The sequence below is a fragment of the Gobio gobio genome (assembly GCF_949357685.1).
Source record: "Gobio gobio genome assembly, chromosome: 1".
Lineage (NCBI taxonomy): Eukaryota > Metazoa > Chordata > Actinopteri > Cypriniformes > Gobionidae > Gobio > Gobio gobio.
Genome location: NC_137097.1, coordinates 23094997 through 23167085, shown reverse-complemented (window position 1 = coordinate 23167085; position 72089 = coordinate 23094997). Strand labels below are relative to the sequence as shown.

At 42.5% G+C, this 72089-nt stretch overlaps 1 protein-coding gene across 1 annotated transcript; it reads right to left on the bottom strand.

Annotated features, from left to right (window-relative positions):
- Positions 1-31222: 31222 nt before the first annotated feature.
- Positions 31223-48276, bottom strand: LOC307119900 (uncharacterized protein; the record flags this gene model as incomplete). The annotated part of the gene is made up of 10 exons (XM_079806625.1): positions 31223-32284; positions 44166-44220; positions 44417-44500; positions 44616-44683; positions 44763-44846; positions 45589-45692; positions 45904-45994; positions 46105-46229; positions 47896-47971; positions 48271-48276. The coding sequence occupies 10 exons, from the start codon at positions 48274-48276 to the stop codon at positions 31223-31225; spliced, it is 1755 nt and encodes a 584-aa protein (XP_079662751.1).
- Positions 48277-72089: the final 23813 nt, after the last annotated feature.

Genomic DNA, 72089 nt, shown 5'->3' with positions numbered 1-72089 from the left:
TTCTCCTCGTAGGCGATTTATTCAATCTCCACCAAACTCGGTCAACATGAAACAAAGATACTGAAGATGCTAAAATGTGAACGGATATTGGATATCTCAAACGGTGTTTCCATGGCAAGGAATTAAATAAGGACAAAAAAGGGGAACAGAAATTCTCTGTGTCTGCTGCTCTCCCCTCAATGAACACAAGATGGCAGCATTGTATTAGTTTTGAAGCAGGATAAAAAAAAACTTGTTTCTCTCTCTCTCTCTCTCTCTCTCTCTCTCTTGTTTGTGATTTATGAGGACACAAATTTGTATAATGACATGGGTATTGCACTGGTATTACAACGTGTATGTGTGTGTGTTTAAAAACATACCAAAACAATGTTTTATTAAAATATAACCAAATAGCTTTAAAATAATCATACTATTTTTCAGATCAATATATTTATTTTATTTAATATATTTCTTCTGAATATTTATTCTCTGTCTGCCCTCCCCTCACTAAAAGGTAGCAGTGTTGTTCTGAGGCTCTTAGCATGCTTGAAATTGCTTGAAACTGCTTGAAACTCAACACACACATCAGAGATGTCAGTCAGTACACATGGACAAAGCCTCAGAAACGGGTGGGGATGAGGGGCTCTATAGCGCCACCTTTTGACAAAAGTGAAGGGCTTCGTTTCATCTACAATCACCAAACTCAGTATATATATTGACCTCATCGAGCCGGACAACTTTCTAATTTACAGTCATTAGCTCCGACCAACAGGAAGTCAGATATTTTGGTTTGAACGTGAATATTGGTATAATTCAGGCTCTGAGTTTTTACGTTCTCCTCGTAGGCGATTTATTCAATCTCCACCAAACTCGGTCAACATGAAACAAAGATACGGAAGATGCTAAAATGCGAACGGATTTTGGATATCTCAAACGGTGTTGCCATGCCGAGGGATTAAATAAGGACAAAAAAGGGGAATGTGTGCTGCCCTTCCCTCAATGAACACACGATGGCAGCAGTGTCTTAGTTTTGAAGCAGGATAAAAAAAAACCTTGTTTCTCTCTCTCTCTCTCTCTCTCTCTCTCTCTCTCTCTCTCTCTCTCTCTCTCTCTCTCTCTCTCTCTCTCTGTGTGTGTGTGTGTGTGTGTGTGTGTGTGTGTGTGTGTGTGTGTGTGTGTGTGTGTGTGCTTCTGTGATTTCTGAGGACATACATTTGTAGACATTTCATGTGTCCCCGTACATATATTGTTCTCTTCGAGCCGGACAACTTTCTAATTTAACTAATTTAAAACTTTCTAATTTTAAATAAAAACGTCATGTGCTGTGTTTGCCAAGATCACGTATGATGCATATGTTTTGTGTTTGCAGTTTGACCACACACGCACACACATAAATGTGCACAAATACTCAACTAAAGTACCACCAAACTCGGTCAACATGAAACGGAATGACTATACTATACTTTTTTAAGACCTTCTCAAAATATTTAAAGACCTCATCGGCGATGAGAACTACTGTTGAGCAATAAAATAAAAATATATAATCATAAGCTATAACAAAAATATATATTAAATTAGGTGAGTGGATAGTTAAAAAAATTTGCAATTACAAAAAGTAATTCTTGAAAAAACATCTCTGGACTAATTTTATAAAATCTAAAAATGTTAATGAAAAGGTACAAATTACTTTGTGTTCTTATTAAATACATTTATAAAAAAAACAATTTATATTTAATTTATATATGAATGTAAATAATTATATGGGCCTACACAAATAATATAACATTTCAAGATTTATAGTTTATTGTAAACGTAATGTGCAGCTCTGTAAAGGGGCAACAAATATATGATAGATACGTGAGAACAAGATTTTTTTTAATCATCTTTAAGTGCACAAAACTATGAAAATATATGAAAGCGCGGCACAATGTGCTTATGCGCATCCCGGGTGCAGAATGATGCGCTTAAAGCAACATGGAGTCAGAGGGCGCAGTGCACCGCGAGTGCACATTAAAAAGTTCACGGCATAAAGAGACGATGAGCGTTGAGCGCACAAATCCTAGTCTACTATGTATATCGGTCGGTTTCTTCACAGTTTTAAATTCCGGTTATTGTGCGTGTGATGCCTTGTGTTGTCACCCGGGTAGGGAGCAAAACATCGTTCAGAAACCGCTAGATAAACTCCAGGAAGATAAATTATTTTATCTACATATCAAGTATTATAACGGGAATATATCATCTTGGAGTGAGCTTTACCGAGCAGCTGACTGACTGTAACCAAACACGACGCGCAGTTTGAATGCTGAACGGAGAATGATGGACAGCTACAGCGGAGGAAAGACATTCAGCTATGGAATGGCTTTAGATGACTTTGTACTAGCAAATCATAAAATACTAATAAAGATTGCTGAAAGATCATGTGACAATATATATTTCTGATGATTATTTAATTACCACGACATGCCTAATCTGAGCAAGTGACTGCCTGTCTTGAGTTTTGTCGACAGACGGAGGTGGCACGAAATGTGACGGAGGCGGCCGCTATGCAGGAAAAACCATAGAAAAACCCTGCGGTCATTGTTTAAACTCATCCTACTCCAACCAGGAGTCCGCAAATTTACATTTCCCCATTTCGGAGTCTGTTTCGCAACGTGTGGAGGGCGACACATCACCTAACTGCGCATTTCGCAAAATACGTGACATCACCCATAGACGGTGCGCGCGCCCGAGCTGATCTCACTGACATATCACTATTCAGACAGGACTAGTTTTCTAAATTATATTTGAGTTACAATTCTCATCACCCAACATCTGTGATTTCAAATATATTCAAAATAATGTTTTCAGAGATTGAAGTAAAAAAAACTCTCCCACCATTTAGATTTTATTTCTTTTTGTTGTTAAAATCTTGTGAATCTTGTTTAATGTGCAGATTGCCTCTCTCTCAGTCCTTCCCCTCCCCCCTCACTCTCAGGCTCACCCTGGGTGTGTGTGTGTGTGGGGTCTCTCTCTCACCCTGTGAGTTTGTGTGTGTGCCTTTCTCTCTTGATGATGATAATTTACCCCTTTCATATCATAGACTATCACAAATAACTATCACTTGTGAATAAGTAAAAAAAGAACTATACAAATACCTTGAATTAAATACTGGCCTTCTGGACTTATAACATTTGGAGCAGGAAAAGATAACTTTTCACATATTTGAAAGAGATCTATTTCATCCCATGACATTAAAATCATCTACATTTAAATTACATCATGGGTGTGGCTTGTGGTGATAGTGGCACCAGCTGCTGCGGTAAATGTGACATATTCGAGCGATTTAAAAAAATTATCCTGTTTAAATGCATATTGCCTGCCGTGCACAGTTATGCTGATGCCACCGGCGTGGCGGTGCCACCGGCTTGGGCCCGTCATCGCTGCTCGCAGCTTTAATTATTATTATTATTATTATTATTATTATTAATTCACAACTGAGATATTTGATTACACATTGTGTTGATGAAGAATGAGGTGAGATGAGGAATATCTACTACAATGAATGGAGGTTAAAGTTTAATTAATTAAAAATAGTCTATAATAATACAGATAAGAAATAATACAGCTTTAAAAAAATAAAGATTAGTTATTGTATAATAATTTGTGTATAGACTTAATATTGACTATATATAAAAATGACAATTATGTGTTATAGTGTATTTTAAGTTAAATGATTCTGTGTGATGAAACGCCTGACAGTTACACCCTCTTGCATTTCTGGGTCTTGAAATTGTCTGCAGTGGTCTTCCTGTGGCCAAATTATGCAATACAATGCATGCTCCTATCACCTTTGCTGCTCTCTCTGGCTCCATTGCAATTCCTAACGAGCACAGAGTATTCAAAACTTGTACTTTATCTGAAATATTAGCCATTCTAAACTGATAAAAATAATCAAACAAATTCAAATCTGCTGTCACATTCCCCTTTGAAGACATGACCACCTCCTTTTAAAATACACCAATACTTCTTTCTACTGTTACCCGTGTTTTGGTATGTGCAGGATTGTATTTTTCTTCTGCCTGTGTGGAAGGGTTTAAGTATGGTGTCATCAGCCACTTTTTAAGTGGGTAGGCAGAATCGCCCAGCAGAATGCCACGATACTCACCAGAATCAAATGTTTCAAAGATGTTTGATCTTCTTAGAATGAAGCTGTCGTGCTTTGAACCTGGCCATCTCGCAACACAGTTTAAAAAACATAAACTTGGGTCACAGATGACTTGGGTGTTTAGTGAATGGAAGCCCTTCCTATTCACGAACGCATTCTCATCTACTGTGGGTGCTTTTATCCTGATTTGTGTCCCATCAATGCAGCCAAGTACATCAGGGAAACTGGAAATGGCATGGAATTATTGCCTGTTGGTATTTTGTGCGTTTATGCTTGGCATGCACACGTAGTTATTCATGTGGCGACACAAGGCAAGTGACACCCTGCGGATCACTCTACATACTGTAGATTTATGAATCTGTATGCAATTGCCTACTACATTTTGCATCACAACGCAAGGCGACACACTTGAAGGCTTGGAGAGAGAGCGCCGTTTCGTGCTGAATATCAGACGCTATCAAGCCCGTTATCCGCATTATTCCCTCTCTTTTAAAGCGAAAAACAAGCATATATGTCGACATCATCATAAATATCCAATGGATGATGTCTGTCTCGTAAAACTCGTCGACGAACTTGCGGCTCTTCATGATAAATTACAAGCTCATCGATGTGATCTAATCTGGCTGACATCTTATTTCGACCGTTATTCTTGGACAGGGGCTCCCGTAAATATTTTGTTAGAATGTATAGTTATGTTTAAACTAAGTGTAATGGTTTAAAAATATTTAGTAGTGCGTAAGTTGTAACTTAGTGCCCATTTACGTCGAAACTAGGCTACGTTGTAACTTACGCACAGCTGGTGCAACCGGCCCCTGAAGAGCATTGTTAGAAACAAGCGGTGGCTTAATGAGGTCCACAAATATCTCAACTTTAGGTAATTTAATGAGTATATGTACACATACTGTAGCTAGAAAGTGCTTTTCAAAATCCAACAAAATATCTCACCACCCCCCACAGAGTTTTTCCAGAACCATATTTTAATGTACGCTAGCAAGCGCACAGCATTTAGCCCTCCTGTCTTTGAGGCCAGGATGCTCCTTGTAGCGATGGATTATAATTATCACAAGGACTGCCCAGAGTTGTGCAAATCTGATGGCAGCAAACAGTAAGTCACTTGCTTACTTATACATGCTATTGTTTTGAACAATTATATCAGATTACAACACCATTGAAACACTATAAAATATGGCCCTTGGACTGTAAATGTCTTCTTCTCTCCCCTTTCTGCTTCTATTTCAGCTACAGGAGGCTGTACAAGAAGAATGCTCGCAGGTATATGCTTTACACTTTGAAGGCGTCCAAGACATATGGCTACATCCCAGAACTGCAAGCTATGATCCTTCAAAAGAGATTAGCTTGTAAGGGGATGCCCAGACGGAGGACACTACGACCTGATGACCCCAGAAGGTGCGGCCCACTTCCCCCTGTGCCAGCTCCAACCATTGAGGACCTCCTGCACACCCAAGTCAGGAGAGGTCTTGGTAGGTTGAATGCCAATTTATTTATTTTGCACCTTGGGCTACATGCCACACACCAAGTCAGATGTCAGACATAACACATCCAAGTTTGAAATAAACAAACAGTTTTTATTTTGCTCTCCTCAGTATCAGTATCCTTGTCCAAGCTCTTGTTCTCTCCAGACTGGACTACTGTAATGCTCTCCTAGCGGGCCTTCCAGCATGCACTATCAAACCCTTGCAACTGATCCAGAATGCAGTGGCGAGGGTGGTCTTTAATAAGCCGAAGAGAGCGCACGTCACGCCTCTCTTCATCAGTCTGCACTGGCTACCAATAACCGCTCGCATCAAATTCAAGGCACTGGTGCTCGCCTTCAAAACATCCACTGGCTCTGCACCAATATACCTAAACTCGCTTGTTCAGACTTACACACCCTCCAGGAACTTGCGTTCTGCCAGTGAACGACGCCTTGTGGTGTCATACCAGAGAGGCATGAAATCGCTCTCACAGACATTTTCCTGGACCGTTCCCACCTGGTGGAATGACCTGCCTATCTCAATTCGTGTGGCCGAGTCTGTAGCCATTTTCAAAAAACGTCTAAAGACACATCTTTTCCAGCAACACCTGACCAATCAAGAATAGCACTTATCATTCTATTCATTGTCTGTCTGTCTAAAAAAAAAAAAAAATTCTGTTTCGTGCTAGATTAACTGAGACTTGTTATAGCACTTGCATATTGTTGATATTGTTGCCCTTGGACTGCTCTAGCTGCTTCTGTTGCCCTCATTTGTAAGTCGCTTTGGACAAAAGCGTCTGCTAAATGACTAAATGTAAATGTCCCTTAAGCCGTGTTTCCACCAAAATTACCCGGAACAATTTGTACCAGGAACTTTTTTTACAGGAACTTTCCCCCCCCAGATCTGCTACTGTCTGCGTTTCCACTGCGGTCTAAAGTACCAGGAAGATTAGGCAAATTAGTCCGGTGATGTAGGACTGCGTGTGGCTGCTCCTCCCAGTCAGAAACGGACAGTAATAATTTTTGCGTGACACTGTCTGCAACTATAACGAGGAGATGCAAGCAGTGCTGCTTTTGGTAGTTATGTATTGTTTTAATAAAGAGGTCATTAACAAAACGGCGGAAAAGAGACGAGCACTGATACTAAAGCGTATTCTGAAAGCTCATAAAGCTAGATTTAAAATAAGACAACGTATGTTATTATCAGTTATTGCGACATTGACCGTGAGATGGCTGAGACGAACGCGCGCCATCAGACAGAAAGAGCAAGACTGATGTTTACTGAACACAGAACGAACGAACCAAAAAGCAAAAGACTTTTAAAAATGCCGGTTGAAATAAAATGCTGTGTGAGTTCAACCAATCAGCATGTTCAGCGCCCAAGTCCCACCCCCGAAAGTTCCTGAACTTTGAAAAAGTACTACCCCAGGAGCAGGGCCGTTCGGAGGGGGAAATATTTACCCGGAGCTTCATTTGGACCCTGGTTCCTGCGGTCGAAACACACCGAGTACCACCCCAAAGTTCCTAGTTCCTGGGGAAAGTTCCTGTGGTGGAAACGCGGCTTTATTCTCCATATACAGCAGCTGGGAATAACGACGGTTCCCCTGACCCAGTGACCCATCCATCCATCCATCCATCTTCTTCCGCTTATCCGGGGCCGGGTCGCGGGGGCAGCAGTCTAAGCAGAGATGCCCAGACTTCCCTCTCCCTAGACACTTCCTCTAGCTCTTCCGGGGGGACACCGAGGCGTTCCAAGGCCAGCCGGGAGACATAGTCCCTCCAGCGTGTCCTCGGTCTTCCCCGGGGCCTCCTCCCGGTTGGACATGCCCGAAACACCTTCCCGGGAAGGCGTTCAGGAGGCATCCGGAACAGATGCCCGAGCCACCTCAGCTGTCCCCTCTCGATGTGGAGGAGCAGCGGCTCTACTCCGAGTTCCTCCCGAGTGACTGAGCTTCTCACCCTATCTCTAAGGGAGCGCCCAGCCACCCTGCGGAGAAAGCTCATTTCGGCCGCCTGTATCCGGGATCTTGTCCTTTCGGTCATGACCCAAAGCTCATGACCATAGGTGAGAGTAGGAACGTAGATTGACCGGTAAATCGAGAGCTTCGCCTTACGGCTTAGCTCTTTCTTCACCACGACAGACCGGTACATCGACCGCATTACTGCAGAAGCTGCACCGATCCGTCTGTCAATCCCCCGTTCCATCCTCCCCTCACTCGTGAACAAGACCCCTAGATACTTAAACTCCTCCACTTGGGGCAGGAACTCTCCACCAACCTGGAGTGGGCAAGCCACCCTTTTCCGACTGAGGACCATGGCCTCGGATTTGGAGGTGCTGATCCCCATCCCAGCCGCTTCACACTCGGCTGCAAACCGTCCCAATGCATGCTGAAGGTCCTGGTTAGAAGGGGCCAACACGACAACGTCATCCGCAAAGAGCAGAGACGAAACCGTGTGGTCCCCAAACCTGACACCCTCCGGCCCTTGGCTGCGCCTAGAAATTCTGTCCATAAAAATTATGAACAGAACCGGCGACAAAGGGCAGCCCTGCCGGAGTCCAACATGCACCGGGAACAAGTCTGACTTACTGCCGGCAATGCGGACCAAACTCCTGCTTCGGTCATACAGGGACCGGACAGCCCTCAGTAAAGGACCCCGGACCCCATATTCCCCCAGCACCCTCCACAGGACGCCGCGAGGGACACAGTCGAATGCCTTCTCCAAATCCACAAAACAAATGTGGACTGGTTGGGCAAACTCCCATGAACCCTCCAGCACCCTGTAGAGGGTATAGAGCTGGTCCAGTGTTCCGCGACCAGGACGAAAACCACACTGTTCCTCCTGAATCCGAGGTTCCACTATCGGCCGGATTCTCCTCTCCAGTACCCTGGCATAGACTTTCCCGGGGAGGCTGAGAAGTGTGATCCCCCTATAGTTGGAACACACCCTCCGGTCCCCCTTCTTAAAAAGAGGGACCACCACCCCGGTCTGCCATCCCAGAGGCACTGTCCCCGACCGCCACGCGATGCTGCAGAGGCGTGTCAGCCAAGACAGCCCCACAACATCCAGAGACTTGAGGTACTCAGGGCGGATCTCATCCACCCCCGGTGCCTTGCCACCGAGGAGTTTCTTGACCACCTCGGTGACTTCAGCCCGGGTGATGGACGAGTCCTCCTCTGAGCCCCCAGCCTCTGCTTCTTCAATGGAAGACGTGACGGCGGGATTGAGGAGATCCTCGAAGTATTCCTTCCACCGTCCGACAACATCCCCAGTCGAGGTCAACAGCCGCCCATCGCCACTGTAAACAGCGTTGGTAGGGCACTGCTTCCCCCTCCTGAGGCGCCGGACGGTTTGCCAGAATCTCTTCGAGGCCAGCCGATAGTCTTTTTCCATGGCCTCACCGAACTCCTCCCAGGCCCGAGTTTTTGCCTCCACGACCACCCGGGCTGCAGTCCGTTTAGCCTGTCGGTACCTGTCAGCTGCCTCAGGAGTCCCACAAGCCAGCCAGGCCCGATAGGACTCCTTCTTCAGCTTGACGGCATCCCTTACTTCCGGTGTCCACCACCGGGTTCGGGGATTGCCGCCTCGACAGGCACCGGAGACCTTGCGTCCACAGCTCCGAGCAGCCGCTTTGACAATGGAGGTGGAGAACATGGTCCACTCGGACTCAATATCTCCAGCCTCCCTCGGGATCCGGTCGAAGCTCTGCCGGAGGCAGGAGTTGAAGATCTCTCTGACAGGAGACTCGGCCAAACGTTCCCAGCAGACCCTCACAGTACGTTTGGGTCTACCGAGTCTATCTAGCTTCCTCCCCCGCCATCGGATCCAACTCACCACCAGGTGGTGATCAGTTGACAGCTCCGCCCCTCTCTTCACCCGAGTGTCCAAGACATACGGCCGCAGATCAGATGAAACGACCACAAAGTCGATCATTGACCTACGACCTAGGGTGTCCTGGTGCCATGTGCACTGATGGACACCCTTATGCTTGAACATGGTGTTCGTTATGGACAAACTGTAACTAGCACAGAAGTCCAATAACTGAACACCACTCGGGTTCAGATCAGGGGGGCCGTTCCTCCCAATCACGCCCCTCCAGGTTTCACTGTCATTGCCCACGTGGGCGTTGAAGTCCCCCAGTAGAACGACGGAGTCCCCAGTCGGAGCACTCTCCAGCACCCCTCCCAGAGACCCCAAGAAGGTCGGGTACTCTGCACTGCCGTTCGGCCCGTAGGCACACACAACAGTGAGAGACCTATCCCCGAGCCGAAGCCGCAGGGAAACGACCCTCTCGTTCACCGGGGTAAACTCCAACACATGGCAGCAGAGCTGGGGGGCTATAAGCAAACCCACACCAGCCCGCCGCCTCTCACCATGGGCAACTCCAGAGTGGTAAAGAGTCCATCCCCTCTCGAGGAGTGTGGTTCCAGAGCCCAAGCCATGCGTGGAGGTGATTCCGACTATCTCTAGTCGGAACCTCTCAACCTCACGCACAAGCTCAGGCTCTTTCCCCGCCAGCGAGGTGACATTCCATGTCCCAAGAGCCAGTTTCCGTGTCCAGGGATCGGGTCGTCTAGGCCTCCGCCTTCGACTGCTGCCCGATTCGCTTTGCACCGGCCCCTTACGGTCCCTCCCGTGAGTGGTGGGCCCACGGGAAGGTGTCCCCACGTCGCTCCTTCGGGCTGAGCCCGGCCGGACCCCGTGGGGGAAGGCCCGGCCACCAGGCGCTCGCATACGAGCCCCAACCCCAGGCCTGGCTCCAGGGTGGGGCCCCGGCTGCGCCATACCGGGCGACGTCACGGTCCTCCGTCTTTTTGTCATCATGAGGGGTTTTTGAACTGCTCTTAGTCTGACCCGTCACCTAGGACCTGTTTGCCTTGGGAGACCCTACCAGGGGCATATAGCCCCGGACAACATAGCTCCTAGGGTCATTCGGGTACTCAAACCCCTCCACCACGTTAAGGTGGCAGTCCATGGAGGAGTGACCCATGCTGCCAAAAGATGTATTGACGAAAAGCAGCATACCTAAATTGTCTGTTATCATCTCCTGGCTCTCTAACCTCAGCTCCCACCAACACATCATTTCTGTAATCTCTGTGTATACACAAATAACCATCTTCCAGACAATACAGATCAAAATGTGCCAATTTTCTGATGCAGTAGTCAGAACGCTGTCCACAGCATTTCCTTTCAGCATCTGTGGCCATTTCCCTGCAGTTCCCACAGGTGAACCATGGAAGAGCAGCGTTAGGTGGGGTTGTGCTATCCAATGGAGGAAGAGCATCAAAAACTAATCCAGGGTTCCGGGAGAAGACCTGGGTTGCTACTGCTCGTAGCCTCAATTCACTCATGCCCTGAATGAGTGCCTAAGTAAACAAACCACAAAAGAAAGTTTGGCATTTACATTTGATTAAAACTACAAACGATGCTGACATTGATTTAAATGGTGACATCTTATTACAAGCCATAATGCTACTGCAGTCTATCAAATGTTTAGCATCCTCTGGAAAACACAAACATCTGTCCTGCAGCTCCAGGCACGTGAACAAAAGCGCCGATCTGATTGGTCGGCCAGTTTTTAACGCGGCGCGTCAAAAAAAAAAAGAACCCGAGGCGTTTTTTTTAAAAATGACGCTTTTACGCCTGGCGTTTTACGCGTCGGTGTGAACACTCACATTGGCACCCATTGTTTAGTCACGAGGCGTTAAACGTCGGCGATCGACGCGCGCGAAAATCGTCCCGGTGTGAACAGGCCTTTAGGTGGGGTTGTGCTATCCAATGGAGGAAGAGCATCAAAAACTAATCCAGGGTTCCGGGAGAAGACCTGTGTGGCTAGTGCTCGTAGCCTCAATTCACTCATGCCCTGAATGAGTGCCTAAGTAGGCAAACCACAAAAGAAATGTTTGCATTTACATTTGATTAAAACTACAAAAGATGCTGACATTGATTTAAATGGTGACATCTTATTACAAGGCATAATGCTACAGTATATAATACAGTATATATATATATAGTACATTATACCGTATATAATGCTACTGCAGTATTTCAAATGTTTAGCATACTCTGGAAAACACAAACCTCTGTCCGTACCCTTTGGTCATTTTGGCTCATCTGAACTCTGTTCTCTTACTCTGCATCTCTGACTCCTCTCCCTCTCCCTCTCCCTCTCCCTCTCCTTCCTCTGCCGCCAACTACAGCACTTGGACCTGAATTATCTCCTCCTCTTCCAGCTCTCTGGCCTCTGCCATATGGTCCATCTCCTCCCTCTAGATTCTCTCCTTCTCTCTGCTCTGTGTCTCCTGGACCACTGTCACCTGTCTCTCTCACTTTCGCTCTTCTTTTCCTTGGTCTGCGCCTCCTCTCAGCTTGCCAGCTCTCATCAGCCTCACTTAGGACAGCGGGCACCTCATAACTGTGGTCTGCATCAGGCTGAAACAAGTGAGCAGTACAAGTGCTACCTCAAAATAAACATTCTCTACCTTTTGGGCTATGCAGTAAGTTAGCGTTGGTTTGGAAGCATTAGGCGCAATTCCACGGTAAAATAACATTTTGTAACGTCCATTACACCAATGAAAAGCACATTGTAGCCTATTATGTGAATAATTTGGCCCATTTGGAACGTTTTGTTTCTTACTTGTTTTTCAAGCTAAATAATAGAATGTCCTGTAATCTTCCACATCACATATTTTAGCGTTATGGACGTGTACCGCAGGGTAAGTTAAAAAATACAGCTGGTCGCTTTCACTTATAGCTTCAGCTAAATGAAGAGCTGTATCTTTGATATCTGTTACACATAGTGACTTAGGCTTGTGCTTCTACCGTTACAAGTTAGACTAACAGCTAACTTACTGTTCTAACAACCCACATGAAAAAATACTATAGTATATTAAAGTAAAATTACTCTAGTAAATACTATAGTGTTTTTGAACAGTAAATTAACAAAGTGTAGTAAATACTATAATATAACGTTACTACAATATACTACAATTTACTGTAGCATCTTTACTACAGTATGGTTCAAAAACACTATAGTATTTACTAGAGTAATTTTACTTTAATATACTATAGTATTTTTTCATGTGGGAATGTACTGTCACATAAGAGCGTTCATATTTACGATTATATTTGGCTAATCGCCATTAGTAAATTTCTGCGATTCATAATTACTTCACATAACATCGCTCTTGAAGCATAAACATAATTAACAGAAAGAAAGAAAAACTTACTGTGTAGGACTTGTCACTTGCTACACTCCTACGTTTCTGCTGGATCCTGCAGCCTATCTGGCAACCTCGAGTCAGGGGGAGGGGGATCACTGTTTATGTTCACTTTAGAGACACAAACGACTTCACTGCCATGTTTACAAGAATGGTTGTCAAGACAGCTATTTTTACATATTTTGTTTATATTTGTCTATTCATGTGCAAAGAGATGCTGAAGAGAAATCAGTCCAGTGTTTGCATGCTATCTGAAACATGCTTCTCTGTGTGCACATGCGTTGGGTGTGCACTGTGCAGGCTGTGCAAGCGAGTACGGAGTTCTCTTTTTAAAATTTCATGAATGTGTAAACTGTCAAGACAAAACATGTGCAAATGATAAACTTTTTACTGATGATTAAACTTGGCAAAATTAAAAATGCCAAATCACATGCGTTCTGATGAATCACAGATCAACAATGATCCCTTTAACCCCTAGCATTAAACAGTGCTTGCATTAGGGTAAACTTACCTATTAAGCTCACCAAAATCTACATTAAGACATTTTAGTGCACAGGGTATTGGTTTGAGTACAATAAGTTATGTTAAAATAAAATATGAATCTCTCACACAATATTTTATTTTAAATGACAAAAGCATTTCAATTAAGATATACATCATTAAATCTGGCTATGCTTAATGGGGACATGTTTGTACCCTTTACACCCTTGTTGCCATTAAGCTCACAACATGTTTTTTGGGGGGAAATTCTTGTTTATTTAAAAAAAAAAAAACTTTTTTTAATAAAGATTAACACAATTAGCCACAACCATGAGTGAATGTTTAAAGTCTGTTTATGAAGTATTTCCGTTTAATGTGGATGAGCTTAAAGGGAGCACACTGAGCTTTATTGGAACCGCAAACCTCTTTTAATTAATAAATATTATTAAATTTAATTTAAAAGGACAATTTTGCTTAATAAATAATCTAGGTCATGTATTCGTTTCATACATATTTTAATATGAACAGCTATTATTGAAAATTGACATTATACTTTTTCTTATTGATATCACACTGAAGCTGTGATTGCCATAGTAGTGACCCTTAAAGCTCACCGCACAATAATATGAAGTCTTTAAAAATTACAGCAGTGTAAAACCACAGAACATCAATAAGCTGTACATTTATAATATAATGAATTTAAAAGTACAAGCCAGTAATGCCTGTGAAGTAATATATTAGTGTAGCACACAATCTTATACAGCTAGTAAGCTAACAATGTTCTGTAGCATCTGCGCTATGTTTCTAAAACGATCTTTTGGATCTAACTGTAATTATTTCCCACATCCAGGTTCCAGGTTATAATATGCAAAAGTCTAAACATTAATCTCTTAATTTTGCAGTAAGAAGTTATACTTATCAAAAATAAAGGCTTAAAAAAATGCACATTTAAGGGGCTACTCTTTTAGTGAAAGTTTTCAAAATGGCCACCAGACAGTGTGAACACATGAATACTCATATCTCACTGTGCAATGGTCTGATTAGCTTGAAATTACAGTAGGTATTTAGTAACAAACACATCAATTGGTTAAAACATCAGGGGCCTGTTTCAGAAAGGAGGTTAAGTGAAAACTCTGAGTATGTTAACCCTGAAATAAGGGAAACTCTGGGTTTTCTGTTTCAGAATGGGAGGTATGTCAAACCCGAGAAAGCAGGGTAAGCCAAGCCCGTTTCTGACAGAGAGGTAACTTATACTCAGAGTCAGTTTCCAGGGTAAATTACTCTGTGAACCTAACCTGGTCAGGAGCAGGTTTTCTTTGGTAAACCCAGAGTTTCTTTCAGTCTCCTACCCTTTTTTAAAGCGCCAGCTGTGTTTAAATAGTTTATTCATTCATTCAAACTGCACAAATGCTTTTTTACTAAGTATTTTGGTCGTATTTCAAGTTCAAATATCAACAAATTATAAATGTAATCTAAATCTAAAGTAAGCGAAGTTTACTTAAAACAAATGAAATGATCTGCCACTTGACAAAAATACATATTGAGAAAAGCATTCTTTGCAGTGGAGGTACATTTATTCATTGCTTATATTTTCATCATGAGGACACTGTCAAACTGACAAAAATGGCATGTCCTTTTATACAGGATCCTGACGTTCACTTGATTAGAAGTAACCTGATAATTAGAATTTCCTTTAGGATTTCCAGTGGTTCGACGCATTGACACTCATATTCCCATCATCACACTTTCTGAAAACGGATTACTGTATGGGATGGAAGGATTCTGCCAGATGGTAGTACAAGAAATATGGCATAACCACCACCACAGCTGTTAAATACATTTATTTACAATTTTTATGGTCATCTTTATTTCCTACAAACACTTTATTCTTTTTCCTGTTGGGTGTTAATATTCTTCCTCCATCTCCTCTTCATCTGTCAGTGGTGCTGGAGTTTGGCTGGCCTGAGTAGAAGTAAACTGTTTAATGTCATTACCCTAATTAATAAATGTAACAAGTGGGATCAGAGAACATTTCATTATGTGAAAATAGCATAAACCCTTTTCACATTTCTGGGTTTCTCAGAGCGGAATTCGTCATAGGGTTAACTTTCATAGCGGTGAATGAAAGAATAAATTAAATATATATTTTTTGTGTCCCCATTTGCTCAAATAGCAAAAGAAAAACTCCACAATAGTGATTTAACTACTTTCAAAAAGAGGGAAAAAATAGAGTGAGTTTGATCATGGGCGTCGGAAGCAAAAAAAATGTGGGTGGGTCCTCAGAAATTTTTTACTGGAGTAGATGCCAATTACATTAAGTACAAATATACCGCTTTACTTGGTAAACGTATAGATCGGAAAGACAAAATTACGTAAATCGCCATATCATTGAGAGTGACAGTAGTGTAGGGGTAAGACGCACGGCATCTAGTTTTGACACAAATCGACCCGTGGTTCGAGTCCGGCCTTCGCCGAAATCAATCTTCTCCCTTTTCCCATCACATATCAAATCGGAAAGGCATTTATTTTCAATACAAATTAAGAAAATATTAGAAAAGTGGAAATAAAGCGTCTAATATGTGGTTAATAATAAGTCTTTATCGATTAGGGGTAGGTAAACAGACATGTGCTGAATGTTGGAGACGATAAAAGTGAGTGGGTCCAATATGATCGTAAAAAGTGGGTGGGTCTTGTCCCACCCACATACAATGGTTCCAACACCCATGAGTTTGATAACGGAAGTGAAAAGAGAGAAAGATGTTAATTTTAACTATCACTCCCATAGACGCTGTATTAGAATCACTCTCACAGCAGCGGTAACTTGTTTTTTGTAATTTGATGCGAAAGTATTAGTGTTATAAATGTACATACATTTAAAAAAAAAAATAAAAAATACAAAAAACGTTGCAGGATTTACAATATTGATGACGATTAAAACACGTCATCACTGTGAAAAGGGTATATGTGGGAAAAGCTGCTGCACATTGGACACTGAATGATATTTAATTAATATGTCAAATGTTTGTAAAGTCATTAAACCAACACCCATGAACATTTTATGCTTAAAGCTTTATCTGATTGAATTATGTTTTTATTTTTCATTTTTAGCTGCTGCCACATTCTTTTTTTTCCTTTTGGATACCATGAAAATTAAACTTAATTAAAATAATTAAGAATCAAACTTACATATTGACCCGGAAGTATGCAAAAATCTTTTTGTTGGGTGCTGTTGCCATGGTGAATCGTAATTTCGTAGCTCCATTGATCGTGGCTTTTCATAGTTGGAGTGCATGTGCTTAACTCAGAGTCAGTCTACTCAGAGTTGATTGAACTACCTCAATTCAGCTGTTCTGAAACCCAAAACTCAGAGTTTCCCATCTCAGAGTAAGTCAACTCAGAGTTCAGGTTTAAACTCAGAGTTGGTTGAACCTCCTTACTGAAACAGGCCCCTGATTCTGTAGCCCCACCCACCAGTTTGTGCATGACATGTTATAGATAAATAATATAGGCCTACGTGGCGCTAAACCGGATCGAACTTCCAAACAATAAACATGCTGCATATGATTAATTGGGATTCCAATATTAGGAATGCATGGTTGAACATTATTTTTTTTGATGATCCAGCTCATGCGTGGAAGACATTGCGCGTTTTGTTCGCTTCATTTCACTGTGGATTCATTTGTAAAAAAAAAAAAAAAAGACAGAATGATTTGGATTTGCAGGCAGAAAGAGATTAAAAACGATGCTGTGCCTTTTGGATCTAACAGGAATGATGCAACACACTTATGTGAGTACAACATAGAGTTTGATTAAAAAAAGATTGTTTGATATCTACTGATTATGTGTATAACTAAGCATAACTATGGTGGAAAAAATGTAAAGAAAATGAATTCTGATCATAATGCATGAGAGTTTATTGTTCACATTTATCCATATATCAAAGGATCATGCATGTGTTTCTGCTATGCTTGACTGTTAAAATCCACGGAGGAGGAGCAAAGTGACCAGCTCATAACCTTAGAGGTCACGTCCACCTAAATGTGGGTCTCATGACCCTAGGGGTCATGGTACATCTAATTTTGAGGGTCCAAGTGTTTGCATGAAAGACATATGGGGTTATTTGAGGATGTGTGGAAAATTACAGAAAGAGGCAGAGATGCTGGCCTTGCAGGGCTCCAGAGTGCGACTAAATGGTCGCATTTTGCGACTGAAACGGGCCCCTGGAAGGATGATACATTTTTTTTTTCAAATAGGTATGTTTACCCTATATTATTATGTTTTTTACAGCTTATGATTATTAAGTAAATATACACGCTGTCTTTTTCAGAGTAAGTACAACACTTTGCCTATTTGCACGTGAAGGTTGTGTTTCTTCCAGCGCCTCCGGGCAGAGCGGCTCCTTTCACAGTAAATGCTGCTCCACACAAACTCAATCTCTGCATGTGCAGTGCAAGTATTTGTATCACAAAAAAGTCTAAATGTTTTCGAAGCATGAAATACTTACTGTCCTATTGGTTCTTTCACACGTCCTTCAACGTATGCCCTTGCAGCTTCTTCCACAAGGGCATCTCTCTCTTGAAGAGTTCTCAGGTAGGTGGAGCATCCAAGCAGTGTCAACACAGCTGAAGCTTCAATTATGGCATCCTGTGCTCCCTCCAGTGCCGCTGCATTCTTGAGCTATTTAGGGATATGGCAATAAGACAAAAAACTATACTGCATCAGTTTTTATTTATTTGTTTTTACATGGCAAGCAGAAGTCAATCATATATTGTGTCTAATCATAAAAAACTGCAATTAGACTGGCCACCATCTTGGTTCATAAATCATTAGGTTTGCTTGAGAATGCTGACCTACAGAAATTACAGTTTGTTCAGTACCTCAGTATTGAAGTCATGGTTCAGTATGGGTTCAGTACAGCGGGGGGAGAAAAGTAAACATAATTGCTTATTTTTCTTCTTTTTTACTTATAGTCATTGTTCTGTAAATAATTTAAAATGCACTGTCTGTAAACTATAAGGAGCCCCTTCTTGCACATTACTATAATATGAACAGTTACCATTAACAACAACTCAAACTATGAAATTGAGTTGCTATTTATTTTCATTAATTATGATTAAGGTCTCCTGTTCGGGAACACATCAGTTTCCCGTGAATTACGCCAACGGACAAAAACAGCTGGGTAAAACAAAAGCAGTGTGCAGACATTGTTCAGTAGTGATTGGGTGTCTCCATTGTTAAAAGCGCTATATAAATAAAGTTGACTTGACTTGACAACAAACTTGCTAACTTATTAGAAACGGCATCATGTGAATGGGAATATCATTGCTACAAGGACAAAAACGAGTGTAATGCAAACACTGCTCCCTTCGTCATTTAAATAGCCTCTCGCTGGTAGTTCAGATCGGGCCAAAGCAATAATAAATGCCATTAGTTATTTGCATTAACTTCTAAATCTATTTAAATCTACTTCTAATTTTTCTACTCCAATTTTTTTTTTGCATTCATTTTTCACAGTTGTCTGTACTAAATAGGTACCATAGCAAAAACTATAGAAATATTAAACAGTTTGAAAATAAGAAATATTAAATACATTGAATAAGTTAATTCATGATGATAATAATAATGATTATAATTACGTTACATCAAAAAACATGTAGCCATCAAATATTGTTAAGTAAACATTACTGATAAGCTGAGGGAAAAGCAAATAGCAATAACATGAGGAACATGTGAATGAAACATATTACAAAAAAAGTGGCTACACTGCACAATGAATCTCTTAATCACATTGTATTTATAATTCAATAAGTCTGTAGAACCAAATCTCCTGCTTTTTATAATTTATGCAGATTCTGACTAAACTAACTTGTGTAACTAATTTGTTTTACTAAAAGTGCACACAAACATATTAACGCTACAGCATGTTTGAAAGCAGCCACCTATCAGTAAGTACTGTTTGACCTTGTTAATAATTTATTAACACAATTTATATTCTACGGACCACTATATACATGCAAGATTACAGGGACTGTAAAGGGGTGATGAATTGAGAAATTAACTTTCCCTTGAGCCTTTGATATATAAAAGTTAATCATGATATAAGAATATCCTGTAAGTTTCAGAGCTGAAAACTTCCTTGGATTGCGCTACCGTGCAATAAACATGGCGAAGATAGCAAGATATTGCGCTGTGCCTGTTTGTGGAAGAACACAGTCCCTGCATAAGCTTCCTAAGGACTCTAATATTATGAGTGGTTGAACTTTATTTTTAATGAAGATCCAGCTCACTTGGGTAAGACATTGCACGTTTGTTCCTTCATTTCACCGCGGAATCGTTTGTAAACAAGATAAGAGGTCGAGACTGGATTTGCAGATATATTGAGATTGAAACACAATGCTGTGCCTTCTATATTGGATCCGACAGGAACGGTGCAACACACTTATGTGAGTAAAACTTGTTTTTTATATGTGATAGTATTGCATTGTTACAAATTGTTTGATATCTACTGATTATGTGGCGTTAGTTTTGAACATACTGATTTGTCTGCAGTGATGTTTTGCTTATGCATGTGCTTGGCTTGTGTGTGTGTGTGTGTTAGCGATGCACGATTCGCGGGCGGGCCAAGTAATAAAAAAATTATTCATATTAATTGTGGGTGAATGAGAGAAAAATTTGTGTTTGTTTGATAAAGACATTTTGTGAGCCCTGTTGGACGAATAATGTTTCCCACATGCTTTCAAAACAATCCCTCATGCAGGGGAGCAGAAGCTAATTGAATATGCAAATCTTATCCAATCATAGCCGTGGGTGTTTACTTCCAAGTCTTCAGTGTGGCACGCCCATACCGTTCCATGAGAGAGGCTCAGAACCAGGGCAGAAAATAGCCTATTACTTATTCATTAAGATGATTTTGAATGTAAAAACTACGCAAATGTCATAAGTTGACCTCAGACAACAGTATAACATTTTTTAAAAAGCCAGTTCATGACCCCTTTAAACGCCTACCAAATAACTAACAATGCATGCCAAACAGTATTTTGTTTCAACACACTGTTAAACTTACATCATGCATGTCCTCTTCCTCACTTGAGAGGACAACTTCAGGTCTGTTTAAAAACAAGTTAAAAAAAACACTCTTAGCCGTTTAGGCATAAAGCAGTGAATTTGCCAGTCATAAAACAAATAACAGGAAATATACATACAGTGGAACTTCAGTCTGAAGTGTAGTACAAGGTGAATCACCTCCAGCCTCATGTGACACGTCGGCTGCTGACTGTCCTGAGGAAACGCAGTCCTGCTTGTGTGTACAAAATTCTAATTTGTTATTTCTTTGAAAATGTTTGTAAAAGTAAAAATGTCACGCACACAAACCTGTAATGATAGCTCGTTTGCCATCAGAAAATCTTCGTCATCACTGGAACTGAAATACAAATATCTAAATTTTAACCCACAACAAACACATTGACCAAAAAAGTAAGGACATTTTTACATGTTGTTTTACTATCACAGAGTAGCATACTCATTTTCTTAGTGAATCATTCAGTTGTTCAGAATTTTCGTTAGTTGTGCTGTTTGCATGGAATAAGAAAAATACAGTATCTTTATTTTTCAAAGATAGCCAAAGATTAATTTAAAATGAGATATAAACAGTCAGTACACAAAATATACCATTTGTATGTCGCAATATGTTCTGCCAGTTGAGACAGCATGATGTTTTGCTTGCATGTGAAACACTCCTGCATGACAGCTGGAACCGGCTATTGAAGTGTATTAAAATGGAACAAAGCATAAACACTCACTTTCTTTACTAACTGATAGTTTATCGGTTTGCACATTGCACTTACATTTTCTTCAGGAGGTTGTAGAACAAGATGTTTCTGCATTGGAATGATGTATATTGGGGTCCTCTTCCCTTTACAGTATTGCCTTAAGTAGGCTACCAAGTAGCCAGAAGTTTGAATAGGGATGTTGGTCAATTCCCTTCTGCGGTCACTCCTGGCTAAAATAAACCCCCCTGCATCTCTAAGGAGTGGGTATGCCTGGTAAAGGCATACCGCTATGTCGGAATGGCTGGCCATATTACTTGAGAAAGTAATTAATTTGTGACCCAGACCACATTTCTCAAGGAGCACTGTGTCCTCAGGACTTGGTGCTCTCTGGTTCAGAGGGACAGTAAAAAGTATGACTCCAGGGAACTTCTCTTTTTCTTTTAGGGTTTTTTCCCTTATAGACTCTGGATTGGAATTATATGGGTGAAAAAGTCTTGCGAGGTTCACCTGGATGTCATCTTCCCTTGATTCTTGGCTACTCTGAGAATCAGAGGTGTAGGGATAAGGTTGCCAGCGGGTGGAGTTTGTCCTGTAGTACGGTGTGGTTAAGGATGGAACAAGACTGTGAGAGGGGGGCATAGGGGTCATCAGAGACGGGCAGGATGTCCCTGGCAGGAGTTCCTTGGGAGGAGGTCAATCTTTCTGCCAGTAAAGTTGTAGTTCTTTGTATCTGGCGAAGTAATTTGCGCATTTCTTCATCTGAACTGTTAAAATACATGCACAAATTTAAAACATAAATTCTTACACAAAAAAAATACTTTTTATTTATTAAATTTGTCTATATTTTAACTTCAAAAGAATTATTAATTTATTCACCCTGGTGTGGTACTAATGCCCCTTTTTTAAGACCACAAGGTGAAATAAAATAAAAAAAGTAATCATAATATTAAAGGGCACACAATATTAATATTAGTTCACACAAAAATGTAAGTTCTGTCATAATTTACTCTCCCTGGAAGTCAATGGGCATCCATCAACCTTTTGTTTACAAACATTCTTCAAAATAAATTTTTTTGTGTTCAGCAGAAGAAAGAAACTTGTACAGGTTTGAAACAATTTGATTGTCGCCTCACCTCACGTAATCTGTTTAGATAGATAGATGGATACAAAGAAAGAAATATAAAAAGTTTGCTTTGCTATGTGCAAAAAACAACTCATCCATCGCAGCATCCGTCCAGCGAACCAATCAGCGCTCCAGGAAAGACATGCAGGTCAGTGCTCCCGCTCACTGAGCTGAGGCACACTGATCGCAAAAGCGACATTTTGGGCGCATGTGCACTAATGTGCTAGACAGAGAGTCTCCATCTGTCAGGACTTCTGAAACTGAGGACCCAGATGCAGATGCAGAGTGAACAAAAAGACAATTTATCGACAAAACTCTAGACAGGGCATGACAAGGAAGTGACAAGGCGTGAGAGTTCAAACAGCAGGGCAGGGACAGACAGACAGATGACAGGCAGAGAGGATGACCACTGAGACCAGTCCAGGGAGACAACAAACTCGAGGATGGTTTGGGAGGAAACGCCCTGATGGTGAGAAAATCCAGGCAGGAACACCAGGAACCTGAGGCTTGATGTCCTCTGTCAGAATCAGCTCCAGACTCGACTGCCAGGCAGATAGAGACAGTGGCCAGGGGAGACACAGGGCACACGCGCAGACACACAGGCAGATGCAGACACACGCGCACGGGCACACACACACACACACACACACACACACACACAGGCAGACGCAGACACACACACACACACACACACACACACACACACACACACACACACACACACACACACACACACACTGATCCCTTAGTCTTCCATTGAAAGTGATCAAAGGGATATCCTTGTACAGAAGTGTCATGAGGGTGGGCTCGTTTGACTCGGGGGAGCAACAGCCAATCACAAATCAACTCTACTTCCTAGCCACGCCCTAGCAACCAATATCAAGTACCCTAGCAACCCAAATAGGGATAACTTCTAATCCGGATGTCATAGAGGCATGGGGGTTGGTTTATATCATTCATTCAGTCTTTGGAGTATCATCATTGGCAGCTGCCAAGCCACTCCTTAGCAACCAAACAGAGTACCCTAGCAACCGTTTATCAAAACCTATATATCTGCATCAGAACATTTTAGAAACATGGGGGTCGGCTCTTTTGACTCATGCTAGCAATCAGGACTTCCAATATGCTACACATTGTAGCGTCTGGAGTCGCTCTTGACATGAGATCAAAGTGGTGGGTCGTTCGAGAAACACCAGAGATGCAGATCTTTTGCACAGCTCTGCCTATGAATTAGTATTAGCATATAAATGAGTGTAGTGGTGCCAGTTGAGGCTGGCCAAATGGCCGCACTATCACCCTTACGACCAGCAGAGACAACGTAGGCCGTGCCGTTATCACCTTGTGAGGAACTTCAAATAGATTCCTATCACACACACACATACAGACAGACACACACACACACACACACACAGACACACACACACACACAAGTATTCCTCTTCATATTAGCCTTTAATTTAACCATCCCAGAAATATGTGATGACCCTTGTGTTATATGTATATTGACCACAAAGTATATATTTGTATGTGTGTGTGATGTTAATCCTAAATGCTCAAAATGGCTCTGTAAAAGAGATACACTGTCTTTCATGCATTTAAACACAGGCATGTTTGATGTCTAAAGGTTTCTCTTTCTTTGTCCCAGTCAGTGGTGCAAAGTAGATGATTATGAGATGTACCTTTTAGTAGGTTTAGCCCTTTTTGAGCGAAACCTTACTCATTTGGCTGCCAGCGAGAACATTCCAGTGAGTGATAAAAGTCCGAACAAAGGGATTTTCCCGCCTCCAATCCACATCTATGATTGGTCATCTCAGATTCAAGATTCAAGAGTTTTATTTGTCACATACACAGTTATATACACAATATACAACTGGCAGTGAAATGTAAACAGGTCCGCTCCATGGACAGTGCAAATAACAGTTACAAGAAATTAAAATAGAAATAGAATAAAATTAGAATAAAAAGTATTAACATAAGTAGAATTATAAATAAATCAAGTAAAGATAAAAATAGGAAATAAGATAAAAATAAAAATATAAAAATTAAAATATAAAAATATAAAAAAAAAAATATGTGGATATGATAAGTGAGATAAACTGTAGACTTAGAAATAAGTGGTTAACATAAATATATATATATGTATATATAAAGAAGTATAATGTGCAAGGTTTATTACAGGTTGTTACGCAGTAACAATAGGAAAGTAAAGTGCAGTGCAATGGCAGTATGTGGATGTTAATGTTTAAACTGGATGTTTATGTGTGTGCGGGGTGAAGTGAAGTCACGTGACTGAGTTCAGGAGTCTGATGGCCTGGGGGAAGAAACTCCTCCTGAGTCTTTCAGTCTTTGCCATCAGGCTACGGAAGCGCTTACCAGATGGCAGCAGGGTGAAGTGAGAGTTTGCAGGGTGATTAATGTCTCTGATGATTTTAGTAGCTCTACCTCTGCAGCGTTTGGTGTAGATGTCCTGCAGAGACGGGAGAGCTGAGCCTGAGATGCGCTCGGATAAGCGCACCACTCTTTGCAGGGCTTTGGAATCGTGACTGGTGCTGTTCCCGTACCACGCTGTGATGCACTGAGTCAGGACACTTTCTATCGCCCCTCGATAGAAAGTTTTCAGGATGGCTGGTGAAACCCTGAATTTCCTCAGCTGGCGCAGGTGGTACAGTCTTTGCCTGGCTTTTTTCACCTGTGTCTGGATGTGTGTAGTCCAGGTCAGATCCTCGGAGATGTTCACACCCAGGTATTTGAAGCTGCTCACTCTCTCTACCGGTGTCCCGCTGATCATGAGAGGGGAGTATGACCGATGCTGTCTCTTCCTGAAGTCCACAATCAGTTCTTTGGTCTTGTTAACATTCAGAGAGAGACAGTTGTCCTGGCACCATGATGTCAGTTGCTCCACTTCGTCCAAGTATGCCGTCTCATTGTTGTTGGAGATGAGACCCAGGACAACAGTATCATCAGCAAACTTGATGATAGAGGTGGAGCTGTGTGTGGACAAACAGTCATGGGTGTAGAGAGAGTAGAGCAGGGGACTCAGCACACAGCCCTGTGGAGCTCCAACACTCAGGGTGATGGAGGTGGAGGTGAACTGGCCTACTCTCACCGCCTGGGGTCTGCCAGTGAGGAAATCTTCAATCCAGAGGCAGAGAGAAGAATTCAGGCCTAGATCCAGGAGTTTGTGTGTTAGCTTAATGGGAACTATGGTGTTAAAGGCTGAGCTATAGTCAATAAATAGCAGCCTGACATAGTTCCCACTTTTGCTGTCGATGTGAGTGAGGCAGGAGTGAAGGACGTGAGAGATGGCATCTTCAGTCGATCTATTGGGACGATAGGCAAACTGAAGAGGGTCCAAAGTGTCAGGAATGGAGGAGCAAATGTTGTTTTTAATGAGTCTCTCAAAGACCTTCATGACTAAAGATGTGAGAGCCACTGGACGATAGTCATTTAGGCAAGAGGGTTTACTGATCTTAGGTACAGGGATGATGGAGGATCGTTTGAAGGAGGTGGGGACAACAGATGTAGCAAGGGACTCGTTAAATATGGATGTAAAGAGCCCTGCGAGCTGATCAGCACAGGACCGCAGAACACGACCTGAAATACCATCCGGCCCAGCAGCTTTCCTGACATCCACACGTTTGAGTGCCCTCCGAACCTCGTCCTCCGAGACAGAGATCACGTGACCGTTGCTGCTCTGAGGGACTCTCTCTGACGCGTCACTCGCCGGAGTCGCGCTGCCGCGATTACCATCAAAGCGAGCGTAGAAAGAGTTTAACTCGTTCACCAGCAACGGATCAGCTCTCACCTCTGCAGAGGATTTAGTTCCAAAAGCACAGATGGTCCTCAGTCCCTGCCACATCCGCCGGGAGTCGTTGAGTTGGAAATGAGATTCCACTCGGTCTTTATAGCGGAGTTTTGCGGCTTTAACGGCGCGCCGGAGGGTGTAACATGAAGCTTTGTACTCCCTCATATCCCCCGTTTGGAGACCGGCATTGTACGCGATAGTGCGCGTGTTAACTGCAGTGCGGATTGAACTGTCCACCCACGGTTTCTGATTAGGGAAGGACGTTATAGTTATTGTTTGTGTGGCTTGCTCTGTCAGTGTGTTGATAAAGCAGAGCGCCACTTCTGTGAACTCGCTGACGTCTTCAGAACTCGCGCGGAACATGTCCCAGTCGACGTCATCAAGAGCTGCCTGTAGCGTGATCTCTGAATGGGATGACCAGCGTTTGACTTCCCTCCTCACCGGGGGCTCTTGAACGAGCCTTTGTTTATATTCCGGTGTGAGGAAAATGGCGGCATGGTCCGATTTGCCAAAAGCTGGCTGTGAACGAGCTTTGTAGGCGTTCTTAAACGGAGAGTAGCAATGATCCAGTGTGTTTGCTCCTCGTGTGGGACAGGAGACATGCTGGTGAAAGTTTGGCAATACTTTCTTTAGGTTAGCTTTGTTAAAATCACCCGCGACGATGAAAGCAGCGTCGGGGTGTTTGTTTATGAAGCCGCTGGTCACATCATGGAGGGCAGATAAAGCCAGCCCCGTGTCTGCCTGTGGTGGAATATAAACGGCAGTGGCGATGACCGAGGAAAACTCCCTCGGTAGGTAGAAAGGCCGGCACATGAGAGTTAAATGTTCCAAGTGAGGCGAGCAGGATCGCGAAAGAATGGAGATGTTCCTAGGATCGCACCATTTCTTGTTTATCATGAAACACACTCCACCGCCTTTAGATTTCCCGGCCTCGGCTGTTCTGTCCATCCGAAAAACAGAGAAGTTCTCGGACGGCGTCACGGCTGTATCCGGGACCGCTGGCGTGAGCCATGTTTCGGACAGACAATAGATGTTGCAGTCTCTCATGTCCCGTTGAAAACTTATCCTGGCTCTAAGATCGTCCATCTTATTCTCCAAGGATTGGACATTTGCGAGCAAAATGCTCGGGAGAGGAGGACTGAATGCTCTTTTTCTCAGTCTGTTGCGGATCCCAGCGCGTTTCCCGCGGTGTTTTTTGAATCTTCGCCGTCGACTCGAGTGGCCATTGTTCAACTCGGCGTCCCGGCGAATCTCAGATGGAAGATTGGAGAAAGTGTCCTGAAACAGGTCAGTGTAGCGGTAACCAATTTCCAGAAGTGTTTTGCTGTCGTAACAGATCAAAGCAGATGATCCGTTGGAAAAAATAGAGAGTAAAAGAGAGTAGAATAATAAATAAAAGCAAAGTCTTAGCGGAGCGACCTGAACGGCGACCGAGCACGGCGGCGCCATCTTAGGAGGAGAAGGTGGGCGTGGGGTTAGTGGACTTTAAAGTACAGTAACTCGAGCACACCCGGGCTCAGTCATCTTGCAAGAACCCCGGACAAGACAAATTTCCTTTTCCTCCCATCTCATCAGCGCGGCTCGCAGGTTTTCGACCTGCGAGCCGGCGCGGTCCAGCCAAGCTGATGTTTCCTTTGAAGATCGACGCGCTCCGCGGCGCAGTCAGCGGACGCACTTAGCTGGACGAGATGAATTTCCCTTCCAAGACGACACCTTTAAAAATCCCGCGGACCAACGAAGCTCTGGAAGAACCAAACGGAGAGAACGCTTCATCGCGCAAACTCTCTGAGAAACGCCAACGCACGCATCTTGCTTTACACAACACCAAGAAACCATGCAAGTATCAATTCTACCGAAATTTAGATGCGTTTTAAAGATTGTACCCCTGTTTAAGGTGATATTTCTTGCTGGCTCCAATGGTTTTGTCTGGGAAGGTGTCGGATCGGACACGATCTTACCCTCCTTCCTTTCCTTTCCCTTCCCCTTCCCCTCATCCTCCTCTTTACTTTCCACTATTCTGTAAATACATGTATTCTTTATGTAGTCATATGTAATCGTAGTATTAATCTTTATTAAAACCATGATATTCACGTTTTGATTGTCATTGTTTGCTCACGGAACACGAGTCCCTTTAATGTCAGATCTAAGCTACGAGCTCTTATAAGCATCGTTGAATGCTTTAATTAATACCATAACTCGGAAAGTTTGTCCTTTGTGGCCAGAGGGACAAACTTCCCGAAAATTGGGTAGGAAGAATAGACCTGGTGAGTGGATAAGGAATCTCCGCTCGTCCTTTAAACGGAACGGAGAGGAATTTTGAATCAACTCCCTTGAGGTTATTCTGTGATTATTTAATATAGATATATCTGTAGTTAATTACAATAAATTATTGTTAACCATATATATATATATTATATTGCATAAATACCGAGGTGAGGTATTCCCATCTTGGAGATTGGTGATTAGATTATGACCCGTAATGATTAATCATAAATCCCTAAATATTAATACCCACAATTCCCTATTGAGCTAATTTTTGATTTAAATATAATATGTAACCCTAAAACCCTACAACATGCTAGCAGTAAATAGCTGACATGCTAATAGTGATTAGCTAAGTGCTAAATCAGGCTAAGAACTTTATAAAACTCCATAGTAAGCATCTGTGACAACTACCCACCACCTAGCAACCCCATAGCAACCACCCAGAATACCTTTGCACACAATATAAAGGTGTAGAGTTCTGCTTCCTGACCCAAGCCCGACAGGTCCCGAAAAACGTGCAGGTTTTGGGTCGGGTTCGGGCTAACGTTTAATGAACAGCCTCGGGTTCAGTTTTGTAACAAAGAAAAAATAAATCAGCTATATACATATAGTTTGCGCGCCGTGTGCTTTGCCTGCTTGCTGTGTTATGACAGAAAGAGAACACGAGAGAGAGAAAGCACACGCAGAAATGCATGCATGCATACGTACACACACACATAGGCTCTATGCGCATATATATATATATATATATATATATATATATATATATATATATATATATATTATCATTATAAGAGGTTATATAAATTCTATCACAAAACTGTTTTGCGCATGTGCTACCGCTCTTGCACGCTATTTTGGTCACAACACAGCAGACGGCAGAAAGCAAACATTACTATGAGTGCGATAACGCAAATAATTACTGAGGGAAAACTTATCAATTAACTTATTATGCGTGAACTTATTGAAGTTTAAAGTTTGAGTTCCAGAGAAATTTGTGACCGTTACACCTGTTCAACCACAGCAAAGTTACGTAATTGGTAAGTCCATGCTTATTCTCTTACATATAACGGTACATGTTTGTACCGTTGCAAGCAATCTTTAAATACAACATATTGCAAAGATGATATTTGCTGTTAGAAATGGACTTCAGGTTCAGGTCGGATTCGGGCTTAACATGTCAATGTATTGGTCGGGTCGGGTTAAAGGAATCTAGGGGTACGGGCAGGGTTCGGGCTTCAGTTTAAAGCCAGTGCAGACCTCTATAATGGTGGCCAAACATATGCAATGCAAAAAGACAATAGTAAAAACATAAACTCTTTGATCAAGAAGTCAGCAGAACAGGGAACACCCACATTATTTCACTATGTACCCAGTGTAACATGTCCTTCACTGGCATTACAAAACAAATCTTAAATCTTCTTTTGTAAATCCTTTTTTTTCTTATGTTCAATGATTAAATGACATCTAAACTACAATGGTAAATATGACATTAGGTCTGCTGTTTATTCTTTAGTCTTTAGTTTAGTCTTACTACATCTTGCTGTCTTCATCTCTTTCTATCATTGTGATAAATTAACCAATCAGAGGCTTCTAGGGGAATGTGCAGCTCATTTTGGGCTTTAGCCCCGCCTACTCAAAGCTGCTTATTCACCTTATTTTGCACTGTAGAAGTAAGCTTTTTTTTATGAATGTGTGAGACTACCAATTCATTACCGCCTAAGGGTAAATAACAAGAATAATAACAAAGTGCCACAAACAGTTAAACCTTTTGTCCTTCAAAGTGGTTTATTTATGATTATGCTAGTGAAACTACAATAATATGATAATGATTTAAAGTTTGCAGTATAAAGCTGTATAATGGGCTGCTTTTGTTCAAGTAAAATAACTGGAAGCGAATGACACCGGAAGCCAAACACATTCAAGTTATGAATGGTCGCAAAAAAAAATTACAAAAAAAAAAATTACAAAAAGCAATTGAGTTTGAATATTCAGACCCTGGTAAAACACTGTTGTTGTGTAAATTAATGGCAAAAACAAAAGTTTTCCATTTTCAGATGAAAATGTCCGCGTAAACGGCCCTGGATAGGAAATGAAACCAAAACAGAACATAACAGATAACAAAAAAAAAAAAAAAAAAAAAAAAAAAAAAATATATATATATATATATATATATATATATATATATATATATATATATATATATATATATATATATAATAATAATATATATAAATATATATAGTAATATAATATATATTACTGTGCTTATTATGTATTAAACCTCCATTTTACATTAAATTTCAGAACTGGTTTAATAGAGCAAGTATCATGTCACAAATGATTTGTAAACCTTAATGAGTGTGTCCTGGTTAACAAAAACGTTTAAGAATACAGTTGAGTATTACAGAAGTGTATTAATAAGACATAAACTGTCACATTTTGTGTATATGTGAGATTACCTTGGAATTATTTAGATACAGGTTTGAATAAAAACAATTATAAAACAAACACCAATGAGTACTTATAAAGCAAATAGTAATCCATAAAAGCTCATTCATAAACAAACCTACACCTCTATGCATCTATAGTATCTGATATATAGGTTTTTTTTCTCCCCTCCATTCTGTCACCTGATGGACTTTGGGCTCTTGCCGCTGTCACCTCTGGCTTGCTTAGTTGGGGACATCTATTCAACAATATTATTGATCTGGCACTACTATGTTAAAACTGAACTGAGCTGAATGATGACTACTGTATAGATAAACAAATCATTTAATTAACTTGACGTAAATCACAAAAACTCAACCTCAACCGCTACACACATGAATTCTGGTTGGTTTGGAGCAACATATTAAATATTTGGATCGATTTCTACAAAAATAAAAAAGTTCCCCTTCACTCATGCTCATGTATAAATCAGTAGGATGTTGCCCGTTTCTCTAACAGGAATCATATATGTTTCAATCATTGTCTATTTCTCTGTCACCCCAGGCCATGTCTATATAGCATTGCAGTTCCTCTCTTGTTTTTTGTATTTCCTTCTGGACATTGCAGAGCTCATTATGTGTTCTCCTCATCTCTGCAATGGATTTGAGTACACTGGATATGACCTTTTCTGGATCATCTACTTTCCCCTGATTCATCTGGTGAATGTCTACAGAATCCACCACTATGAAGGCGACGTCAACTATGACTAACAGTCCACTTAACACGCCTGAGATTGCTTCTGCTGCAACTCGACCTACTCTTGCAGTCTGAGTAGCAATTCTGCTGACATTTGCCAACAGGCCTAAATTCATGAGTTGTGTGGCACACAAGTTATTTCTTCTGTCTAAATTGCATGATATGAGTACATTGTCAAAATCTGAGTAGCTGAAAAAAACACTGAACTTTGCGATTTTTCTCAATAGCTTTCTCAGTGTATTCAGGGCTGTGAGAATTGGTTCACTTACAGATTTATACTTCTGCTGAATTTTTTCAATGCTCTCTCTGAATGATTTTTGCTGTACAGTATTAGCAATGGTGGATGCAGCACCTGTTACTCCACCTGCAACACCAACTCCCACACCAACACCAGTAACAATCAGAGATACCCCAAGAGTGAACGGTGCCAAAATTAAACCAACTAATGCAGTGATTCCTCCAGCTGCTCCGATCACTGAACCTGACAGACTTCCCACTGTGGTGCTGTAATGTGCAGACTCCATCGAATCTGTTATGCTTCCCCACTCGCTAACTAATACCTCAATGTCTTTATAGTGCATGTTGTAGGCCTCATCAAAGGCGATGACAGACTTCATGAAACTCTCTAGAAGTACGTCTGGAATTCTCTTTTTTCTCTTCACTGCATCACTCAGGAAAGGCTTTGCAAGAATCTCTTCAGCTGAAGGTCTGTTTTTAGGCTCACAGCTGAGCATTTGTCTGATTAATTCCCTCAGTTCCTCTGAGTATCTCTCTGAGATGGGAGGGGGGTTTCCTGCCATGCTGACAGCATGAAGTATGTGACGCTGCCTGTTATTTGCCTGCGGAGGAAAAAAATAAACTAATAAAAATTACAATAAGAATCTGGATAGCATCAGCAGGGGTTGACGGGAAGCTGGAAAAACTTGTAAACAGTTTTGATGAAAACTCAGAATAACACAAAACGATTGTAGCAATGATGAGATCTGGCAAAGAAAACAATGACATCATGCATGTGTGTTACATTTTCAGTCTCTAGGCATGCAGTGTTTCTTTAAGGACCCGCAGCCACCCTGGTTTCATCAGCTTAAAATTTTTTTTTAATCTATTTTATAATTTACAGTGCAAAATTACAACTGCAAAAAATAATGTTATGAGATTAATGTTTTAAATAAAATGTTGAATAGGCCTATACAAAATAAGAAATGTTTAAACATATACTTTTAAATACACTAAACCACCAGTAGGTGGCGGTAAGTCACTTAATTTAAACTGACTGTTTCAAAGCGCTGTGTTTCTTGGAGAATGTGAAATAGCTTACGTCTGCGCTCATCTTCATTTAGAACAATTTTCGTTGCTGAAACTGAACAAAACAGTCAATATTGTATCTAAAAGGTAAGTAACTTTACTACTTGTTTGTTGAACTTAAATCAGTGTAATGTGCACTTGTGAAAAAACTCAGCAAAATAGCTCCCTTGTCATGGTATATTATTTAATTACAGGACCATATTATAAATACACTAAACATGTTGAATTTTTACCTCAGTATGTTTCTGATGAGAATATCTTTACGTTTGCCGTTACGCATATTTGATTTCTCCATGAAAGTTTCTCACAAACAGTCAGGCAGCGCGACAATGATACCAGAAATCGCCTCAGGTTACGTATGTAACCATGGTTCCCTGAGAGGGAACGAGACGCTGCGTCGAAACGCTGTGAGAACGCTTCTGCGTGATTGAGTCTTGAAGCACTTGTGGAATCAGTCCAATGGACAGACGGAACGTCATAGGCGGGTGACGTCATAGACCGAAAACTATAAAGCACCCGTGATCACAAACAGAAACTAGCTTCTGAAAAAGCCTGAAGTAAGGCTGCCACATACACCTTCAATGTGGATAGAATTAGTGGTGCAACGGATCACAAAACTCACGGATCTTCGCACTACGGATCATGAGTCACGGATCGGATCATTTTTCGGATCAGAATAAAACGGGGAGGAGACCATTTTCATTTGCTTTCCATTTATTACATGAAAACTTTTGGTGTTAACATAACCTATATGGTTTATAGGTTAACAAGGAACTTTTGGTGTTAACAAAAATAAAATAAATAAATAACCATCTGAATAAATCAAATTTGACTAAAAACAACCTGAGACGTGAAAATGGGCCTGAGCTTCTTTTTTTTTTAAAGAGGATGTCAACATTCTCAGGGAGCGAGTAGACCTCTCACACTTGTCAGCATTGCAATTCTCTTTGTAGGCCTATACACTATTTTATAGATATCATGTTTAAACGTACTACACTTAAACAACGTTTTACTGAATTCATTACTTTGTATTTATATAGCCTAATACCTACTTTAGATGTATATATTACGTTGCTCATGCAAATTGCAAAACAGACAATAGACTATGTTAAAATAACAAACATTTTAAATTAATTTACGCTTTTCTTTCGTTTTTAAATCTTTTTACAAGAAATCCTGCAGGTCATAAAGAACTTTTTTTTTCCACCTCCAAGAAAGGACAGGTGCTCTCCATTATTTCTCCTTGTTTACTTAAAGGCCGTTTTCCTTGCTTTACTTGAGGCAAAAAGCCATGTGTTGACTTTGAAACAGAGTAGACTTTACTTTATATGCATCTGTGGTGGAATTACTAGATTTTTGCATCGATACATGTTTGTTTTAATGCGGATGCGCTGTCACTTTAATTCAGCGCCAGCACATCAAAAAATATACTCTGTGCGGAAACGATCGCAGCACAGCTGTATGGCTACGCGCTCCTGGAACGCACTGACGGACCAAAGCCGCGTGCAGTGAAAGCTGTAACCGTTAACAAGGGTACGAAAAAAATACGCACCGCATACGCACTGCAAACGGAGTATGTGTGAAACGGGCGTCAGCAGGTGCCATGCTCGATGTATGCAAGGCAAGGCAAGGCAAGTTTATTTGTATAGCACATTTCATACACAGTGGCAATTCAAAGTGCTTTACACAGAAATGAAGTTAAAATAGTTATAAGTGAATAAAATAAAAATATAAATAGTATAATAGGAATTAAAAGGAAATTAAAAGGAAATAAAAATAAAGATGAAATCCCCTATCTGGGGTGGAAGAAAATGGAGAGTCAGGTTTACTTTAAAAATATTTGTCAGGTAACTGTGCGTTTAGACAGTACCCTTACAGACAAATCTTCTTGGCCTAACTTGAGGGCGTTCTCTATAGATGTTTTACCCGTCAGAGCAGATCTAAACGGGTCTTCCCCGCACCGGAGGGAGTACTCAAAAAATATTTGTCAGGTAACTGTGCATTTAAACATTACCCTTACAGACAAATCTTCCTGGACAGGAACACCAGGGCTATCTCTACTTTGTTCGACCGTCAGAGCGGATCTACACGGTCCTTCCTCTTACCACCAAGGCTATACAGATCTATCCGTCAGAGCAGATCTAAACGGATCGTCCTCGCGCGGAGGGATTTCGACTCATGCGCCACTTTCATACGGCTTTCTCGTGCCACAGTGCCTACATATACTGTTACAGTTTTGTTCACCACCCTTCTTCCGTCATCATTATATTTTACGGGGAAGCCAAAATGCTCCCATACACGCGATTTGAATGATGCGGGAGGCTTTTCAAGTTCTTCTACTTCTCCACTAGCCACTGTTGACTGATTAACATACCCTGTTCACATGAACACATGTTTTTCTCTGAAACTCAGCATCGAGTTTAATGGAACGAGATCACTTAAAAAGCAATATCGGCAGAAAAACTGTCTTTTAGTCTGCGATCGCTAAACAATTCAGATTAATCCATAAATAAAATAAAAAAATTCACAATAAATCCGCGGGTCACGTGCGTGCCGAACCGTGGGTCGTGATCCGTACGGATCACGGATCAACTGCGATCCATTACACCCCTAGATAGAATACAGTTTCCTTGTGGACGGAGCTCTGGAGTGATATATGGTCTCAACAGCCTCGGCTGAGAGACCTGAACTTATGAGCTGGGCCCCCTCGGAGGCCAGGCCCAGTTTGACCCTCCTGGCAGGGGTGATGATCAAACCTCTCACTTGAGAGTGAAGGTCCCTACTGAAAGGTATCTCCAGCGGAGAGCCATCCAGAAGAGAAACTAGGTCTGAGCCCTACTCGGGCCAGCCAGTATGGGGCTATTGATAACAGATGAGCCCCGTCTCGGCGAACTCTCTCCAGAACTCTCTCCAGAACTCCCAGAAGCAGAGCAATCGGGTAAAGGTGTACAGGGGTGGCCTGTATCATAGTGTCCAGTCCTGGAGGAGCTGGATAACCACAAGCGCTCCGCCAGCTCGGTGTGGAGTCTTAATTTCCCCGGGCCTCAGTCTGATTCCTGGAATTACATGTATGCAACCATCAAATACCCCTTTTCCACCAAGGCAGTGCTAGAGCTAATTCAGAGCCAGAGCTAGTCCCAGTTCATAGTTGGTTCAACTGAGGAGCCTTCTAAGAACCGGTTTGCTTTTCCACGGGCTGAGAGCCACAACAGAGCCATGTCTTACGTCACTGTATACGTCTCATCTCTCTCAGCAACGCTAGCGAGGCAGCGGCAATGTTGCCAAGTATGTGGTTTTGCCGCGGGCTATTTTTTCATGTCCGCGGGATGAAGCGACCCCAATTATGTGATATTTAGCCCCATATTGCGAATTTTAGTAGGCAACCATGCCAAAAAACACATATTTTACCCCCAAATTTGATTTTTACTGGGGAATCCCCCCCTGGAACGCGATTGGGCTTGTTTTGAGTAGCAATTGGGCGGGTTTTTTGTGAAAACCTGGCAACCCTGGGCAGCGGGAAACACACACACACACACACCGGGCTTGTTCAAGACGCATCGTCACTGCGCAGACTGATCCACATATGATATAAACAAAACGCATGAGTGAATCAAAAGCATAAGGAGTCATGCTCTCGCTGGACTCGTTATCATACGGCGATCGGTCTCTGCACAGCACCGCTGCGAACAAGCCTTCCATAAACAATGCAAACGTTGCGTTACTATTCATTCACATGGCTTTACGATCCTACATCGGCATCAAAACACAGCGAATCCAACGCATTCATGCAGTTCGCCGTAATTTGTATAGACGGAGATTACAAACGAACAGCAGCTGTTAGCTCCATTAGCTGCTATTTCAAACATGGCGGATCTCAAGTTTGTGTTGGTCTTGTTGACCCCGCCCCCAGCGCCTGACGTAATCGGTTCTTACTTCTAGCCCTGTTCTAGCCCAGCAATGTTTTGGTGCTTCTTAAGAACCACTTTTCCTGGCTCGGAGCTGGAGCTTTGGGTGTGGAAACACAAAGAACCGATTTGAAACTAGGCTCTGGCTCCGATCTAGCTCTGGCTCTGCTTTGGTGGAAAAGGGGTAAAAGTGTCATTGTTAACTTGAACAAGCACATGGCGGCCCCTGAGGTATGGCCAGAAGTGGTTCAGAACCCAAAACACCACCATCAATTTTGGGCGATTATATGCCATAAGAACTGATGGTCCTGCCAAGGAACCTGAGTTGAGCGACCACTCATGATCGCTCCCCCAGCCCGCAAAGGAAAACTCTGTCGTTAGCGTAACGCGACGAACATGAGTCCCCAATACCGGCCTTCGGGACATAAACCAAGGATCTTTCCACATAACTAAAGCACAAAGGCATCGCCGCGTGACTTCAATCATGCGGAGCAGGTATCCCCTCAGGGAAAACCCCTTGGTTATGAGCCACCACTGTCATGGTCTCATGCTCAGCAGGCCAAAAGGTATCTCCGTTGGACGCAGCTGCCATGAAACCTAACAGATTCTGAAACTGTTTGACAGAGAGTGGCCGGCCTAGCTTTGCTGAGAGAATCGTTGCAATGCGTACAAGTGACAAATGAGCCCACATCACTACCAACTCCCATATCATGCCCAGATAAGTGTTTCTCTGTACTGGAGAAAGCACACTTATCTTTGCGTTGAGCCTCAACCCCAACTTTTCCATATGGGCAAGCACAACATCTCAATGTTGAACTGCTTTCTACTCTGCTCCCTAAGCAAAAGATCAATCAATTGTTGACATAAATGAGTATGTGGGTGCTCTGTAGCCCCCGCAGCACTACTATAACCTCCATACTCCATGGGGTGACAAAACTAGACCGAATGGAAGTACCCGATATTGGTGTGCTTCTCCCCCAAAAGCGAGCCTCAGAGACCTCCTGCGTTATAGATAATTATTTGCCATAAAGAAGAAATTAAGTAGCTGTAAAACCCTGACTCCCTGCAGGGAAGAGGTCCCTTTTTATAGCCTTCTTTTGCAGAAGAGTCTCTACTTCTTGTGCCAAACCAGAGCCTGCATCTGCAGGACAGACCAAAATATAAATATCAAATTTTCTTGTTTTCACTAGACATGTGCCGGTAAACGGTAATACGATATACCGCAATAATGAACATGCACAATATTGTTATCGTGGGCACTTCAAAATTCCGTGAATAACTATTTATTACGAATTATTCCGATTTTTAGAATTAATTTTAAGAATACTTTACCCATCAACCGTTTAAAATGAACAACAAGTCAAAGAGGAACGCGCACTGATGTAAATAGACCGCGCATGAACCAAGCACATGGCGGAACGAGTGCGCTGAAGTGCACATTCACTCTTTGACAGCAGAGGGCGCTGACGGAACAGCAGAAATGCAGCCATTTCCCCGCTCATCACATAACCTAATACTTAAGGCTATTCATTTTCAAACTTGAACATTTTATATTTTAATCTGGACTAAATTACATGCCCTAGATATTGTTTGAATATGTTCTGACTGTTGTTTAATCACACACTTTACAATAAGGCTCCATTATTTAACATTAGTTCATTCATTAACAAAATGACAATGAAAAATACTTCTAAAGCATGTATTAATCTTAGTTAAATGTGCATTTCAGCATTTAATAACACATTATTAAAATAAAAAGTTGTAACTATTATTTAATGGACCTGAACTAACACTAACAGTTGCTTTTTTTAACTGACGTTATCAAAGAAGAATAACTTCTGTAAAAATTTAGCTATTCGCTCTTTGTTGATGTAATGCATTAACTGGTGAGACTTTATTGTAAAGTGTTACCTATTGTTCTTTATAATTCTTTTGCACTTTAATTTGTTTTAAATATTTGTTTACTTTATAATTTTTTGTGTATTTCTTTATTGTATTTAAATGTTTGGTTCTTTTGTTATAAGTTATTAAACCTGTTATAGTATGACAACACTTTTTTTGCAACTTATTTCAATATCGTGATAATACCGTATACCGTGATAAAAGCTTCAGCAATTAATCGCAACATGAAAATTTGATACCGGCACATGCCTAGTTTTTACCAACAAATCTCTATTGGTACCAGTCCCTCAAGACTGACCTCTGACATACTGCGAACAGCAAGCACAGTGCCCTGAAGTGGTAAACCGGCAGGGAACAACTGTCCTGACTGCTCTAGGACCCTCCTCGGAGGGGGCGCACATCCCAGGACCACTACGTTTCCGGGTGGAACCTGAGATATGTGCTCGTCAGGGACCACTGTGTCCCGAAACACACGAGGTGGCAGGGTTGACAGAATGGTCCCCCTGAGGGCACCGAAGGGAGACGGGCACCGTATAATGAGGTGAACACCGCCTTCCTATGGAGGGGACCCTCAGAGACATGACATTGATATCGTCAGAAATATTAAAGATACCAGTCTCTCGAGACTGGCCTTTGGTGCACCATGAGCAGCAAGCACAGTGCCCTGAAGCGGCGAACCGGCAGGGAACAGCAGGCTTGACTGCTCTAGGACCCTCCTCGGAGGGGGCGTGCATCCCAGGACCACTACGTTTCCGGGTGGAACCTGAGGTATGTGCTCGTCAGGGACCACTGCTCCCCGAAACACACAAGGTGACGGGGTTGGCAGAACGGTCCCCTTGAGGGCACCAAAGGGAGACGGGCACCGTATAATGAGGTGAACACTGCCTTCCCACAGAGTTTCCCTCAGAAACCTGACGTTGATGCCGTCAGAACCAAAAACACCAAGCACACTGCCCTGAAGAGGCAAACCGGCAGGGAACAGCTGGCTTGACTGCTCTAGGACCCTCCTCAGAGGGGGCGTGCATCCCAGGACTACTACGTTTCCGGGTGGACCCTGAGATATGTGCTCGTCCCGGACCACTGCGCCCCGAAACACACGAGGTGGCAGGGTTGGCAGAAAGGTCCCCTTGAGGGCACCGAAGGGAGACGGGCACCGTATAGTGCTGTGAACACCGCCTTCCTACGGAGGGTTTCCCTCAGAAACCTGACATTGATGACGTTTTACTTTGACAAAGGCCTCTTTATGACAATAACTGTCTTTTCAAAACCGCTTTGCCTTAAGAGAACTTCACTCTGCTTCCACATTTTGGAATTAGAAAGGGCACAAAGCACTCAGCGCGTGCTCTTACCATAACCATGGATTTTTAGAATTATGTATATATTTTTCATATATAAAAAATTCTCAAACCACAAAGAAATATGATTTAATTTGTCAAAATGAAATACATTCAAAACCACTCAGCTTTTCACAGGCTGAATATTCATATTGGCATGGAAAATGCAAAAGGAGTCAAACATAGGAACAGAGAGAAAGGGCTTCTCTTTTTCTCTTTCTTCTTTCCCCCATTTATAAATGCACTGTGGCAACATAATCTACGTGTTGCCTCGGCAAACACGAGATCTATTGATTCCTTTTTTTTTCAGACCGTAATCTACGTGTTGCCTCGGCAAATATGAGATTCGACCATTACATTCTCAGCAGACCATGATCTATGCGCTGCCTCGGCAAACCGCAAGATCAAAAAGCCACTATATTACAGACTGTATAATCTACGTGTTGCCTCGGCAAACACAAGCTCTGTCCATTATATTCTTAGCAGACCGTGATCTATGCACTGCCTCTGCAAAACGCAAGATCAAAAGATACTATTGCAGACTGTAATCAATGTGTTGCCTCGGCAAACACGAGCTCCGTCCATTACATTCTTAGCAGACTGCATCTACACGCTGCCTCAGCAAAACATGAGATGCAGTGCTATATTGCAGACTGTAATCTAGGGCTGTAATCTCCCAATCGATTAGTCGATTATTAGTCGATACGTTCTAGCTCGACCAAAATTCTGATTGGTCAATTTTTTTGCCGCGTTCATTTAATTAGTTTTGCCGAGTTCATTTCATCAGTTTTGCCGCACTGCGTTCATTTCATCAGGTGGAAAGCACTAATTGATAATTGGGGTGTTTTCAGAGCACCCCTGTTTCACAGGTAACAGTCTGCCTTCAGAACACCCCCATTGTTTTCACTTCTTTTGGATTAGCCCAACCCACTGGCGAAGAGAAGTCTCTCGCTGGTCCATTGTTTTTCATTCCCGCTGGCTCAAACGCACGCCCATAGCGGTAAACTTGAGGAACGCCCATCAACATACACGAGGGGAAGAGTCACAACACCGCGCTAAGTGGATCTGTACTGTCAGTTTTGCCGCGTTCATTTCATCAGTTTTGCCGCGCCGCGTTCTTTTCATCAGGTGGAAAACACTAATTTCTAATGGGGGTGTTTTCAGAGCAACCCTGTTTCACAGGTAACAGACTGTCTTCAGAACACCCCCTTGTTTCCATTTCTTTTGGATTAGCCCAACCCACTGGAGAAGAGAGACAGTTTGAAGAAGGCTAGTTTTCCTGAATATTATTTATTTAATTGTGAGAGCGTTTTTTCTGCTCTTGATCTGGGTTGTTTAATAAATATAATTTTTTTATTAAGTGGACGTGCCTTTTGTGTTTAAGAGTAAAAGCTTTAAGTTAATAGTCTATTCGCTGAGCTGCACAGAGCGGCTGAAATGATAGTGTCTGTCAGTTATTATAATACATATGACAAAAACAATTGTCTAAATTATGTTGCATATTCCTCAAAAGTTCTTGTGATGATATCTAGTTGACAACATATAGTACTATATTTTCGGAAATCATAGGCTATGATATTGTGCAGGTGCACGCGATGCAACGCTTGTCAGAGCCGTCAGACTCGTGTCTCAGACTCATTTCAGTGCAAAATAATCAGCTCAAAAACGATTTAATATACTGCAAATAGCCTACTAGTTTTTTATGTTTATTTATAATTCATTTAGGCAGACAACTAGGCTACCAAGTACTGCGCACAGTGCGCAGCTAATTAATTTTACGTTTTTTTTCCTAACGTCATTTTAGTCGATTTTTAGTCGAAAATTTCAGGACTTCAGTCGACCAAGATTTTCTTTGGTTGATTACAGCCCTACTGTAATCTACATGTTGCCTCGGCAAACACGAGATCCAAGCCGTTATATTCTCTTCTGTACGTGCTGTTCTTACACATTTGAGAAATTTATCAATGAATGTCTGCACACTCCTTTTTTATGAAAGCTGACGCACATACATATGCTTATGCACGGTCTCTGCGCTTCACTCTGGGCGGAAGGAACCGCAAGCGTTGCTCCAACCCTGAGATGAAACACTGAACCCGCCAGGTGAAGGCAGAGAAAGGGCGATGCCCGTCTCTAACCCCTCTGCCAGACCCATTGCGATCCCCACGACTGAAGCCGCAGCTCTGCCTTGGCAGAAGCGACCTGAGCCGCGGGGAACGCGAGCCGAAGCGCCCTCCTCGGAGAGCGCCCGGCGGTTTAAACAAACAGTCAACACACATAGAATATGCATCCCCACCCGTAATGAAACAAGGGCAGGGATGAACACATCCAGTGAATTGCTGTCACATTCATTTTACTTTTATGTTTTTCTTTTTACAAGAACAAAGGTGGAAAACTCCTGCCTAACTTTTTCTAAAGACAGACAAAAACACCAGTTTTTACCAAGCCTGCAGCGCTCCTGTCAGAAACTGAAGCTTCCGCGCCTCGATCGCCCCCCGGTGGCCGGTCCCAGTATAGCTCCTAAACCCCACCCCTCCATGTATTTAGAATGGATGCCAGACACACTAAACAATTCAATTACACTTCAAATAATTGTTTCCTAAAGATGGTTTCTGTCATTTTAGGCAGTTTTTATTACGATGATTTCATTTCAAGTGTTCGTTTTTTAAATAAGTTTAGTTTTAGTGAGTTATGTGATGCTATAAAAAACGGGGGGTGTGACGTCATGATTGACAGCTGAGATTGACGGCTTCTCTGAGTGAAGTTGTAACTGAGGCACTAACAGACTTTTTTCGGGATTTTTGGGAGGAGATTGGAGCTTTAGCTTTCATTTCTACATTTCCATAACTGTTTATTTCACACCAACATAATGAATTATTCTGCATCTGCAAGAGTGTGGGCGGGCTTTTGATAATCGCGCCTCTACTTCCTGTTCTCTACTGCGCAACTCCGGTCCCGAGATCGCTACTGCGCAGACTCTGTCCCAAGATGTCAGTGCCGTGAGCGGGCCTACGAAAGCTTCAACTATGGTCATTGGAAGTCAATGAAGTCGTCCATATTTTTTTACGGTCTATGGTTTTTACAGACAAGATTCACACAGAGCGCTTCTGAAGGTAAAGAAGCTAGTATCTGTTTGTGTTCATGAGTGCTTTATAGTTTCCGGTCTATGACGTCACCCGCCAATGACGTTCCGTCTGTCCATTGGACTGATTCCACAAGTGCTTCAAGACGCAATCACGCAGAAGCGTTCTCACGGCGTTTCGACGCAGCGCGAGTTCCCTTGAAAGGGAACTGCAGTTTTTCCAATGAGAACAGTCACTGTGTCTGTCAGACTGGAGAAATTTTCACGGTAATGTGGCCAAAAATATTTAAGACCCATCGAATCTGAATTTAAGACATTTTAAGACTTTTTAAGGACCCCGAGAACTGAATTCTACTGTCAGGATGCTGTGCGCGCGCTCCGAGCACAACACAGAGAAGCATAGTAGCCTCTTCGGTTGCACGCCTAAATGGCCAAATAAAAAGTCGAGTATTCACATATACGCAGTAGATGTAAGCACTGTGTGTTCACTCTCTCTCGCACGCACACAGACACACACACACAGAGAGGATTTATGCTCATCAGTTGGTAACTCAACCTCACAGTGAAAGCCCTGCACAAGTAATTCCACATTGCAACTTGTTGTTTGCTGCATATTTGTTTGTTTTTAGTTGTCTATGAAATAATAATTACTACTGTTGAAATCTTATTGCAGAAAAAAAAAAACATTTTTTTTATTAATAATAATAATATATTATTTTTTTGTGCAAATGCATTAACCAAAAATGAAAAAATGGCTCTTTGGTCAAAAAAGGTTCCCGACCCCTGCGATAGAGGCATCGTTTTTAGGCCCCCCATAACACTGTTGTCATGTAAATGCCAAACGTTTTTAGTTGTAGTGTAAACAGCCCCTTAGTGGAAGCAGACAAAGACGCTGGTGAGGAGAATCACATGGGATCACATGACAAAAACAACCAATGAGAACAAGACACATGAAAAAGGAACCAATCAGAATATGATACATAACTAAACCAACCAATTGGAACATAACACATGAGACTATAGAAGCACATGAAATGATGGGAAGGGAGTCACATGACAAGACCAGGAAATGAAACATGACTATGAAATTACAAAATAAAAAGTCATGAAAACATAAATGTAAAACAAAACCCGAAACCAACCGTGGCACAGTAATACTGTGCTTTTTGGAATGAAAATATAAATAAATACTCACCCACACGTCAAGCATGCAAAGATCATGGAGCAACCATCCCAATGACCATATGTCACTAAAACAGCCGATGCATGACAATGAAAATCAAGAAGTATGTGTACTGTACAGAATTTATACATTTTAGACAACTAAAATAATCAATCAATAAGACATTATCAAGAAAATTGAAACTTTGATTGCCATTTTAGCCGGCATTTCATAATGCTGAACATAAGAATATTTTACATGCATTCAGTTGTCCAAAAGCATACCTCTTGGAATTATATCTCTTCTGGTAAACTTCTGGGCTGACATAGAGCTTTGCACCCACAACTGAATTAGCATATTCATCAGCTCTGCAAGGAAAAACAATGTAAACTCAAACCTATAAAAGTCCAGGACTTTAGGTTTTGGCAAAGAATTTTCATTTTGATCCATCACTAGGTCCCATTATGTTTTTTGTTTTTTTACCTTTCCAATGCTTTTGAGCATCCAAAATCTCCTAGATTGATGTAACCATCTTCAGTCAGAAAGACATTCTACAATGGCAATAGCGATCACATAAGTCTCACTGCTTTGACATTGTGATATGATTTATTGAGCTTTATCAGTGCATACCTGAGGTTTAATATCTCTATGAAGAATTTTCTTCACATGGAGATACTGCAGAGCCAGACAAATCTGAACCAGCCAGTCAAGGATCTGCACACATGGACAAATCCCAATGTCAGTGAGTGTGTGTGTGTGTGTGTGTGTGTGTGTGTGTGTGTGTGTGTGTGTGTGTGTGTGTGTGTGTGTGTGTGTGTGTGTGTGTGTGTGTGTGTGTGTGTGTGTGTGTGTGTGTGTGTGTGTGTGTGTGTGTGTGTGTGTGTGTACTGTCCTCACAAGTAAAATGTTAAGGGGACATTCTTCAGGTGCCCATGAGGAAACAAGCTTATAAATAATATAGAGCAATGTATTTTTGAAAATGTAAAAATGTAGAAAGTTTTGTGTGATAGGTATGGTTCATGTGGGGGTGGCAGAATATACCGTTTGCACAGTATAAAAACCATTACGCCTATGTAGAGTCCCCATAATGATATGAATACCATTGTGTTTGTGTGTGTGTGTGTGTGTGTGTGTGTGTGTGTGTGTGTGTGTGTGTGTGCGTGCGTGCGTGCGTGAGTGTGTGTGTGTGTGTGTGTGTGTGTGTGTGTGTGTGTGTGTGTGTGTGTGTGTGTGTGTGTGTGTGTGTGTGTGTGTGTGTGTGTGTGTGTGTGTGTGTGTGTGTGTGTGTGAGAGAGTGTGTGTAATGTCCCCACAAGGATTGTATTTTATAGGTCATAGCATACTAAAGAATGTTTTTAAATCAAAAATTTAAAAAAGTTTTATGTGAGGGTTGTTTAAATGATAGAGAATAGAATATACAGTATGTACTGTATGTATCCCTGCATAAGAAACTCACCTGTTTTTCTTCAACAAAATGTTCTATCTGTGTTTCCATGATTTTTGAAAGGTCACCTCCTTCACAATACTCCATCACAATATATATGCGTCCCGCTTCTTTATCTGAATAAATTAACATCCAGTCAGAGAATAATTTAACATTATAATATTTTCATTTTCCGACAGCTATACTGAAGTTTTTGTTTAGATAAATGCGTTATCCTTCTTCATTCTCTATGATGGTTAGTAGTTCTTTTTCATTTTTAATAAATGCAACAAAACACTACCATGTTTAATTAGAAATAAAGGAACATTAGTGTACAAAGAAAAAAACCTTCAAATGAATCCACATAAGTAACAATATATCCAAAGTTCAGACTTTTCAGGATCTCAACTTCCTTTTTGACAGTATCCAGCTCCTCGCTCTAAAATGAAGAAAGTAAAAAGGACTTCCATTTAAAAGCGACACTCTTATTGGAAAGAAAAAGATGATTTCTATGATCAAATACTCAAGTAATATTTAGTAAATACTTACATCTCTGGAATTCATCTGTTTGACCACATAAGGATCTCCATCTGTGTCATTCACCAGAAATGCTATTCCTGAAGCCCCTCTTCCGAGTTCTTCCTTTATGGTGTATCCATGATCTTTTAGCACTTCTATAATCAAGATTTACAATAATTTCCACAAAATACTGTACACACTAGAGATAAGAGGAACAAAGCTTTCTTTGCAATTTCTTCGCAAAATTATTATTATTATTTAAACACCACAAGACACCTGCTGGTCAAAACTTTTACAAAATGACTTCAAATGTTTTCTTGAATGTGTAATCTAATAAATGCAATGCACAGTACATCAAATATTATTACGTATATTTTTCTGTACACTAATTGATTTCTTTTATTTGTGGGGTTTGATTTGTGTGTTTATTGGGGGCATAGTTTAATAGGCAAATAAGAGACAATTAACTATTCGTTCACTCTGTCATTCCAAAATCTGTTTGTCCCATGGCACTTTTTCATTTTCTGCAACATCTGCATTGGTTTCTATGGCAATTAAATTGTGTTACGCCAAACAACAACAACAAGACTCTTGTAGCCACCACACTGGATAATGGGCCCTATCTTGCACCCAGCGCAATTGACTTTGTACACCGACGCATGTGTCATTCCTATTTTGCACCCGCGCAAAGCGCGCTTTTCCCTCCACAGAAGCACGTCGCTAAACTAGTGAATGCACTTGCGCTCCCTGGGCGGTTCAGCGCAAAAAAGGAGGCGTGTTCCGGCGCAAACAATCCCTGGTGCTATTTTGCTGTTCCATTAAACAATTGCGCCACTGACCAGAAAAAAACTAGTCTAAAGTCAGTGGCGCGTTGCGCGTTGTTCATTATGCTATTTTAAGGGCGCATGCTTGACCATAATGTATAGCGTGCACAACGCGCATACACTTTGCTCATGTAATCTACACAGATGCAACAGTTATTTTTGCAAATCATAAATTGTTACACTAAAAAAATATTAACACATGAGATGACGGAAATCATTGTGGTGTGCCACGAAGATGTGAAAAAATAGGCATAAATCTAGCTTACAAATGATTCAGGCTAATTGTAATAATTAAGGATAAGACCTGTTTGCCCAATAGTGGCAAGACATATAGCCTATGTATATAAGGACATCTGACAAATTGGTTTGTCCGTCAAGAACCAGGAAAAAAAATCGACTGAAAAACTGAAAAAACTGAAAGACTGAAAAAAAAAAGACTGTGAAATCACCTTTACCATAATGTACAACATTACAACTTCACTTCTCTGTCTTTCACTGCTCTTACAAGCACATCAGTCTCCTCGGCTGTGAACCGCTCCTGGCGTGCGCCTGGTAAATACGCCATAATAATAGCAATCCATGGAACTTGCGCACCTGCTTTTAAAGGGAATGTTGGATGACGCTCGGATTGGTTTATTCACGTTACGCCCAAACCACACCTATGAATAATGAAGCTACTTCAGAGCCATTTATCCCGCCGGGAAAATAGCAACAGCGCCGAGACCCGCCCACAAAGTTACTTGCGGTTCGCGCTTTGACACTTGCGTTTCAGATCGTTAAAATAGGGCCCTATATGTCTAATGAGGCAAAAACATACAAGTAGGTTGACATATATAAATATATTGAAATTTTCAACTTAATAGATGCATTATTTCAGCCCGCCCATGTCTGCAGTCCACTACCTTAGCCATCAGGTTGTAGTTTCTAAAGGAGATTTGATGATTTATGCTAACATAAAATGAATGTTGCTCGAATTCAGTGTGAAATTTATACTCACTGATCACACAAGGAGAAACGTGATCTGAGGCACTGCTGTCCGCACTGGCATCTGAGAGTCTGCGATACTGATCCATCTGTAGAGGGGGAAAAAACTAAATCTTAATGAAGTATTGTTTAATTGCCAAACACAAAGGACCGAACAGGTGTTTTTGTCCTCCTTAACATCTTCAAAGTGCATAAGACAGATCAGGGAAGGTTGTACCATTCAGGTTAACCAATAAGAAATCAACTACAGGTGTGAAATATTATTACAAACACACACAAAGCTGAACAATGTGGCCTTTATATGAACGCTCATTTTCACTCACTGTCCGGTCTTGTTTGCACATAGGTCTGCTTATGCTCACCTCAAGGACTCTCCAGCGATACTTACCTGCATTCTCTGTGTTTCTCCAAGTCTCCAGTGTTCTCCTCCTGTCTCCTAGTCTCTGTGTCTCCTTCGTCTCCACTCCACTTAAGCTTTCTGTTCCTGTCAGTTTGCTGTCTATTGTTTGTGTATTGTGCACACTGTTGGGTTTGATCCTGTTTTGCTTAAGTAAATATCTTTATTTGAACCTCTGCATCCTTGTCTCCATACTTTGTGGGAAGTACCGTGACAGTGGCATGAAGAACCTCTGTCACTTACATCTCTTATGAAACCCACTAGAAAGTAATTCTAGGAGTAAAGGTTAAGGACATCGAGTCCACAGGTTTCCTTAAAAAAAAAAGTTAGGAATTCTGCATGGTGGCGGCGCATCTGCTTCGAAACACGCGGTGGTGTGTATAGTGCTTGGAGTCAAACATTGTTATACTCATGTGGCCGGCTACACACTGGCTGTTGTCATGGCGTTTTCTATGCATTTACACACCAGAAGTGTGTCTGACGCGGCGCTGCTGCTGCTAGGTGAGGTACAGGGAGCGCTATACTTCATGTTAAACATAAATATATAGCCTACTGATACAGCAAAGACCAGGGGTGCGTCTCTATCAGCTCCCTATTTCAGTAGTCAGGGCACTGATCAGGGCATAATGGGCTGACTCCCTGATCAGTGCCCTGACTACTGAAATAGGGAGCTGATTGAGACGCACCCAATGTCGGCAGTATTGAGAATCGAGAATATATATTTTTTCTTAATTACAATTATATCTGCATGTGGCGAGGGGGGCGTGGTTTAGCAAAATCTGTGACGGGAGAGAGAGTCAGAGGACGAGCGGCACGTAAGTGGATCAAGCACAAATGATGAACACCTGTCTCTTGTTGCAGTAATTGCCGTGGAGAGAGTACATAGAGCAGGAGGAAACGAGAGAGAAGGAGAGAGAGCTGGAGACGGAGTGACACACTGGGACTCGGCTGGCCACAGAGCAGAGAGGAACTGCTGGAAAGAAAACCGACGATTGATACTGAGAATTTATGAGTGACTTTTGTTTGTGCGATGTGCACAGTGTTGTAACCTGAGCGAATTGAGTTATTAAAACCCAGTTACGAGTCCCAGTAAGCCGACCCCTTTGTCTTCTTCCTTACCATCCTACGAACATCACTACACTGGTGCCGAAACCCGGGAAGGAAGAAGACCAGAGCCGCCACCATGCAAGTCCCGTCCACGTCAGGTACGCCATTTGCGGAGATAATCCAGTCACTCGCGGGCCTGCACCAGGAACACCACCAGACGATGCTGGAGGTTAGAGAGGAGCAGGAGCGGCGGTTCCAGGCGCTCCTCCTGACCCAGCAGCAGGACCGCGAGCTGATCCGGAGCTGGATAGACCGGGAGGTTCCGGCCGGGGGAACACCATCGACCCCGGCCCAGGCCACCCACATGCAGCTCAGCAAGATGGGACCGCAGGACGATCCGGAGGCTTTCCTGGACCTCTTCGAACGGTCCGCTAAAACGTGTGGGTGGCAGCGGTTGGACTGGCCAGTTCGCCTCATCCCGCTGCTGTCAGGGGAGGCACAGATCGCCGCCCAGCAACTGCCAGTCCAGAACCTCCTGGTATATGACGACCTTCGACGGGCCATCCTCCAACGGGTCGGTCTTTCCCCCGAACAACATCGTCAGCGGTTCCGATCGCTGACCTTGGGGGAGAGCGGCCGGCCCTTCGTGATGGCCCAGCAGCTCCGGGATGCTTGCCGCAGATGGCTGATGGCTGACCAGGGCGACGTCGACCAGATTGTAGATCGAGTGGTGCTGGAGCAGTTCATTGCGCGGCTGCCCAGGGAAACCGCGCGGTGGGTCCAGTGCCACCGGCCGGCGTCGCTGACGAAGGCCATCGAACTGGCGGAGGACCAGCTGGTGGCGTGCCCGGGGGTCAGCGAATCCCTTCCGGCGGCTTCACTCTCTCTCCCCACCCCTTCTGTTTCTTCCCCGTCTCTTTACAGGCCGGTTCCGGCTCCCAGGACGAGGGGGGGCTTCCAGAACCGGGGTGCAGCTCGGGGAAGGGCTGAAGGTTTCCTGGAGCGGTTCTTGGGCGCACGAGCGCCACCCAGGGGCGTGGAGCCGACGGAGCGGCACTTGTCTGCGGGTCCCGTTTCCTCCCTCTCTCCACGCCAATTCATTGATCCGCTTGCTGCCACCGGGGCGCCACAGGCTGCCCTCGATCGAGACAGGCTGTACCAGATACCAGTGAGTATCCAGGGGGGTACCTATCCGGCTTTGGTGGATTCAGGATGTAACCAAACCTCCATCCATCAAAGCCTGATACAGCCGTTGGCATTGAATAGGAGCCGCATGGTTAAGGTACGGTGTGTGCACGGGGATGTGGTGAATTATCCGCTGATGACTGCCGTCGTTCAATTTCGGGGACAAAAGCATAGAGTGGAGGTGGCGGTTAGCCCGCACATCCGACATCCGCTGATTTTGGGAACTAATTGGCCGGCTTTTAGAGAATTATTAGTGGTTTTATGTGCGGATGTTTCTTGGGGGGAAACAAGGCGGGGAGAGAGAGCGGTTGTGCAGGTGGGAGAGACTGAACCAGGACCCCCGGGGGTTGTTTCAGAGGGACCGAGCGTTGTGGAGAGGCTAAACCTCACCGAACTTGATGACTTCCCTCTGGAACAATCCCAGGATGAGACCCTAAAAAATGCGTTTGCTCAGGTCCGAGCGATTGACGGTCAGTGCATCCACCCTGACCAACCGGTCTCTTATCCTTATTTTGCCATAATAAAAGACAGGTTGTATCGAGTGGTCCAAGACACTCAGACAAAACAGGATACAACTCAGTTGTTAGTTCCAAAGAGCCGTCGGGAAATGCTTTTCCAGGCGGCTCACTCTAATCCGATGGCAGGGCATTTAGGGCAAGCAGCGACACTGAATCGTTTAATGGTCCGGTTCTTTTGGCCGGGCATTCACGAGAATGTGCGCAGGTGGTGCGTGTCGTGTCGTGAATGTCAGATGGTAAATCCACCGGCCGTACCAAAAGTGCCATTGCGCCCCCTTCCATTGATGCAGGTCCCCTTCGAGAGAATTGGTATGGACCTCATCGGACCATTAGAACGATCTGCACGAGGGCATCGTTTTGCATTAGTCCTGGTGGATTATGCAACACGATATCCCGAAGCAATTGCCCTCCGCAGCATTTCGGCTAAAAGTGTTGCGGACGCGTTGTTTCGCTTAATCTCCCGAGTGGGGATCCCGAAAGAGATCCTCACTGATCAGGGCACGGCGTTTATGTCACGTACATTACGCGAACTTTATGATTTATTGGGCATTAAATCGATTCGCACCAGCGTCTATCACCCACAAACGGACGGCTTGGTGGAACGATTTAATCGCACGTTGAAGACAATGATTAGGAAGTTCGTACAGGAAGACGCCAAAAATTGGGATAGATGGTTGGATCCCCTGTTATTTGCCGTGCACGAGGTCCCGCAAGCCTCCACAGGGTTTTCCCCGTTCGAGCTCCTCTATGGACGTCAGCCCCGTGGGGTGTTAGACGTTCTCAGAGAAGCTTGGGAGGACGGACCTTCGCCGGCGAAGAACGAAATTCAGTATGTCATGGACCTGAGAACAAAACTCCACACATTGGGGCGGCTATCTATGGAGAATTTGTTACAGGCTCAGGAAAAACAAAGCCGGCTTTATGACAGGGGAACTAAACTCCGAGAATTTGCACCGGGAGATAAAGTGCTTATATTACTCCCAACTTCCAGCTCAAAATTACTCGCCAAGTGGCAAGGGCCGTTTGTGGTCACACGGCGAGTGGGGGATCTCGATTATGAGGTCATTCGGTCGCATAGGAGCGGAGCGCATCAGATATACCACCTTAACTTCCTAAAAAAATGGAGTGAGGTGGAGTCAGTGATGCTAGCAACGGCGGTGAGTGGAGAGGATGATCTCGGGCCAGAGGCGAGCACAAAGAGCACATCTATCGCTCTGGCCCCGGGGGGAGATCATCTCTCGCCCTTGCAGCTCACTGACATAGCCCAGTTGCAGAAAAGTTTTTCTGATGTGTTCTCGCCTCTACCCGGCCGAACCGACTTCATTCAGCACCACATTGAGACGGAGCCGGGCATGACAGTTCGCAGCCGGCCCTATCGTTTGCCAGAACACAAAAAAAAGGTGGTTCAGGACGAATTAGAGGCAATGCTAGACCTGGGAGTAATAGAAGAGTCATACAGTGACTGGGCCAGCCCGATAGTTTTGGTACCTAAAACGGACGGCTCGGTCCGGTTCTGTGTGGACTATCGCAAGGTGAACGCTGTGTCGAAGTTCGACGCATATCCAATGCCAAGGGTTGACGAGTTGCTCGATCGGCTAGGTTCCGCTCGATTTTATTCGACACTGGATTTGACGAAGGGATATTGGCAGATCCCCTTAACGCCTCTATCTAAAGAAAAAACAGCCTTCACGACGCCGTTTGGGTTACACCAATTTGTTACGCTTCCGTTCGGGTTGTTCGGGGCTCCGGCCACGTTTCAGCGCCTCATGGATAAAATTCTCCAGCCGCACACTGCAAATGCCGCTGCCTACTTGGATGATATTATCATCTATAGTAACGATTGGCAGCGGCATATGGAGCACATGCGCGCGGTCCTGAGGTCGCTGAGGGTGGCCGGGCTGACGGCCAACCCGAAGAAGTGTGCGATTGGGCGCGTGGAGGTGAGGTATCTGGGTTTCCACTTGGGTCATGGGCAGGTGCGTCCACAAATTGACAAGACCGCTGCAGTTGCGACCTGCCCGAGACCCAAGACCAAAAAGGAGGTGAGGCAGTTCTTGGGGCTGGCAGGATACTATAGGAGATTTGTTCCTAATTATTCGGACCTCACCAGCCCGCTGACTGACCTCACTAAAAAGGAAGCGCCAGACCCGGTCCAGTGGTCAGAGCTGTGCCAGCAGGCTTTTACCTAGGTGAAGGCTGCTCTATGTGGCGGGCCGCTCTTACAGTCACCTGATTTTTCTCTCCCTTTTGTGTTACAGACGGACGCGTCAGACAGGGGGCTGGGGGCAGTCCTAACCCAGGAGAGGGAGGGTGAGGAGCGGCCGGTGCTGTACATCAGTCGCAAGCTCTCAAAGAGAGAGACGATGTACAGCACCATAGAAAAGGAGTGTTTGGCAATCCGATGGGCCGTGCTCACCCTCCGGTATTATCTCCTGGGGAGGGAGTTCACCCTCTGTTCGGACCACGCCCCTCTGCAGTGGCTCCACCGCATGAAGGATACCAACGCGCGGATCACCCGTTGGTATCTAGCTTTACAGCCGTTTAAGTTCAAGGTGGTCCACAGGCCGGGGGCGCAGATGGTTGTGACTTCCTTTCCAGAAATGGGGGGGGGGGGGGCTGCAGGCCGGATGGCTCCCCGGCCTGAGTCGGGCGGTGGGGGTATGTGGCGAGGGGGGCGTGGTTTAGCAAAGTCTGTGACGGGAGAGAATAGCTGTGTCCCAATTCAAGGGCTGCATCCTTTGAAGGCCGTGTCCTTTGAAGTGCGCGGCCGACGCGGCCTCCAAAGGACGCACCGAGACTCGTTTACAGTGGAAGGTATAGCGGATTGCGTCACCGCGGCGCGACGAAGGCTGTCCCAATTCGTAGGTCCTTCGAAGGATCCTTCAAAATACGGCCTGCAAATGCGTCCTTCTTTTCCCATGAAATGAAGGATAGTTGGATGGATGCTTCGCAGCCTTGCCTACCCCAGAATTCATTGCGCGCCGCGACGTCACATTTTTGAAGAGAAATTGCCAGATTACACTTTTAAATGCTAGTATTGTGTTTCAATTTACTCCAGTAATCTAATGTATCTACTGATAAAAATAAAATTTTGACTAAATATGTTACCAACATACGATTTTATATAGTTTACTACATATTTAGTGGTTTTGTTTTTAGGCAGTTGAATATAACTTTAAAGTCCAGTATAAATGTTAATTTCAGTTCTCTTCAACAGCAGCTGTCAACAGTTGCTAAATATTACTAATAATGTAACGAAATGCATTTACTCTGTATTTGAGTATAATTGTGAAGTACCTCAGATTTTTATTCAACTTCATCTCAGAGGCAAATATTGTGGTTTTATGAAAAACTGACTTTTTACACATGATTATTAGATTTCGTTATTAGTTATCGTTTAAAAAAGAATCTAAAAATAAAATACACTGTCTTAAATAAATGTCTTCTAGATGAGGGATAGGCACCGTTGGTCTTGGAGGGCCGCTGTTCTGCAGTCAGAGTTCAGCTCATAGAACAGTTATGCATGTTAAAATATTTTATGGTTTGATTTGAGGATGTGAGGTAATTTAATTTATTCTTCCCTCTTTCTGAAAACATATTAGCTACATGGCAGCCATCGAATAAGTCCGCACTGTAAACCTGTTGGTAGACAGTGGAAAATGCACTGATCCAGATGATGTCCCGCTGACAGAAGCTTCACCAGGGTCTCCCAGCCCAGCTCAATAAAAGACTACATAAAAACATCTTCTTCCATCTGTTTTATGTGCTGTTAATTTTAAAATGTATTTTGTTTTTCTAATCTTAAACGTAACTTATGTAAATAGTTGTAAAAAGTACTGTAAATAAAAATGTATAGAACAATTTATTGTTTCATTTACAAATTAATTGACATAAAGGTACAGAATTGTTTATTTCATTTACAAATTATAACTTGCATTACAAAAATAATATGTAGAACGATAATTTAATTTACACATTTTAATTTACAAAACCAAAATTTTAGTTCTCAACAATCTCTCAAGAAGAGAAAACAATCAGTCCATTCTCTCCCTGCTCTCCTCTGTCTGTCTCTTCATGTCCTCCCTCAGTATCTCCATCAGCTCATCCTCTCGGTCTCGTTTCCTCTTGGTGGAGTTGCTCCTCATCTCGGTCATCCACTGCTGAACTTGGCCCTGGTGTGTCCTCAGGGATGGAGTGGGGTTGTCCCAACACCTCAATCATGAAGACAAACCATGGCCAAGTTTCCCAATTCCTCACCTGTCCCAGGACACTTTCAATACTAAGGCAGAGGAAATAAACATGTCACTCAATAACAAACACAACAGCACAATACATTTCAGTAAAGATGTGTCTGTTAACTTGCATAGTTTGTTTGTTTGTTTTTAAGTTGTAATTTTTTTTTAACCTGCAAGGCAGGGGTGCAATCTTAAGAAAATTTAAAAAATATGATGCATCAGTAGCCTACAAACATACAAAATACTCCAGAAATCATATTTATAGATACTCAAACTCTATATTCTTTTTTTTGTGGGGTTTGTATAGGATAAAGCCTCCCTATAGCCTACCTACACAAGAACCTAGGGAAATACTACAAATGGGTCGTACTCCAATCCACACTGGCCGAGTTTTTCGGCCCGGTAAATAAATACTCATTTGCTGCCCTCATTTTAATAAAGCTGTCATCCATAAAACTTCATCCATAAAACAAAACGAAATATTACATCAGATCACGTAACGAATAAAGCCGTGCAGTGGTAACACAGAAATAAAGACCACCGGCTTTTAAAACGTTTCGTTGGTTATTTGAGTAAATGAAAAAACACAATACTTACATTTATAAGTGTATTCCTCGGCCGCGGGATGGGCAGAGGAATACACAGCGAACGATCCACTTGTTCTGGTTGGTTCTATCCTTCGCGGCCGGGGAGAAGGACGGTGGGTAGGGTTGCCAGGTCTCTGCAACAAAAGTAGTCCAAAACTGCCAATGCGATTTTCTCCATCGAGCGGCCAAATTCTCCACTGGAGTTGTACGTTTGGGGGTGTTGGAGCGGCGAAATCGTACTTATGGGGTAGAAACAAACCCGCGGAAATAATTTTTCACCCGCGGAAACAACTTAAAAGTAGCCTAATTCGGCTGAAAAGACGCGGACTTGGCAACACGAACGGCAGGCTGCATTTGAAGGCCCCTTCGAATTGGGACAGCCTTCGTCGCGCTGCAGTGACGCAATCGGCCTTCAAATGCGGCCTTTGAAGGATGCAGCCCCCGAATTGGGACACAGCCAGAGTCAGAGGACGAGCGGCACGTAAGTGGATCAAGCACAAATGATGAACACCTGTCTCTTGTTGCAGTAATTGCCGTGGAGAGAGTACATAGCGCAGGAGGAAACGAGAGAGAAGGAGAGAGAGCTGGAGACGGAGTGACACACTGGGACTCGGCTGGCCACAGAGCAGAGAGGAACTGCTGGAAAGAAAACCGACGATTGATACTGAGAATTTATGAGTGACTTTTGTTTGTGCAATGTGCACAGTGTTGTAACCTGAGCGAATTGAGTTATTAAAACCCAGTTACGAGTCCCAGTAAGCCGACCCCTTTGTCTTCTTCCTTACCATCCTACGAACATCACTACACTGCATTTATGTCAAAACCTAGAGACTTTCAAACATCAAAATGTCATTTATTAATATGTACAAACAGCTTTTCCTATTCTATTTTGCCTGGAAACGTTTCCAACACGCTTGCATGCCGTGAAAAATATGAGTCGATTCTATTTCTAGCATGCACTGTCGGCGCGGCTCGTGTCATTGACAGTAAAAGACGAGTGTGTAGCTTGCCTAAAGGATAATATTAAATGAATAAACATCCACACGCAATGCTTCTTTGCCGTCGTGTTGACATTGATGAATACAAAGTATGTACATTAACACAAATTAATACAGTCTCACACTTTTTCGAAAAAAAGTTTGAAATTATGTGCTGGTAATGTAAATATTTTATTCATGCCATGTATGTACATTCAAGTTCACTCAAATGCATACTCATAACGTCATATGCATCCTCACACTATCGGTGAATCGGCACGAAATAAACCCATAATACAGAATTAATGAATAAAGGATAAACACAATTACACTATAGTGTCTGTGGTTCAGCCACCGGCAGGAGATGTGACGGTCACAGATCCGTCAGAGATGCAGCTCGGAGAAAACGTGAACTGTGCACCGTGACGTGAGTCTTGTTTTTTAAACATTTGCTAATTACCAAATCAGTCGTGATGTGAAACCGCTAACATTATATCACATAACGTTTAGTGTGTACGGATATTAACGAGTGTGACTTTTCCTGATGGTCAAAGCTTATTAGTTTCTGTTATTGGTAAGTATCAATACTAGATGACAGCTATTGCCTGATACATGATAATAATCAGTACAGTATTGTAATCTGAGCACAGTGTTCATATCGTTAGCTAGCGTATATATACCTAACGTTATTAGTTATAAGCAAACACTGGTCTCTCTCCGAGACACCTGCCGCTGTTCTCCACTGTTTCTCCTCACACAACAACTCAATATGTCTCCTCTGATCGTTGTTCTGTCTAATCCTGGTCTGTCCCTAATTGTGTGTCACAATTGTATGGCTGTGGTCTGCCATATGAGTATTAATAAACATTTATAATGTCTTCAGCGTCCGACCTGTCATTGCGATTAATTGTTTTCATATAGCTGAAATTCACTGCACTCCCTCTCGTTACGTCACGTCCAGTTTTGGCATTTTTAGATGCGAAAGTAAAATTTTCTCACAAAAACGACTCCAAAAGCATTATTTTTCTATACATTGACTCACTGGAGTCTCTAACCTGCAATATGCCCTTTAATGTGAACAAGGACTATGCAGTGTTATACATGTTTGATATAATTTGAAATGTCTCTGTGGTACAAAGGTCTCATCCTCACAGAAGTAAAACAAAAGGTAACAAAGGTTTTAAGGGTTTAGAGCTATTTTGCCTGTTATGAGGGGTGTGTCTTCGGCCAAATGTTCTCTACCTCCTGTCGTCAATACAGGTCTATAGGACTTGATTAATGGTCATTTCCATTGTAAACTCATGTTTACATTTGAAAGAGTTTTCTGTCTTTGGTCTGATATTTAAGGATATGTTACAGAAGGTTTAGGTGTGATTCTGTAACCAGATCAGGCCGTATGTAATTTTCAGATGTCAGGTATGCATCTTATATTCTTTACTTCAGAGCATTTGATGTTATGTATTGATTATGTAATTGGCATGGTACATTTACCTGACTAATAATAAATTGTTACATTTGATTTAATTCTGACTTTGAAATTATTGACTTTAGTAGATTACGCTGTATCCATTGTTACCGCAAAGCTGTGTCAGGTTAGTGACGGACTATAGCCCAGTTTTGAGTGGGCCATTGAGGCCCTCTTTATAGCTCTGCCTAACGCTTGGCATGAGGTAAAGTGTACTTAGACTGTGAAGGCTAAAAAGGGAACTTCCGTTTAGGACAACAATAATGTTGATCGGCCAACCTAAATAGGGTGAGCCTTACCTCTGTTTAATGTAAAGTTACTCTAGCTAAGTGTACGTGGGAAACCATGGCATGACCACCACCAAAACTACAATTAGAGAAAGTATTGGTCGGCTTATATCTGAAGTAGTGGTCATGACCTCTGACTAGAGATAATGTTGATTCATTCAAGTGTACACAGATCTATGGGGACTAAATAAAATAATTTTAGAGGGAGTGAGCATGGCAGCAACCCTCTAAATAGTATAGTCAATTACTTCTGTCGACATGACCAAGACTGGCGGGTTTGTGATCGTGGGCCTGCATAACGGCCATTGTGAGGACCCTGTGCGACCTTGAGAACCGAATGAACGAGTTCAATAAGAGTAAAGAGTTAAATAAAAAAATCGGATGTCTAGATAAATGGTCAATAATGAATTGGATTCTAACCTAAATTTGAGGTCATGATAAAATGGAGTCAGATAAAGATACATTGGATTTCAATTACTTTGCCCAGCTGAAAAGACAGAACAGGCAAGAGACCTTCACCCACTAATTGAAAGCCTTCATTGGGACGATTGGGCGGACCTCACAGTCTCTAAGTCAGAGCTGAAGTGTTTATAGCGTGTAAAGCTCACTATATTGGTTCAAAGAAAATGTGTGCACACCTAATACTTTAAGAGAACTCAAATTAACTGGATGATGACATCACTGTTTTATGTAGAGCTGCTTTATAGCTGAAATGACTGATGAGTTTTACACAGTTATTGAAATGAATCAACACTGAGCTGATTTCAGCTGAATAATGACTGTTTACTATTGTACTTTTAGAGCTGCTTTACAGCAGAATTGAATTCTGTTTGCATCATTGGATTGTTATTTTCCTGTTTTTCCAGTGAAGGTGACTTGACTTGAATGCAACCATACTAAAAGTTTGATTGCTAAGTACATCTGTAAAATGTGGTATTAAGATAAATTTTCCTTATTTTTTATTGGTTTCTGAGTTCTAAGACCCTCACTTGAGCTGAGAGATTTCAGTAAGAGAATAAGTTAATTCATCCTATTAAAACATTGAACTGGAAAAATAAACTGTGGGAGGACACTAAAGACTGAATTTGCTCTGGTTTCATCATGATTATTGAAATCATGATATGACATCTGCTGCAAACAGCCAATTACACAAAACATGGAGAGCAAATAATATCTATATTAATGCAAGTGTATCAACTGAATTTAATTAATAAGTTAAATATGTTAACTAAAATCATAAAATAAAACATTACAATTTTGTAGTTTTAAAATCTTTAAATATTGTAAATGTAAAAATGTAGTTGAGGGAATGTAGTTGTAAATTAAAAGTTGAATATTAACTGCTTATGTGTAGTGTGCTAATTATTTATCACATAATAAAAAAATATTAAATACACTCAACAACACTGAACAAAATTATAAACGCAACACTTTAGTTTTTGCCCCCATTTTTCATGAGCTGAACTCAAAGATCGAAGACTTTTTCTATGCACATAAAAGGCCTAATTTTCTCGAATATTGTTCACAAATCTGTCTAAATCTGTGTTAGTGAGCACTTCTCCTTTGCCGGGATAATCCATCCACCTCACAGGTGTGGGATATCAAGATGCTGATTAGACAGCATGATTATTGCACAGGTGAGCCTTAAACCAGGTGCACACTGTGCGATTTTGGCCACGATTTAGCCGCCTGAGACAAATTTTGCAAATCCTAAAAGATTCCTCTGAAGTCTAAAATCTGAAGTCTTTGATCGTTAGTTTGACATGTTCACTGGCAGCCGATTAATGTCCGCTGTGATCAAATTTGACCTCAGATTCTGGCAGTGTCAGAAGATTTGCCGCACAATCCTGCAGTGTGACTTCTCCTACGACGACCGTCAAATTATCTTTGATTTTCAAGACAAACTGACCAAAATGAGCAAATCAATATTTGAGACAATATTTGAATAGTGAGGATATTTTGGACCTCACAAGTATAATCATACCTGAACACACACATCTAAAGTCAAGACATTTATATAACATTATGAAAGTTATGAGTCAAGTTATGACTTACCAATAAATCTGAACTTGTAAGCTTTGGTTTACAGCAATCTTAAATGGTGTCTTATCAGGCAAAGAATTCAAACTAATGGTTTCGATTTTTACTCTTGACTGTGAAGGATCAAATAGAAGAATCATCCCAAAGGGATTGGTCTATCCTGAAAGCAGACACCTGTTATTGGACCATAACAGGTACATGAGTGCATCACTTGTCCTCATGTTACCTTTTTTTCTCTTCATGTATACTTATCCATATCTTTACATAAATACCGGTTCGACCTGTTTTATTGTGCGGAGAGGGAAAAAAAGTTTTGTTAGATTATGGAATGCCTCATAGTCAAAAGGAAGACAAATGTGCTTCAATGCGTCAGACATGTTTACTGAGATCAAGTTGGTTTGATGTTTGATAATGGTCAGACATTTAGCCTTTAAAAACTTTAACAAATCAAGAATGATTTTGAATGACAGAAAAAAAAATATGTTTTTTTTTTTCAATAGATTGTTTTAAAATGTAGAAAAGAAAAAATTGTGTGTAGGCCTATCTACCTTATTTTCCAATGCAGAAATCTGGCTGTTCTGTACAGCTAAAAATAGTGGATGACACCAGAAGTCTCAAACATTCAAGTAACAGAGAACCATAGAACAAGTGTCTGTGGGTTTTACCTGATCTCTGATCAGTTTTATACATTTATACAAGTTTTAATTAGACATTAGTATAATTAAATGCAACAATATTAGTTAATAGCCTCTTATTGGCCTGTTTATCTGAGCCATCCATAGAACAAACAAAACAAGCCCTGACAATTGATAAAATAACATAGACATTTTAATATTTTATTACATGTTAAGTTAGTTGCATTTGAAATATTTTACTTTCAATAAAACATTTGCAATAGATTTGTAAAAGGTGTTTTTATGCATGTTTGGTCTGAGTTTTTGTTGCATTTACACTGTTCTGATCAGCATGGGTCGCCATGGAGATGGGTGTTGGATTGATTCGAAGCTTCGACACAATACGGCACATTTGCTTCAACTGTTTCAGTGTTTCACGAAGCCTCGGCCTGCCCATCACTAGATTTAGCTCTAGTTAAAGAGTTACTTTAGCAATTAGCATTAAGCTTTTTATCAGTAGAAACCCGATAGTATATTCAAATGATGGAATCATTTGATTCCATCATTTGGAAGACCCCCCCCCCCCCCCCCCCCCATGTCCCCCTGAGATGAGAGAATTATGCATTTTATTTCTGGGAAAAAATCCTCCGATGACGCAAATATCGTCATTTTGTGTCATCAGAGGATTTTTTGGCCAGAGGCTAGAGACTACAGCCAGTAGTAGGAGCTAGTTCTGCATGTTATCAACCCGCCCACAGGGGTGGGATCTCACTCACAGAATGTAAATGCGCCCGGCCGATCGGCTCTGGGATTCATACCGGGGCGGTGCAGAGCAAAGTGAGTGTTTCAACTTTTCAATGAATTTCTCTTAAAGTTTAGCTTCTATAGGCATGGTCTGAAACGCGCCAGACTGGACACACGCTGTGAATGACAGCCGCACTTACCTCAGCTATGCTCAGCTCTTCACTCTCGTGATGAATGAAATCTGACTCCTGCTGCATTTGTGCCGTGACTTTCGTTTGGCTCACTCACACTTTATTGAAAAGACACATTCAGTCTTTAATTGTAGTGTCTATTCTCTAACTGAACGAAATTATTGTATTACTAAGAAAATCAAAACAATGGTGTGGTCGTTTTATTGAAAATGTACCACTGTTAACAGGTGCATAGGGATGAGACGAGGGCGAATACAAATGCACACACAGTTTCTCTACAAAAGGCAGTCACAGATAATCCAAACCATGAGCAGATAAATAGTCCAGACAAGAGTTACAACACGAACATAACCCAAAACTAACAGAGAAAACAAGAATGTCTTTTGCACAGAGACTGGTTGGTCAGTTATTAAAATATGTTGACTTCACTTTATATCCCAACGGTGACAGTTCAAAAAAGGGAAAAAGCACTTTTTTGTGTTATTTTTTTCCCAAAGTGTTTTTTGTTTTTTGTGTGCTATTTTATTCGAACGGACTTCCACAGAAGGGCAGCTTCTTGCCCAGACAGCACCAAACCTCCACTTTCCACACACCTGTTGGCGCTGAAAGAGGAGAGTCAAGATCTGGATGAAATGAAAGAGAAAGATCAATTTGAGAATCAACTTGACAGAAACTTATTTCTGTCAAGTGTGCTGGTATTGGGAGAGGACGCTGACACTGTCTGTTCGCCGCTTCTCCGCTCTGCCCGCCCGCGATTTTTAAACTGTGCTTATAATTCTACGAGCCTTGTGCAAGAAGCACCTACCTACTACAGACGACTTTCAGCTGTCAGCCTTGTTCTATTTGGGAAATATTCTCTCCCGTTCGCTGCTATTCTGGTGTTGGTGCCGGTGTTATCTGCTAGCGTTGCCTGGCTGGCATCCTTGGACAGAATTGCGCTCTGCTGTTCCAGCGCGCAACTTCGTCAACTTAATTTCACAACCACACCTGGATTTAATATTCCCATTATTAAAGAACTTGCTCTTCTTCGCCATCGTCGTTATATTCATAGAGGCTCTGGTCGAAAATTCATCTTCCATAACCAGCAAATCTGCTCTGCTAAAAGCATTCCATCTCTCTGGTCATCTGTCGCATGCCTGACGCGTCATCGGAGTACCGTTGCTCCAGTTACCATCAACACTGGAAATATCGCGAGACTTCTGCACTCCAGCATGGGATCCCCGCACTGTGAGTTGGATACATTTTGTGGAGTGGATTCCAGTCTGTGCGGAGTGGATTTAAATGTTTTACGACCGGTCCAGAGATTCACCCCAGTCATTGGTCAAATTCGAACTTTTTAACACTCAATCCATCAATAATAAATCTGTACTTATTGAAGAACACATTAGGGAGAAAAGACTTGACTTCATGTGTTTGACAGAAACATGGCACCAGCCAGAGGTGTACTCTGCCCTAAATGAAGCCTGTCCCCCTGGATACAGTTATTTGGAGGCAGCTCGCAGCACTGGCCGCGGTGGTGGCCTAGCTGTCATCTACCGACAGGACCTGGAGTTGTCCCCGATCATGCTGCCTGTAATATCTTCCTGCGAGTGACTAGCATTTAAATGCAAGCCTCCCTTTCCAATGACTGTTCTCCTTATCTACCGGCCCCCTAAACAAAATTCTGCTTTCATCCCGGAAATATCTGATCTCCTCACTTCACTTTGTACAACCTTTGCCAATACCATAATCCTGGGAGATAGAAGCTGTGTCCCAATTCGGGGGCTGCATCCTTCAAAGGCCGCATTTGAAGGCCGATTGCGTCACCGCAGCGCGACGAAGGCTGTCTCAATTCGAAGGGGCCTTCAAATGCAGCCTGCCGTCCGTGTTGCCAAGTCCCCGTTTTTTCATCCGAATTAGGCGCTCCTATTTCAGTTGTTGCCGCGGGTGAAAAATTATTTCCGCGGGTTTGTTTCTACCCCATAAGTACGATTTCGCCGCTCCAACACCCCCAAACGTACAACTGCAGTGGAGAATTCGGCCGCTCGATGGAGAAAATCGCATTGGGAGTTTTGGACTACTTTTGTTGCAGAGACCTGGCAACCCAACCCATCCGTCTCCCCGGCCGCGAAGGATAGAACCAACCAGAACAAGTGGATCCTTCGCTGTGTATTCCTCTGCCCATCCCGTGGCCGAGGAACACTTATACATGTAAGTAGCCTATCGTGTTTTAATTTACTAAAATAACCAACGAAACGTTTTAAAAGCCGGTGGTCTTTATTTCTGTGTTACCACGGCACAGCTTTATTCGTTAGGTGATCTGATGTTATATTTCGTTTTGTTTTATGGATCAAGTTACTTTTAGCAGCTTTATTAAAATGAGGGCAGCAAATGAGTATTTATTTACCAGGCCGGAAAAATCGAGAATATGGAATTTGAGTATCTATAAATATGATTTCTGGAGAATTGTGTATGTTTGTAGGCTACTGATGCATCATATTTGTTAATTTTCTTAAAGGGGTGGTAAAAACATTCTTTTGAAGGCTTGATTGTGTTTGTGGGGTGCACTGTAACATGTGTTCATGCTTCGTTTTAAAAAAAATTGCCTTATTTTTCATATATTTGACCTTTATTCTACACTGCTCTGTCCCTCCTTGTAAAACGGTCTGATGCTTTCCGGGTTGTATGAAGCCAGTCCCTCAAAAATACGCGATGGGCTCAGATTGGTTAGCTGGCCCAGTGTGTTGTGATTCGCTAACCGCAGTGCACGTCGGAAACGTCACGCCCCTTACCGCCCGAATCAGACCCAGAACATTTGAGTGAAGATGATCGAGCAGAACCTGTTCAGTCCTCGAGAGTAAAGACTGCGGATCTATAATGATCGCTACTGAATGGCACTTTAACTTTTGTATTTTTAGAACGATTATAGCCAAATATCTGTTGCAAGAACTAACCCAAAACAAACACTAAGCACTGGCTTTAACTAGTAAGTTAGCCAAATCACACACAGAACCATGTTTAGCATGCCTGTAGATAAACAATACATAAAAGCTCTAATCAAAGAATCATTTACACTAATGTCAGGTTCGCTGTTGAGATTTTAACGTTAGTGTTTGTAACGTTAGGTGTTCGTCGGATAACGTTAAGTATGAATGAGCATTTAACAGACTGGTTTGCAGAACAGCGTTGTCATCTGTTTACTTCCTTGCTACAACCTATTACAGGAAAACACATCGATGAAAAATAAATCAGACTTACAGGTTGTGGCCCGTAAACAGCTTCTGTTTGTAAATCCAGCTTTCAGGACAAGCCGTTGTGCATATCCTGTATTGAACTTGCGAAGTTTGTGTTGTCCTCCGTGAAATGTGCAGCGCGCGCGTCGTGCATCCACGCACCGGCAGTGTTTTTTTCACGCAGCTGACGTTGTGCAAATCTGGTATTGAAATCGCGAAGACGGTGGATGCAGGGAGCCCTGCGCGTGCCTGATTCCCCGCTGACTCAAACACACGTGCATATAACATGCTGTATGTTAAACGCTCTGCAACGCACCCCCTTCCCAAGGAAGGCTGAACAGAGCAAGTACCCCAGACCTGCAATCCGGATGAAAATAACAGCGTTTCTTCGGCATTGCGGCAAAAACACAGCCTACTAACGCTTCCCAGCGGCGATACAAAATTGCCTCGCCCCCCTTATTTCATATTCCCCGGAGGAGGGGTTTATGTAAATATTGGGCCTGGTGATGTCAGCAAAACCTGGGTGAATGTATAGTAGTCCCTAGCGGCCGTTTGCTGTAGTCCTTAGAAACTGATTTCTTTAAAAGCAAATATCTCCCTTTGCTTTAAACTTTGAACGTTGTAACTTTGCAGATGTTGTTTATGCTCAAGCAGCAACATTACACGTTAGCTAAAGTTAGAATAGTGAAATCGTGGTTTACCACCCCTTTAAGATTGCACCCCTGCCTTGCAGGTAAAAAAAAAAAAACTTATTACAACTTAAAAAATAAATAAAAAGTATGCAAGTTAATAGACACATCTTTAATGTATTGTGCTGTTGTGTTTGTTGTTGACAGACATGTTTATTTTCTCTGCCTTAGGATTGAAAGTGTCCTGGGACAGGTGAGGGAGTGGGGAACTTGGCCATGGTTTGTCTTCATGATTGAGGTGTTGGGACAACCCCACTCCATCCCTGAGGACACACCAGGGCCAAGTTCAGCAGTGGATGACCGAGATGAGGAGCAACTCCAGCCAAGAGGAGACGAGACCGAGAGGATGAGCTGATGGAGATACTGAGGGAGGACATGAAGTTTCAGCGAGAGACAGAGGAGAGCAGGGAGAGAATGGACTGATTGTTTTCTCTTCTTGGGAGATTGTTGAGAACAAAAATTTTGGTTTTGTAAATTAAAATGTGTAAATGAAATATTACCGTTCTACACATTATTTTTGTTATGCAAGTTATAATTTGTAAATAAAATAAATAATTCTGTACATTTATTTTTGTCATGTCAATTAATTTGTAAATGAAAAAATAAATTGTTCTATACATTTTTATTTACAGTACTTTTTACAACTATTTACATAAGTTACGTTTAAGATTAGAAAAACTAAATACATTTTAAAATTAACAGTACATAAAACAGATGGAAGAAAATGTTTTTATGTAGACTTTTATTGAGCTGGGCTTTATTGACCCTGGTGAAGCCTTTCTGGGTCAGCGGGACATCATCTGGATCAGTGCATTTTCCACTGTCTACCAACAGGTTTGCAGTGCGGACTTATTTGACGGCTGCCATGTTGCTAAGATGTTTTCAGAAAGAGGGAAAGAATAAATTAAATTAACTCACATTCTCAAATCAAACAATAAAATATTTTAACATGCATAACTTTTCTATGAGCTGAACTCTGCAGGACAGTGGTCCTCCAAGACCAACGGTGCCTATCCCTGATCTATAAGACTTATTTCTAGTGTATTTTATTTTTAGATTCTTTTTTAAACGATAACTAATATCAAAATGTAATATCCATGTGTAAAAATTCAGTTTTTCATAAAACCACAATATTTGCCTCTGAGATGAAGTTGAATAAAAATCTGAGGTAGCCTACTTCACAATTTTACTCAAATACAGAGTAAATGCATTTCGTTACATTATTTGTAATATTTAGCAACTGTTGACAGCTGCCATTGAAGAGAACTGAAATGAACATTTATACTGGACTTTAAAGTTATATTCAACTGCCTAAAAACAAAACAACTAAAGATGTTTACCTCAGCCCATTTATGCACATAATAAAGAGGATAAACTATATAAAATCGTATGTTGGTAACATTAGTCAACATTTTATTTTTATCAGTACATACATTAGATTACTGGAGTAAATTGAAACCCAATACTTGCATTTAAAAGTGTAATCTGGCAATTTCTCTTCAAAAATCTGACGTCGCGGCGCGCAATGAATTCTGGGGTAGGCAAGGCTGCGAAGCATCCATCCGAGTATCCTTCATTTCATGGGAAAAGAAGGACGCATTTGCAGGCCTTATTTTGAAGGAGCCTTCGAAGGACCTACGAATTGGGACAGCCTTCGTCGCGCAACGGTGACGCAATCCGCTATACCTTCCACTGTAAACGAGTCTCGGAGCGTCCTTTGAAGGCTGCGTCGGCCGCCCACTTCAAAGGACACGGCCTTCAAAGGACCCTTGAATTGGGACACAGCTATGGATATTCATGTTGACATCCCCTCAACTCATTCTGTTGCTGATTATCTTCAGCTGTTAGACTCCCTCAACTTACAACAACATGTTGATGTCCCACACATTCCAAGGGACACACACTTGATTTGGTCATTTCGAACTCAGCCCTAATCAGTAACCTACAGGTTTATGATCTTGGAGTTTCAGATCACAAGGTCGTGGCAATGGAGTTGCCCTTTCCTTCCTCACACTCCAAGCCAAATAGACATATCTAATACAGAAAGTTGAAAAACATCAATGCGGATGTCCTGACCCAGGATCTTCAACATCTCTCCTCCGGCTTTTCTGACTAAACATCCGTTGATTTTTATAACCAGTCCCTGAACAGTCTCCTGGACCTCCACGCCCCTCTAATATCCAGGTCAGTCTCATTCTTGCGGTCAGCGCCCTGGTACACCGGCGAGCTGCGAAAGATGAAGGCGGCTGGGCGTGTCCTTGAGCGGCAGTTCAAGGCCTCTGGACTGACTGTTCACAAACATGCAAACAGGGAACAGAAGAGGGCTTATGCAGAAGCTCTTAGAGCCGCACGGTCACAGTATTATTCCACTATCATCAATAACAACCCTGGCAACTCTAAACAACTTTTTTCAACAATAAACCACCTTCTCAAACCCACTGTATTCTCCCACTCTGAAACCACTGGAGAGAGGTGTAATATGCACATCACTTTTTCAAACAAAAAGTAAATAATATCCACAATCACCATAACACCACTGCTGTTCTGCCCCCTCAAACAGCTGACCCACCGTTTGAGATTGTCCAGCATCTCGGCTATTTCTCCGATGCCACACAGGAAGAAGTGGAGGATGTCATTACGAAAATGAAGCCGTCCACCTGTGATCTGGATCCTTTCCCTTCTACTCTGCTGAAGGCCAACCTCTTTGTTGTTTCTCCATTCAACACTAAGATCATTAACCACTCCCTTATGGTTGGTGATATTCCATCTGCGTTTAAAACAGCTGTCATCAGACCTCTACTGAAAAAACCAACAATGGATCCAGATGTTCTCTCCAACTATAGGCCCATTTCAAATCTGCCATTTTTATCAAAGGTTCTGGAAAAAATAGTGGCAGCACAAATTCAAGTTCACCTCAATCACAATAACCTTATTGAAAAGTTTCAGTCGGGTTTCCGCCCTGGCCATGGCATAGAAACAGCCATGGTCAGGATCACCAATGACCTCCTGATGGCAGCAGATGCTGGTTCCCCACCTCTACTCATTCTACTAGACCTAACAGCTGCGTTTGATACAGTAGACCACAACATTCTCCTCCACCGCCTGAAATACACCAATGGACTCTCAAGAAATGTTCATAGCTGGTTTATTTCATACCTGACTGGCAGAATTTAGCACACTAAACAATTATGTCACCTGCGGTGTTCCTCAGGGCTCTGTACTGGGTCCCACACTTTTCTCTATTTACATGCTCCCCCTTGGCGAAATCATTAGCAGACATGGTATATCGTTCCATTGTTATGCTGATGACACACAGCTGTATCTCAAGACAACCCCCACTTCTTCTGCTCCCTTGCCAACATCCACACTGACCACCTGCATGAATAGAGAAGTGGATGAAGCTCAATTTCCTTCAGTTAAACAGTTCCAAAACAGATGCTATCTTAATTGGTACACTACATCAGCTTCACTCTTCAACCATCACCAGTATTACTTTCTCTGGCCAAAATATCTCCCTTTCCTGTCAATAATTTGGGTGTCAAAATTTATCCTAACCTCACCTTTGACACCCATATCAAACACCTTTGTAAGACATCGTTCTTTCACCTCAAGAACATCGCCAAACTTCTTCCAACACTCAGCCTGGCAGATGCAGAGAAGCTAGTCCATGCCTTTGTCTCTTCCAGGCTGGACTAATGTAATGCACTCCTCATCGGGATCTCTGGCAAAAGCATACAGCGACTACAATACATCCAAAACAGCGCTGCCAGGATCCTGATGAGGGTGCACAAGCATGAACACATCACCCCCATCCTTAAATCTCTTCACTGGTTCCCTGTCCCGCTCAGAGTTGAAGATAAAGTTTCCCTCCTCACTCACCAGTGTATTCACGGACATGCCCCCCTTTACCTACAGGAAGTTCTCACCCACCCAACTTCCGTACGCACCCTTCGTTCTGCTAACACAAACACCCTCCAAGTTCCCAGAACAAAGCTTTGCAGCATGGGTGGTAGGGCCTTTTCATCGGCTGCTCCGAGGCTGTGGAATGCCCTCCCGGACTAGGGATGTCCCGATCCGATAATGTGATCGGAATCAGACGTTACCTCCTGATCAGGACTCGGATGTATATATGTACAGGGCTGGATTAACATAAGGGTTAGCTGGGGCTGAATCCTCAGGGCCTGAGCACACAGCGTGATTGGCAGAGGAAATGATTGACAGTCGATCGGGAGAACCTAAACTTTTCCTGGAGCGCCGCTCACCAAACCCCACCACGCCCCCACATATTAAGCACTGTTATTTACTCGAGTGCTGCAAATGCATGGGATTGGGAACAAGCATCAAAAGCCAGGTGAAGAAACGGCATTACCTGATTAAACCGCGTGCGCATCCAACAGACTCGAAGCGCGAGAGCAGCTGGATCATCTCACGCACAGCGCTGACGAACTCATTCTCCGTTTTTGCCGCTCTATTGAAGTGATAACGAGTTACGAGCACCAGTTGCTTTATCCATTTGAATTTGATACAAGCGTATCATATTGTGTACACTGTACAGTAAAGGCTCTGTGGAGAAACTAGCTGAACAAGACTCAATAGCTCCGACCATGTAAACTGAAGTGTTGAGGTAAACTAGGCTGCCTACATGATGGCCGTAGCCAGCTATGAGGTCTGGACCTCTGTATTTTTACGAGGTGTACATAATACATTAGTCATTTAGTAGACACTTTTATCCAAAGTGACTTAAAAATGAGAGCAATAGAAGCAACTAGAACAGTCAAGGGTAACAAAGTGTTAATATGTGTTAAATGTAATAAATGTTGCGAAATAATTGCCTAATAGAGTATTAACACTACTTTAGTGCTGCAAGGATATATTCTTGTCTGAGCTGCCCTGCCTGCGGTCTGTCACCGTCACCGCTCATCAATATCAAAATATTTGAGATGACCAATCATATTAAAGTATGCAGGCTTTATACGCTAAAGCTGCTGTGCGAGTAACACGCTTCAGTAAACAGTGCGAGATGCAAGTAGCCAAACTTAACATTTCGTATTAGACAGCTGTTTTAATATATAAAATGTTAAACAATGAAAAGACTATCAACCAGAGCTCAGCTTTAGGAGGGGAAGAGACAGGGCAAGAGAAGGAGACAAAAAGAAAGAGTGATGTGAATGAGGAGGCTTATAGAAATTAGAGAATGATGAAAAAAGGAGAGAGGAGGTATGACAGATAATCTACTGCCCACTAACATATACATGAGCTCGTTGTTTGTGTTGGAACTCCGTCGCATTGATTCATAATCCTTGATTTTCTTCTTAACACTCGCTTACAAACGAATACTTTCTATTATTTACAGCGTGTGAACATATCTCCGATACGATTCTCTATAAAAAACAATCGGATTGCTTTGATATCGCTACTTATATCCGAACTTTCGCTACTAGCCGTAGCCCGCTAGCATTGCACGCGTGGTAACTTATTTACACCCGGTAACCACTGAAACCTACAATTCGCCATCGTAGCACATCTGCTACAATGGCGAATAACTCGGATGTGTGTCTAATGTTACCTTTGAGTGCAGGTGAGGACACGTTTGAGCTGCATTCGGTGCAGTTGGAGTTTGAGTCACTGGAGAAGCAGATTCGCGGCCTACTAGACAGACAAGCCGTGCTGAGAGAGAGCGACGGACAGCGCTTTAAACATCACGCGCCGATGCTCTCAAGTCAGTGGATAGTAACCTTTTGACTCCGACCTCGCCTATTCCGTGTGTTTCTCTGTACAGGACCCAAGCACCCAGGACGCGATCATCATCCCTGGTTTCGTTCACTCCGGCACCGACACAGCACCATGGACCCTGGGTGTTTCCACAGCGGAAGACGTGAGCCAGGACCAGAGCAAAGACCTCTCCTCCCCTCCCTGTCTTCGAGATCTCCACCCGGAACCGCTTCTCCCCTCTTCGCGAGACGGAACGCGACGCTGTGGTCATCGGTACTTCCATCGTCCGACATGTCCACGCTACCTC